Below are 72089 nucleotides of genomic sequence, written 5' to 3' on the forward strand. Positions count from 1 at the left end.
AAGCTTGAGCCCCAATTCAACCCCCTGAAGCTCATGAGCAGGAACAGAAATAGGACTGCTTCCACCAATGGCACAATCAATAACATCACCATTTTTATCTCTGAGAATAGCACCACTTCCTCCAGATAGATCAATTTTTGATCCATCTATATTCACCATGATAATATCACCTTCTGGTCTAAGCCAGGTACAAGGAATAGCAACTTTTATAGTAAAACAACAACTGATGTTCCAATGATGCATAAATCTCCTATGAGCCGAGCTATCTTTTAATTCTCTGGGGTGAGCACTCAACTTCAATTGAATATCTTGAAAAATCAAAAGACTAACTTGCAGAGTAGAGCATTTTTTTGAAGTAAAGATCCTGTTATTTCTTTCCCTCCACAAATGGTAGACAAAACCAGTGAAAACTAGTTTCTTGATAGTGCTGATTAAATCTCATCCAGCAAAGTGTTCAATACACCACATAATCTCTTCCTTCCAAGTGGGGAAAACAACTCTGCCATAACCTAACTTAACAAGAAGGCTTTTCCAAATAATAGCAGCAAAATTGCAGTCATGGAAAAGATGATCTTCAGTTTCAATACCTCCATCACACAGAACACAAGGAGGATTTTCAATAAGACCCCATTGTTTTAATTTTGCTCTAATTTTAAGTCTTCCATGAAGAGCTACCCAAGTAATGAAAGATTGTCTGGGAATATAGTTCTTGAACCAAACCAAAGAATGCCAAATCACTGGATTATTATGGTTGGAAATAGTCTTATAAGTGTCTTTGATTGTAAAAACTCCATGAGAGCTAGGTATCTATATAACAACATCATACTTTGCAGGATTAAAATCCACAATAGTAATTTCAGATACCATCTGTTGAGCTAGTTCAGTAGAAGTAGGAGGAAGGTGCCAAGAGCCATTTTCAATATATTCAGAAACTGAAGCAGTTTTGTCAGGAAATAATTCAATGACAGTTTCAGAATCCACCCAATCTGTTAATCTCCCTTTTGGATGCCAGGCATCATTTAAAAAGTTAACTTTTGATCCATCCCCAAGAATAAAACCAAAATGGTCCTTAGCAATATCTCTGAGTTCTAAGTCTCCTCCAACACCAAGAGGAATCTTGAGGAGTCTTGAGCTGCCAGAAATCTCTATTCTTAATCAAATTTCTTTGCACCCAATGAGTCCAAACATTTTGAGCCCCAGACACAATGTCCCAAATATGCATTAAATTTGCAGCCACATTAGTGAAATATAAATCCCTAACTCCAAGTCCACCTTCAACATAAGGAAGGAAGATAAAATTCCAGCCAATTGGGTTGTGCTTCTTCCCTAGATCAGAGCCATCCCAGATAAATCTCCTGAATATTCTATTTAGTTCTTTTATGGCTCTTTTAGGGAGGATAAAATAGGATATCGAGAAGTAAACCATACCAGAAAGCACAGATTTTATAAGCAAGATTCTACCAGCAAAAGAGAGATGTTTTTCCTTCCAAGATTTAACTCTAGAGATGATTTTTGAAATTAAGGGAAGGCAATCTGCATAAGAGAGTCTAGTGGATAAGAGGGGCATACCCAGATATTTGACAGGGAGAGAATCCACAGAACAGTCCAAACAAGCTACCATTTGATCAAGAGTATAAGGATCAATAGTTGAGGAGTAAATATAAGACTTTTGTTTGTTTATCTCCAACCCTGAACAACTGCTGAAAATATCAAGATAATATTTAAGAACCATGGCATAAGCAAGATTACCTTTAATGAAAACTAAAACATCATCAGCAAAGCAAAAGTGAGTGAGCTTGGTTAGGGAGCATCTGGGGTGGAATTCAAAAGTACCAGCAGTGACTTGTTGTTGAATAATCATATTGAGAATTTCCATAAAAATCACAAACAAGTATGGAGAGAGAGGACAGCCTTGTCTGAGGCCTCTACCAGCACCAAAGAAACCATATGGAGACCCATTGATAAGAATAGAGTACTTGGCAGTAGAGAGACAAATGTGAATCCATTGAATAAACTTCTCAGGAAAACCCATTTTTCTGAGGGCAAAGATGACAGCGGCCCAATTCACAGTGTCATAAGCCTTCTTGAGATCTATCTTTACAGCACATCTAGGAGTGCCATTTGATCTATGATATTTCCTAACAAGTTCATGAGAGACCAAAATATTATCTTGAATAGCTCTCCCAGAAACCAAAGCTGATTGGTTTGAACTGATCAAAACTTTCATGATCTCCTTCATCCTCAAAGATATGATCTTAGTGATACACTTGTAGATGACATTACAGCATGCAATGGGTCTGAAATCTGTCACTACTGAAGGATTTGTACATTTTGCAACTAGAGTGATAAAAGTGCTATTTACCTCCTTTAGCATTTTAGATTTGGAGAAGAAGTTCTTGATAGCAGCAACAAAATCATCACCAACAATTGACCAACAAGCTTTGAAAAAATGACTAGAAAACCCATCTGCGCCAGAAGCTTTGTTAGGACCAATTGTAGAAAGAGCAAATACAATTTCATCTCTAATCAAATCATTAGCAGTATCTTGATCCACAACATGCTTAAAATTTAGAGAATCAAAGATACTAGTATAACAATTTTGAATTTTGAGTTCATCAAAAATAAGAGAATAGAAATCAATACATTCCTTAGCTATAGGAATATCTTCATCCAGCTGCTCACCAGAAGTAGAAGTAAGGGTTAAGATATTATTCCTAGATCTTCTTTCCTTAAGAGAATTATGAAAGAAAGAGTTATTTGAATCACCAAGGTCAATCCATTGCACTCTTGGTTTCTGCTTCAGCATAGATTCTTCATATTTTGCAAGAGTAGAATATTTTGAAACAACTTCTCTCTCAATTTTTGCAACAACAGGACAGAAATGAGCTTTTTGAACTTTCTCTTGAGCACACTGCATCTCCTTTTTAGATTCTAGAGTTTTAACAAAGAGATGTTGGAACTTTTATTTTTTCCATTTTATCAGAATATTCTTAACTCTTTTCATCTTGGATATAAGGACAAACATAGGATTTCCCACTACCTTATGTTGTTAGGCTTCTCTAACAATCTCCATGAAATCAGGTTCTTCAGTAACAAAGTCTAAAGGGTGGAGGGCCATGACGTCGTTTTTCAAAAATATAAGTTGTAGCTGGGGAATAATCAGAAATACCTTGAGTGAGAAAATCAACCTTTGAACTCTCAAAATGATGCAGCTATTCCAAATTGACCGTAACTCTGTCAAGTTTTGAACCAATCTTACAACTCCCTTGTTGTTGATTCCACCAAGTAATAAAGCAACCAGAGTAAGGAAAATCAAGCAGACAATCAGAAAATTGACTATGATTAACTAGGGCACCTCCAACCTACAATAGACAAGTTATTTTCTCTAATTAATCTACCTACCTCAGCCTGTTTATGAGGATCATTTAAGCCCCTCATATTCCATGATGCTGCTTTAAACATCTTTGGGAATTGAAAGGTGATCCTTCTTAGGCCTACCAACTTTCTTAGTGTAGTAGCCCTTACCTGAAGTCCATGGGGAGTAGATGAAATGGTACTAGCTTTAGTACTAGAAGGATTTTTCACTTGGCCAATTGGAACATCAACTGATGGAGGATCTTTGCTACCAGAAGGACCTGAACCATCTCCAACAGTACCACTGTTTGATTTATGTGTAATATCATCCAAAATTCTAGAAGCAGGTTCACTTGACAGAGCACTAAAAGCATTACTAGTCTTAATAGGAATACTACTTTGAGTTACAACCTTTTGAAGAGGAGTATCATCATCACTCATATCTATAACAGACCTAGATTCACTAGAAGTTTCAATCAGTACCTCTTCATCTACTTCTCTGGTTCTTTTAGTAACTTTAGGGTTCTTCACCACCCAAACTTCTTTTACCTTTTGCTTCTGTGATTCTTCAGCAGCAGCAGCAGCAACAACCTTTTCCAACTTAAGCTTTGAGCAATTCGAGTTATTATGTCCAAAAGCGTGGAAATGAGTAGATGGAAAATCACATGTGACATCGACTTCTACACAAAATCAAACATAGCTCATCCTAGTTCTATGTAAAGTTTGGTGGTCCATCATAATAGGTCTTCCCAGGAAACTAGCAATTTGTCTCAAACCCTCATTATCCCAAAAATGAAGAGGGACCTTCCTAAAATTCATCAAAATATGCACCGATTTTAATTCAGCAATTTCACTTTCCACATCTGGATGCCAAGGTTGAACAATAAATAAGTGATTTGAAATATACATAGATCCATGTTCAAGAGAAGAAGATCTATCATTCTCATCATCAAATTCAAAAATAAAAGCGGATTCACCATGAATAGTAGGTTTATAGTTACCCTTGATCTTTAAAACTCGTTCAGTAACCTTCTTCACCAGATTGTAAGGTAATCGTTTTCCCACAAAAACCCATACCACCAAATCTTCGCATCAAGATCAACAGAGGAAACAACAACAACTCGTTCTCCTTCAACAAGAGAAGTAGGCTTTAAAGACATAGAATCTTCGCAAGAAAAACCTTTCTTCGCCGGGAAAAGAGAAGAAGCACAACTTTTCTCAGAATGAATGTTATTAGATCGCTGATAATCAACTAGAGGATTCTCTACAACATTCCTAAGAACTTGAGGATCGGAACCAGTAACATTTACTCCCATAGAAGAGCCTGCTACCACCTGAGAGGTGGTGGGTAGCGGCGGAAAGAGAGGTGGAGAACTAGTCTCCATCCTACCTGACGGCGGCGTAAACTCCTAAAAACACTACCAACCAATGAAAAACTTTAAAACCCCACCAATTACCACCTCACACACTCTTTCAACTTTCACTAAGTAGTAGGCATGTTAGTAGGCACTTGGTGATGAGTTTGCTTCTTGTGAGGCACATATTGAATATGCATATTGAAACCTGTTAATGGAGCTTGAGAAATAGTTTTATCTTGGTAAAGTGATGCAGTTGGTGAGGGACAAATCATCCAACAAATCAGCGTTGCTTAAGGATGTTGAAACAACATTCTTTTTGAAACTTTTACATTTCGTTACTTGCCGCTCTTCTCAAGTTCTTTCCTGCTGCAATTTTCAAAACATTTTTTTTAAATATCACAACAAATTAACAGATTTAATTTTCGACCTCAAAAGTTTAATTTTTTTTACTACGTAAATCAGCCTTAGTTTCACCGCTTTTGTTATATCATTAGAGCCACATGTACGTTTATTTCTTTGTCGGCTGCATTAGACGACCTAACAAGCCAGCTTGATCATACTCTAAAAGCAAGTGCTGATAATCAATGATGTTGTGCCATGTGTTTCTGTTAGAAACTCATATGTAATGACTTATTCAACATTTTTATTGAAAAGGCGAGGGTACCCAAATATACCTCAATCTAAAAATTTTCCTACATATAAGTCCTTTCTCCGAAAGTGATTGTCTATGGACTAAGTCGAGACAATGCAACTAATCGGTTCACACTTTGTGTGATCGTCTATGGATACGAGATCGAGACAATACAACAACGAAGTATGTTTACTTGATGAAAAAGTTCAAACTTAACCAAACACAATAGGATTGCTTATCAAGTAAATAGGAATTAACGCTTTTGTAATTTACTTTAGCTATAATAAAATAATTATAATGCGGAAATATAAAGCAAATGACACAGCAAGATTTTGTTAACGAGGAAATCGCAAATGCAGAAAAACCCCGGGACCTTGTCCATAATTGAATACTCTCAGAATTAAACCGCTAAACAAAATTAAACTAACTTCGTATAGTTGAGACCAAGCAACTAAACCTATATTTCACCTAGTTCCGACTGTATTCCCACGCCTCCAACTTATGAATAACTCACGTACTTGGAACAAGTCCTTTGGTTCGTATTCCAAATAGTAAAGGAACAACAAATATGTTTGGTATCAACTCTTTTCAACCAAGTGATGTGAGTTCGACAAAGGATCTTCTGTTTATCTCAAATAAACTCCTTCGTCAGGTTCTTAGATCTATCTTATTCTCAACTACCGAAGTAATTGTTAAGATTTTGCAATCAATACTTTTAATCACAAAGAATTGTATTGGTACCGATCTACACAACTAATCAATCCAATCTACCACAAGGATAAACCGATTACAGTTGGATTCTCTTATATCGAAACAAGTATTGTGCGCACCAAAAATTATGAACCCAAATCAGAATCTTCAATATCTTCTTTGTGTTCAAATCTTCTTAGATCTTCAATAAACACCTGCACACAACAACTTGAATCTCTTGTGATCAATCATGTACAGAACGGAGTCTGTTAATAATGGATTATCACAAGATCGTCTTTAGCACTAACAACAGTCTAAAGATCCCTGTCGAAACTTCGATCTAGTTTGAGTGAATGTTATACCAGAAGAGAAGATTCTCAAGCATAAACAAACTAGGTGCAACCAAAGTTCAACCACCATTAGTCAATCAAATCAATCGAAAACACAAGATAAACCGTAATTATCTAGTTTCCCACCAACGGTAGTAATAGAGCTTCTCAATCCCAAAGAAGACTTTAAACTGAGCGGCCGTAAGAGATTTCGCCTAATTTGGTTACTCTCCTCTCCGAATAGGCGGCTTCACCAGTAACAACACAACCGAGGAAGTTTTCCGTCACGAAGGATTAGTTTGCTAGAAATGCAAACTTCAAGTATTTATAGATAAGGAAGTTTGGACACCAAGGAATTTCCAAAACCTAAAATATTCTCAAGATATGCAATATAATTTCAAATTCGGTTTCCATAATTCCTGGAAATGCTCTGTCCAAAATAGTGATCGAAAATATCTTTGGAAAATCTTTAACTAGTAAATGCACATTACTAATTCTCATTTTCCTAAAATAAATTAAGACCTTAATTAAAAGATTCTTAACTTATTTATGTTTCGATCTTGGGATTTTCTTCCTGTAGCTATTAAGGAATAACTTTTAACAATTAAAGATAAACGTTACTGCCTGTTTTCAAAGTGAGTTGATATCCTTACTTTGTAAGTCCTCTTTCATATTTACAACCTTGAAACCGATTTTCCACATTTCCAAACAAGTTTAGAATTGGTTCATCTGACTTTGAAGAACTATGTGATTGATCAAGAACACTCAATCACAAATCATGGGTTTAACGGTTCTACCAAAACAAGTTTCGGTTCTACCTCCATGTGAGTACCGTGCATAGTCACACTATCTTTCCAAAATTCGGTTGACTAGGTACTAGGATCGGTTCCTCACATATATATGGTATCTAACTTATATGTGATTCACATGTCCATAGGATCGGTTCCCGTTTTTCTAAAAACATGTTGCATATGTTTATAGGATCGGTTCCCGTTTCTGCTACAAACTTGCTGAACCTCATACAAGGATCGATTCCCCTTTGTGATGTGTTGCACTTATTACTAGGTTCGGTTCCTCTTTACCCAGATTTGGTCATACACAAATCACAAACTCGATCATACCATCTCAAGTGATTACTTAAGATTGGTTTCACTAAAAAAAGTCATACCAATACATAAGTCAGGCCTTTGTGAATAGTTTTACCAAGAACACGAACAAGTCATGAGCGGTTATACTAAAACACACATATTGGTTCTTCACAAGATATGCTATGAATACCAATACCAATAACGCCTGGAGATTTCCTTTTCTATTCATAACAATTTTATGAAATTACTTCCTTAAAACACATGTGTTGATGGTGGTTTTTAGTTCAGGGTTAAAATTATAAAACGTCACATTAATGTGCTGTCACTCTGCAAAGAAACGGAGCCATGTAAAGTGATGAGTGTTCAACCTCTCGTATTTATTGAGCAACTCAATATGTTCACATGAAATTTATCCAGACTGGTGCATGTAGCAACAATCCCAGACTAAGCAATTGATCCGCCATGGATTAGTAGGTGCAAATTCCTACCCAAAATCAGAAAGCAAAGAACAAAGGAGTCGCGGAGTAGGAGCAACAATGAGAGGAAGCATAGATATGCCATAGGCCAGCCGGAACCACTTGTCCACTCCCCATGCTATCCAACCGGCCCTTACTCCTTTGTCAACCAATCAGGTTGCTTTAAAACTGCCACACTCCCATGAGTTTTGGCTGGGCCCATACTTGCCGGCCTTATTCCCCATCGACCAATCAGGTCGCATTAAACCTACCACGCGCACCAGAAGTGTGGCTACACTCGTACTTGGACGGCCCCTCTTTTTTACAGACCAATCAGGTTGCTCTAAACCTGCCACAATATTAAAAGAGGTGGAATTGCGTCAAGTAGTCATCATGCCAAATTGGCTTCCCAAAGATTGTACAAACAACTGGGAACGTTTGGTAAAATTTTTTAGTATGAGCTACATACCAACAGTTTCGTATGGATGTGTATCATAACATATTAAAAATTAAAATTAATTGGAGTAATGAGCTAAGAGATACAACACAAAAGGCGAGCTAGGTCGTGGCTGAAAAACTGACAGAATCCCTCCTGAATTCTTCCTGAGTTTTACTATCGGGTTGCTTTCACCTCTTAAACGAGCTCAAAACCTAAATATTCTTGAGTGGGGAGATGGGAAATTCTTTTCCGATCAGAATGGAGGGGAGGACCATCAAAATACGAGTTCGTACGAGAATTCTACAAAGATTTTAGTGAGGGTCCCACATCTGAATTTTCTGATTACGAAATTTCATGAGTTAACACAAATTTATGTGAATCATCTCAGCCATCCAACTTGGCTAGCCAACTTAAATGGTTTATATTGAATTTGGGCCAATCATCTCAGCCATCCACGGCCGCATGCCGCATGCCTCATGCGCTAATTAGGGTTTCGGCATGCCAAACCCTAATTTAGACAAAGTTGTCAGGCGCCGACAGAAGGTAGCCATAATCAACGACTACTCTTCCTCATGAGATGCAATCTCAGCCATCCGAGTTCGCCACCGAGCTGGCAGGCTTGTGGAAAGTTTTAGGCGACCAGCCGCCTAAATATAGTGGCCATGCCAGGCACCACTTGCACCACCGTTCCACTGGCATGCACGGGCCATGCCAGCCATGCTGCATTGCCACTGGTGTACACCAAAACGCCACTGCGCCATTATCAGGCGCCAACACAAGGTAGCCATAATCAACGGCTACCCTTCCTCATGAGATGCGATCTCAGCTATCAAAGTTCGCCACCGAACTGACAGATGTGTGGCAAGTTTTAGGCGACCAGCCAAAACGAGCCTACTAGCATCACATGCTATTTTCCTGCGGCAAGCCTCTTGATTTTAACTTGCCACACATAGCAAAGTGCTACATGTTTTCCATGAAAACACTCGAGACATCAAACATGTCACAAACTGGGGGATACTCATCAGGGTATTGGTCTGGCGGTTTACAACATGCGGCGTGTAATACGCATGTTACAAGAAAGTGTCATAAAGCGGGGCGGTTAATAATGGAAATAAGTAATGGTGTAAACGGATCCTTCATTATGGAAACATAATTCCGACGTTACACGTGACTCCACTCTTCCACTACTCAATCGTTTCCACTTCCTACGAGACCATGGTACGCTTTATTACGACTTGTATAAATAAGTTTCACCTATTTTCCACCAGATAACAAGTTTTGGTCATGAGAGCAACAAAGTATCCAGAAATCACTTGATAACTTTTCGTTCAGCTAGCCAGTTCTACTTTCTGATACAGGTCACAAACAACCACACTTTCAGAATCAACGATTCTGGTATTTACACTTTCTTCGCTTCCCTCCCCAAGACCAACCCTTCTTTTTTACTTTGTGACTGAAGCAAGCCTGGAACAACCATTTCTTAGTTTAGGCCAGATTTGTACAGATTGATCTCTCGAATCAAAAGTAGTCCCGTGCAGTACATTGTTTAGGCTATAGACTCGTTTCTCATCCACACACACGAAATTACCAAAAACAACAGAAACCGTTTTCACCGGAAACAATTGGCGACCACAGTGGGAGATTAGTCTCTCGCTTGCAATATCAATTTCCAATTTCATTTTAAACCCCGATCTCAAGATGGTAGATCTCAGGTCAAGATAAGCAACAAACCCTGAAAACACTAGCGCTGAAATCATCCTCGGTATTAACGCTCATTCCAATGGAATTAATACGCCACCTGTCAACACCAGCGGCGCGGAAAATGTCCCTTCAGGCTTTACACCTCCTCTTACGACTGTTGATTTGATGGAAAGACAAAAGATTATCGTAAGGCTTAGACAGACATGGATACAACTTAGAAAGAGATACCTATTTTCCTCGAGACACTAACGGAGTGGCCACCACAAGAGTCACGTCAACCTAAGATAGAGATGAAAAGGAATACTTTTAACATCCGGCGCAGGCACTTCAGCAGGGCGCGCGTTTATAGATGGAGAGGCTTGCGTTGCTCTTGAACGCCCAGTAGAAGGGAATTAGCAATCCAATTTCATCACACGTGAAGATCAGGAACGACTTCTCCAAAATCAAGGCAAAGAAAATCAGCAACCCTCCTGAGTTCACAGAGACCCTCTTCCCGTCAGGAGCTGCATGATTTCTGGGGACTTCGCCCACAAAATTGTGCATTCTATGATGAAACATTTATGTGAGATTCTATATTTCTCCAAGGCGCAGCGTCACATATTCGTAGCCCTCAACCGCACTGCATCAGGAAAGAAGCTGTTTCCAGCCAAATAAGCTGTTCCCAAACCCCAACCTCTCCTGGAAAGCACGATTGATACATGGAACTGGGGACTCCTAACCACTGTTCACTTGAAGGATGTCGAGTTTGACAACACGCTGATTGACGCGGCCTCCGACTTCAACATTGTAACCGTCAAGGCTCTGAGAGTTGCAAGGGAAAATCAAATAGAAGAAGTGTATTCTTTCCCATGAGAGAAAAACACGAGTTGCCGACCAACACTATTTGTTTCGTCTTCCCATATGCCATATCGTATCAAGTCGTTTTTCGAAGTCAATGGTTAATAGCGCCCTCACTGGAGTTTTCTCCAGGAGCCGCTTCGACGTTTCTCTATGAGACGCTTCAACGTTCTCTCCAGAAGTCGCTCCGCTTCAACGTTCTCCAGGAGCGGCTACGCTTCAACGTTCTCTCCAGCAGCCGCTCCGCTTCAGCATTCTCTCCATAAGCTGCTCCAGGATCCGAAGCCGAAGCTTCAACGTTTTTCCCCATAAGCTTCAACGTCCTCTCCAAGAGTCGAAGCCGCTTCAACGCCTCCTTCCTTCCAAGGATCGTTCTGCAGCCGCCACTTCTTCCTTCCAAAGATAGTGCCGCAACCGCCACTTCTTCCTGCCAAAGATCGTGTTGTAGCTGCCACACTCCTTCCTTCCAAGATTCGTGCCCGTAGCCACCACACTCGTCCCTGTCAAGGATCGTGATCGCATCCATCCAAGGTTCATAGTTGTGTCCACCTTTTGTTTCATCCCATCAAAGACCTGGGGACTTTTATCCGTCTATCAACCCATCATCATCATGATGTCATCACTAACGCCTGATGCTGCTCACTCATGGGGGAGCCTAAAATACCCAAATCCCAATCATGCGCGAAGGACATGCCTAGCGGAGACAGAGCTAAGTAATTATCCTTAAACTAAGTGTTTTATATCTATTCACTACACCAAATTATGGGATTAGTAAAATCAAGCCGTTCCTGTTTCAAAAAGGGGTGTTACATTTTTTTTGTAACGTCAATGCAGCCGTTACGAATTCTTGGTTGTAACGGCTTTAGTAGCAGCTGAGGACCGTTACGAAATGACACGTGGTAACAGCTGAACGCCGTTACGAATTGTTTGTAACAACATGGTCGCAGCATCCTCCAGCCGTTACTACGTGGCACCTTAACGTGCTCAAGCCGTTACTACGTGGCATGTTGAAACAGTTATCAACCGTTACGAATATTTTTGTAACAGCAAAAAAAAATACTGCCAGTCAATATTGACATGCAGTTCATTTTCAGCCGGAATCCCAGACATCCTGGATACACCTTTCAATCCATTCATCATTCACATTCAACAATAATATCTTCAATCAACTCATATCACATTCATATCAAAAAAGAACTGAAATTTTTCTAAGTACCAAATGTTTTTGCTAAGTATCAAAATTTCTAAGGGGAATATATAGAAACTCACTAAGTTCCAAAATGTAGTTCACAAAAACTTTAAAAACTTCCTAGGTTCCTGACCTGTTTCTAAGTTTTCTCATGTCGCAGACTAATACGCACAGAAGCATGACTTACATAACAGGCTTCTCATGCCACATACTGCTGCATTTCAAGCAGAATCAGTGAAGCGAATGGAATCCAAAGAGACAGCAGCTACGTATCTTCAATCCATGGACACTTCTCTTGCAGGGGCTCTCTTCCAAGAAAGAAACAGCTATGCAGTACTTCATCTGCAGACACAAAACACTGTTAACAACGATTTTAGCAGAGATGTTGTTAAACAAGAAAAATCGGCAAACGCAACAGCATAAACCAAATTCAGTTGGTTAGAGATAGCATATAACAGTCGCATACAGGACAATACGAAAGAGATAACAGAAACACCACATTTCTTACTTTTTAAGTTGTATATAAGCATTGGCAGCAACACGATATAGATCAAATGCGATTTGCTCCTTTTCATGTTCTTCAAGGATGGGGCAAGCATCATCATACATCCGAAGTGCTTCATCAGGGGAGTCTTCTTGACATAAAACATAACATCTGTTAGGTTTCTAAGCAAAGAAGAAAGGGGTTGCAGGAGAAACGAATCAAAAACAAAGACTGTTGAGATTTTAGAGTTCAAGAGGTTGAGATTGACCACTATTTCTGTAATAATCATAGAAAGCACATTTTTTCTATCAATACCTAGACTTCAACCAGGAAACTAAACAAATAATAAAGCTACACGCTTCCATGAATGAGTCTGTTCATCATAGATTTTCTTGCGGTTTCTAGTACCTACTGTTCAGAATTACAGCAAATATGAACAAGTTCACTGAACGGTAACAAAAAACCCTAGCTGGTTATGATGTCCTTGATTTTAGTGTACCATATAGGATTCTCATATGTCGTAAACAATTTTAAATCTTAGTTTCAAGTGCTAGTTTTTGCACTGGTCAAGGACAGATGCAACAATAGGTAGACAACTACAAAAAATAATTAAAAATTCTAAAGTGGCCATTAGCTTGCATCAATTCTACATCAAAAGTCTAACATGGACAGATGCATAAGGAGCTACTTAACATCAACAATGCATAATGTATGTATTGATCATGTCAGAAGAATTTAGTCAAACGATGTATACAGGGACAAAATGGAAGGTAAAAACCGAGATTTTTACTTGGAAATGCACAATGGTTGATTTGATAAGTCTCGTATTGAGTTGGAAATCATAGAAAGCGTTCCCCTTGTCTATTTGCTTGATTTAACATAATCAAGACTAAGACTAAATGGGATAATACTAGAAATTGTCAATTTACAGAAACTAGAAGAAGCTCACAAATAAAATATATACCTCAATCTATCCCATAGCGCAGCGGTTTCCCGATTCATGGAGGAGCATAAATTCAACGTGTCACTTCCACTGCTCAATTAATGGGAATATATCAAATAAGTTTAAAATCACGTATAAAAAATGATTATTAAGAGGACTGTTTTGGGAATATATCATACAAAAAGGGACCGAACAAAAACTAAAAGAAAAAAATCAATAATTTAGGGACAAAGCTTCAATGACGAAGACTCCAGGTGAAAAGAACAAGGGAAGGGACATTGTTGTACAAGCTGCCATTGCAGCTAATGATTATTAAGAGGACTGTTTTGGGAATATATCATACAAAAAGGGACCGAACAAAAACTAAAAGAAAAAAATCAATAATTTAGGGACAAAGCTTCAATGACGAAGACTCCAGGTGAAAAGAACAAGGGAAGGGACATTGTTGTACAAGCTGCCATTGCAGCTAATGCCCCACCTAGGGCCAGGGACCCTGTATCACCCATAAATATGGATGCCCTATGCCTGTTGTGCACAAGGAAACCAATACAAGAGCCAGCCATTGATGCTCCAAAAATAACAAGACTTGTTTCAGGGTGTGAACCAAATATCAGTGCTAAAGAAGCATTGAATTAGATTGTCTAAATCTAAGAGAATCCATGATAGCAATTACACTAACTAATACAAGGGAACAGATGAAAATCGAATGAACCGTAAGTAGGTCATACAATTAAAGATATTACAATTTTAACAAAGAAGCTACATAAAGAGAAGCTTCAGCTCACAGATATTCGTCAGATTATAAGATTATTCTTGAATCAAACGTTACAGCTAACTGTTTCATGTTCTAATAAATAAATAAAAGATCCAGTGATCACTTGTGATACTTTACATCATCTATCAATCCAAGCGGTGGGTTCAAACTTAACTAAATCAACCCCAGTCAAGTCCAAGCCAGTTAAATTAAACCAAAGGGAAACGTATAGACCAAACAAAAACCATTTCAAGCAGACTAAAAGTCATACTAAGATGCTCTAATAAATATATATGCATTCTGTTTGCAAATAAAGGACCCTACCCACAACGTTCAACACAACTTTTAGATATTATTGTTGATTGTGCTCCACTGTCGACAAATGCCTGGAAAAGAGAGGAAAAATACTACATGTGACTATGTGAGCATAAAGAAGTTCACACTTCACATTACAGCACTTCATCTTGTCATTGAAAAGAGTTCACAATAACAACACGTAACAAAATTGTAATTATCAATTCCTCCAGCTACCCATATTCTGGCAGATTATTAGCTTTTAAACTCCCAAGTTGGCTGGTTAATATGTGCCAAATTCATAACATCAACCCACAAAAATACTAAAATTTAACTAGTTCAACAGTTCAAGAGTAAGATTGTAAAGGGGATGCCAATACCTTTAAGGGCACGCCATTGACCTCCATGTTCACATATAACATAACCTGAAAAGTAGCATGAAAAAATATAAATTAGGAAAAGAAAAAATAAACAACTACAGTGCATGCAAAAGAAGAATGCACTGGTCTCATCCTAGGACAATGTTACTAATAAAAACTGGAATAGATTACACATATAAAAAAACAGAAGAATCACCACTGAATTTACTACACAAAGTCCTGTTCCAATAGCAATGCCAACGAGGGACTAAATTTTTCACTGGAAATTGTCATAGAATGATTAAATTTTCAGTGAGAACAAATGTCCCCACTGAAATAGCAGTAAAAAGGGCCACAATAATGATTCTTACTGAGCCGTTTTCGAAATTGCACCCGCATTTGTCATGTATAAAAGTTATAACCCACATGCTATGGTAACCGATATATGGTTGACTTGTGATCTCTAATAATAACCACGCGTCGTCGTATTTATTTCTCACAACCTACATCACTTAACTGGCTAGTATAGTTGAAAGACTCCCATAGTACTTGCTTAATGTAAAACTACTGTCCCACCCTAAGAATTCATCAAAATCAACAGTTAAATACCACTTAAAAAGCAAGATTTTTAAACGGAAAGAAAAGAAAAGCACAAAAACCTACCATCACAAGTGATGATAGTGACCGCCCTCGTACCAAAAGATTTCTCTCTAACTAACCCAGCCTAAATGAATAAAAATGTTAATACACGAGAATTTCTCCAACTGAAAAAACTACAACAAATCTTCACTATTTTTGCAACATCTCGAGTTAAAGTTAAATAAAAACCTAAACAGTAAAAACTAAGTATTGTTTCATTAAACGAACTAGAGGAGTACTAGAATGAGTACCTTTCCCAATTTTTCAGTTCTTGGAACCTTGGCATAATCCTTCCACCTACAGAGACAAAGACAACATGCCATATATCAGTAAGAGATGAGTTCATAATAATCTGTAGCTATTGCAATGAGCTCTAGTTCTTCTCCACCAACCCATCTAACAGTACGCAAGTTCCGATTCATCAAAACCTCATTGGCAGATAACTACTGTTGCACCAATATCCTGAAAGTCATTTAACACAGACGTTGGAATAAATAAAATTGTACATTGCAGTAGTTCACAACAGTACCTTGCTTAGTCTTGGGTTTTGGAGGCTCCATTTACTGTGACATACACATCTTGGTCACTCCAGCATTATAATGACTAAGAGCAGAAAGCACCGGAAAATATACTTACACAGATGTGACATCAAAGGTACCACCTCCTAGATCGAAGATAAAAGCATTCCTCTCTCCAACATTGGTGGCCTTTTTGTCAAGACCATAGGCAATTGTTGATAACGTCAAGCTACTAAGGTACCCCTCAGGAATCTCATGCATCTTAATCAAAACCATGGATTAAAAGGGGACTAAAGATGATTTTCCTTATGCTCATGTTCATCTTCTTCCTGTAAAATCAAACAACCTAAATTAGAACAAATGTTAATAATTTTAGATGACTACAAAGAAATAATGAAATATTACTCTTAAAGGTTTCAAAGAACAAACCTCTCCACTAATCTCATCTTCTTCATCATCTTAATCATTCACTTTTCTGATTTTAATTCGTCAGATTCATCTTCATAGCCTCTGCTTCAGAATCTACTCAACCCCTACAGAACCACCTTCCTCTGAAGCTGCTACAGCTCCTACAATCAACATAAAAACCAAATTTTCAATTGATAACTAAAACCCAGAGATAAAACAGAGACAAACTAAAATTAAACTAACCGAACCTAATTCTATTGGTTTAATTCCAATAAATATCATGTTTTAAACAAAATCCCTAATTCTCAAAACCCTGAAATCAGTTTTACAAAAACCCTAAATTTCAATATTGCGATTAAACCAAAATTTGAAAGCATAGATGTGAAGTAAACTGAAAAATGATGTTTGGATTTGAAGAACTTACCCATTTTGATGATCCATGATTTTTATTGAAGCCTTTTTCTCTCGATTTGTATGGTGTAAAAAACCTAATTGGGTCAATGAGTTATCTTATTCTTCCTTCAATGATACCAAATCATCTTCAAATCATCATACATGACAAATCGAAAAAACTAAAACCCTACAGATGATGAAAGACTTGTACAGATCTCTGAAATCAAAATCCTAAACTAGACTAAAAAACGATGAAAAACCCTAAAATCGAAAAACTGATGATAAAAGAGAGAGAAAATAAATGAAAAATGAGAAGAAAAGTCGATGATTGAAGATGATTGAGAGCTTTCTGTGATGTTTCTTGGATGTCGATTATTGAAGATGAAGATGAAGTTTCACTAGGGTTTAGAGGCAGGAGCAGAAAAGGAGAAGAGAAATGGGAATGGGAAATAAAAAATCGATCTGTCGATTCTCACTAAGGCATGGGATGAAAGGAATCACCCATGTGAATGGCACACGCGTAGGTGGAAATATACTTAGTGTTACTCATCTTGGGTGGAAACACATTAGTACGCGTGTGAATGACACACACACAAATTGCAAGTGTTACGATCCAGGTGTGACCAGGCGTGTGGCTGGCACGCCTATAAAAAAATTCGTAAGGGCTGCAGCCTGCTCGATTTTTTCGTAACGGTAATTTTGTAACGGCCAGAAAGCCGTTACGAATTGCTGTTACGAATCCGGGAATTCGGTGTAATGATTAGGCACATTCAATAAATTTCAAAATATCTTAGTGTTGAGACGTGCAAATTCCTCAACACCACTATTGTGTTGCTAGGCATGCTTCCTCAATACATCCTTCCTCTTAGTGTTGAGACGTGCAAATTCCTCAACACCACTACTGTGTTGCTAGGCATGCTTCCTCAACACATCCTTACTCTTAGTGTTGATACATGTGAATTCCTCAACACTCACTACTGTGTTGTTAGGCATGCTTCTTCAACACATTCTTCCTTTTAGTGTTGAGACGTGTAAATTCCTCAACACTCACTACTGTGTTGCCAGGCATGCTGCCTCAACACACCCTCCTCTTAGTGTTGAGACGTGAAAATTCCTGAACACCACTATTGTGTTGCCAGGCATGCTGCCTCAACACATCCTTTCTCTTAGTGTTGAGACGTGTAAATTACAAAACACTCACCACTGTGTTGCCAGGCATGTTGTCAGGCATGTTACCTCAACACATCCTTTCTCTTAGTGTTGAGACGTGTAAATTCTTCAACACTCACCAATGTGTTGCCAGGCATGCTGCCTCAACACATCCTTCCTCTTAGTGTTGAGACGTGCAAATTCTTCAACACTCACTACTGTGTTGCCAGACATGCTGCCTCAACACACCCTCCTCTTGGTGTTGAGACGTGTAAATTCCTCAACACCATTATTGTGTTGCCAGGCATGCTGCCTCAACACATCCTTCCTCTTAGTGTTGAGACGTGCAAATTCCTCAACACTCACTACTGTGTTGCCAGGCATGCTTCCTCAACACACCCTCCTCTTGTTGTTGACACGTGCAAATTCCTTAACACTACTATTGTGTTGCCAGGCATGCTGCCTCAATACACCTTTCTCTTAGTGTTGAGACGTGTAAATTCCTCAATACTCACCACTGTGTTGCCAGGCATGCTGCCTCAACACATCCTTCCTCTTAGTGTTGAGACGTGTAAATTCCTCAACACTCACTACTGTGTTGCCAGGCATGCTGCCTCAACACACCTTTTCCTATTCGTGTTGAGACGTGTAAATTCCTTAACACTCACTACTCTGTTTTCAGGCATACTTCCTTACACATCCTCCTTTTAGTGTCAAGACATACAAATTCCTCAACACTCACAATTGTGTTGTCATGCATACTGCCTCAATACATTATAGTGCTGACGTATCCACCACCTCAATACTCATCTTTGTATTCAAGGATCGCTACACCAACACTACATGGCATCAACACCCTGTGGCCAAGCCAGAAGTATGCCAACACAAGGATCATAGACTACTCATGCCTCCTGTCAAAGGTTAGTCGAATTTTCCTGGCAATCTCTTAATGTCTTCCCTTCCGATTTTTATCCTCATATGTCACCAACTCATGCTTACACCGCAATAATGCCACTGTTACGTGCTAAGCAGGGGACTTAATGTTGATGGTAGTTTTTAGTTCAGGGTTAAAATTGTAAAACCTCATAGTTAATGTGTTGTCACTCCGCAAAGAAACAGAGCCATGTAAAGTGATGAATGTTCAGCCTCTCGTATTTATTGAGCAACTCAATATGTTCACATGAAATTTATCCAGACTGGTGCATGTAGCAACAATCTCAGACTAAGCAATTGATCCACCATGGATTAGTAGGTGCAAAGTCCTACCCAAAATCAGAAAGCAAAGAACAAAGGAGCCGCGGAATAGGAGCAACAACGAGAGGAAGCGTGGCCATGCCATAGGCCAGCCGGCGCCACTTGGCTACGCCCCATGCTATCCAACCGGCCCTTAATCCTTTGTCGACCAATCAAGTCGCTTTAAACCTGCCATACTCCCATGAGTTGTGGATGGGACCATACTTGCCGGCCCTATTCCCCATTGACCAATCAGGTCGCATTAAACCTACCACGCACACCAGAAGTGTGGACACGCTCGTACTTGGCCGGACACCTCTCTTTTACTGACCAATCAGGTTGCTCTAAACCTTCCACAATATTAAAAGAGGTGGAATTGCGTCAAGTGGTCACCATGCCAAATTGGCTTCCCAAATATTGTACAAACAACTGGGAACGTTTGGTAAACAATTTTAGTATGAGTTACATACCAAAAGTTTTGTATGGATGTTTAGCATAACATACTAAAAATTAAAATCAATCGGAGTAACGAGCTAAGATATACAACACAAAAGGAGAGCTAGGTTGTAGCTGAAAAACTGACAGAATCTCTCCTGAATTCTTCCTGAGTTTTACTGTCGGGATGTTTTCACCTCCTAAACGAGCTCAAAACCTGAATATTCCAGCGTGGGAGATAGGAAATTCTTTTTCAATCAGAATGGAGGCCGGACCATCAAAATCCGAGTTCGTACGAGAACTCTACAACGATTTTAGTGAGGGTCCCACATCTGAATTTTCTGATTATGAAATTTCATGAGTTAACACAAATTTATGTGAATCATCTCAGCAATCCAACTTGGATATCCAACTTAAATGGTTTATATTGAATTTGGGCCAATTATCTCAGCCATCCACGACCACATGCCACATGCCGCATTCCTCATGCGCTAATTAGGGTTTCGGCATGCCAAACCCTAATTTAGACAAAGATGCCAGGCGCTGACAGAAGGTAGCCATAATCAACGGCTACCCTTCCTCATGGGATGCAATCTCAGGAATCCGAGTTCGCCACCGAGCTGGAAGGCTTGTGCAAGTTTTAGGCGACCAGCCGCCTAAATCTAGTGGCCATGGATACGCCAGGCGCCACTTGCACCATCGTGCCACTGGCATGCACGAGCCATGCCAGCCATGCTGCATTGCCACTGGCGTACACCAAACGCCACTGCGCCATTATCAGGCGCCAATACAAAGTAGACATAATCAACGGCTACCCTTCCTCATGAGATGCGTTCTCAGCCATCAAAGTTCGCCACCGAACTGACAGACGTGTGGCAAGTTTTTAGGCGACCAACCAAAATAAGCCTACTAGCATCACATGCTATTTTTCTGCGGCAAGCCTCTTGATTTTAACTTGCCACACGTAGCAAAGTGCTACATGTTTTCCACGAAAACACTCGAGACATCAAACATGTCACAAACTGGGGATACTCATAAGGGTATTGGTCTGGAGGTTTACAATGTGCGGCGTGCAATACGCCCGTTACAAGAAAGTGTCATAAAGCGGGGCGGTTAGTAATGGCAAGAAGTAATGGTGTAAACGGATCCTTCATTATGGAAACATAATTCCCGACGTTACACGTGACTCCACTCTTCCAGTACTCAATCGTTTCCACTTTCTACGAGACCAGGGTACGTTTTATTACGACTTGTATAAATAGGTTTCACCTATTTTCCACCAGACAACAATTTTTGGTCAAGACAACAACAAAGTATCCAAAAATCACCTGATAGCTTTTCTTTCAGCTATCCAGTTCTACTTTCTGATACAAGTCACAAACAACCACACTTTCAGAATCAACGATTCTGGTCTCTACAGTTTCTTCGCTTCCTTCCCTAAGACCAACCCTTCACCTTCACTTTGTGACCGAAGCAAACCTGGAACGGCCATTTCTTGGTTTAGGCCAGATTTGTACAGATTGATCTCTCCAATCAAAAGTACTCCCGTGCAGTACATTGTTTAGGGTCTAGACTCGTTTCTCATCCACACACACGAAATTACCAAAAACAACATAAATCGTTTTCACCCTCAAACAACATGTAAAACATTGTTTCCTAGGATGAAATCCTCACCTCATACCCATGGATAATCACAATAGCATTTAAACAATTACGTCGATGTCTTATCTATAAAGTTTAATGGTTAAGAAATAAACCTCGTATTGTATTCCTTAACGAAAAAGCAGGGGTCTAACAACACCATCCAATATTTCGCTTAGCAATATGTATGGACTAACTCCGAAATACTTTCTAGAGAATCAACTAGACAGTCAGACTCAATCTAGTTATCTCAAGGAGTTAATTTGTTTTGATTTACTCGAGCTAATAGAAATCAGCGAGTCTTTAATCAAACACAAGGAATAACTTGGTTGGTACCAAAGACCAATATACAAGGATCAATCAATGACAATCAACAACCAAAGGTTATATTACTCTAATTGATGATCTAACGCACAACCTGTATTATTCCAATTACAAAGATAAAACAATATAATGCGGAAATTGAAATAACACAGACACCAGAAATTTTGTTAACGAGGAAACAACAAATGCAGAAAAACCCCAGGACCTAGTCCAGATTGAACACACACTGTATTAAGCCGCTACAGACACTAGCCTACTCCAAGCTAACTTTGGAATGGACTGTAGTTGAACCCCAATCAGTCTCCCACTGATCCAAGGTACAGTTGTACTCCCTATGCCTCTGATCCCAGCAGGATACTGCGCACTTGATTCCCTTAGATGATCTCACCCACAACTACCCAAAATCGCAGGCTTTGACAATAAACAAATCTGTCTCCCACAAACAAGTCTATCAAAAGATCAATCTGTCTCCCACAGATAAACCCTAAAGGTTTTGTTCCGTATTTTGATAATAATCAAGGTGAACAGGAACCGATTGATAATCCGGTCTTATATTCCCGAAGAACATCCTAGAGTTATCAATCACCTCACAACAATCTTAATCGTATGGTAGCGAAATAAGACGTTGCGGAATCTCAAATAATGAGGCGAAGATGTTTGTGATTACTTTTTATATCTTTCATATCAGATATATCAATCTCAAGCCAATCAATCTGATTGTACTCGTACGATAGAAGATGCAACATCAGATCAAACAACTACGATAAAAGTAGTATCGGTCTGGATTCACAATCCCAATGAAGTCTTTAAGTCGTTAACCTGGTTTTAGAAGAATAAAACCAAAGGTTAAAGAAGAACCGACTCTAGTATGCAAACTAGTATCACACGTGAGGTGTGGGGATTAGTTTTGCACAATACTAGATGTCCCCCTTATATAGTCTTTCAAATCAGGGTTTGCAATTAAGTTACCTTAGTAACAAAGCAATCAATATCCACCGTTAGATGAAAACCTGATTTAAATTCAAGCTAATATTTCTCAAACGTTAGATTGAAAACTTAGCTTGTTACACACACTTGATAATGCACGCTTCTAGGTTTGTTAATCGTACCCAAACGTATGCACTTGTTGGTTCAACAATAGTTAACCAAAAGGTTACCCATATGAGCATTCCATATTAACCACGTTCTTCTTCACCATAACTAGTTCAAATAATTTCAAATGAACTAGTTAGAGAGTTGTTCAATTGCAAGGAAATCTCATGTACTACACAAGACACAATTGAAGCAAAGATGATTTGATTCACTTGAATCGGTTCATGAACTTTTATAGCCACGGTTTGCAAACTGCATTCCTTAGTCTTTTTAAGTTTAAGTTCAGAAATCATCTTCAGATATATAACCTTCTCAAGTTCGCAGACTAGGTTCGCGGACATAAGTTACCGTGCAGAGTTTAAGAACTCCAGCAGAAATTCTCGGGTTTGAGAACTTTACCGGTTTTCGGACTTAGATTCACGCAAGTAGTTTGTCAACTCCAGCAGAAATTCTCGGGTTTGAGAACTTCGGCAGTTAGCGGACTGAGTTCGCGGACTTGGCTCATGCCATTCTTCCGGTTCTCTTGATCAACAAAGTTCGCAAACTTTGGTTCAAGGAATATGACTTATACATAAATGTGTTTCCACATCAATGCTTATGTCCACCATTGGTTATGTAATCTAAACTCTCATTTCAATCATTGAAACATTCTTAGAAGACTTTATATAGTTGTTACACCATTTATCGTCAAAGCATTTTCAAGATGATTGAAACATATTATGACTTCCGTCACATGGTAAAGATAAACTTGATCGAAGCGAAAATCTTACCAACACATATTTCGAGATATAGATAGGCGAGGTATACTCGGCTCGAAATACCAAATGTGTATAATCCAAGTCTATATATATATAGCATACGACTTCTTGTCTCAAAGAGTAGGAGATAAAGTAGATAGACTTCTTGTCTCAAGTCTTCACATACCTTTTTGTCGAGAAGTTCCACCGGTTCCTTGAGTAGTTCTTCTACTTATATGATGAATAGCCATGAATTCCTTGATCTCAACTACACTTCTATCCTAGTCCGAGACTTAGCTATAATAGACTAGAAATCAAGACTTATAGTTTTGATCACTAACATTGACAAACATGCTTGAGATAGCAATTCATGCGAGTTTGACCGAGCAATGCTCTAACACTTAATACTATGTCTATCTAGAGTGTTCATGCTTCGCAGTTTTGTTTTCAATATGCACGACTTGAAAGATATGTTGGGGAATGAAACAGTTTAAGTCAAATATCACTAAACTCAAGTGGAAGGATGATGTTGTCGTTTTAGCTTCTTACCTCTTCACTTCTTCAAGTCTTCGCAATACTTGTAATGTCTCAAACCTAATACTTTCAAGCTAACCTATACAAAGTTGACTCTAGTACATAATCAAGCGACTCTTCAATGAGTTTTGATTCACTAAAATATGACAACCAAACTTGACATACCAACGCTTGGTGGGTTCAATTGAGCTATGCTCTAACAATCTCTCCCTTTGTCAATTTTAGTGACAAAACTCTTACAATCATATGGATAAACAAATTACAAGAATTCATTACACATACGCTTGATTCCCGAATTCAACAACACAATAACCTGTATACATTCAATCCTTAAATGTCGTTGTTGATATTATAATAACAAAGCTAATACTCCCTCTAAAGGTGAGATAGGTAGATTTCATCAATCCGCATGTATTTGTTATACCAATTAATAGGGTTCCACACACCATTTTTGATAACCAATATCAAAACCGAAACTACAAAGTAATTTGTTTTGATATGTTATCAAGGAAATAATTGCCGGAAGAAATTTTCCCAATTTAGTTTAGCAAACCAAAAATCAACCAAGCACCTTAGTTCCTTTGCTAAACCGATTATACAAATACCACCGCTTCGTTCGATAAGACCAAAATAAAAATAACTCTATTTTTCTCATCAAGTTCTAGTTATCCATATAACTTAGACCTTTAAATTTCAAACAAGACAAGTAATAGGTTAGTTAACTAGCATTTATTGTTAAGGCATTCGATTAGATTTGAATAACCGAAACCTCCACTTCGATAAGTCTAACTAAGATTAAAATAAACTTAGTTTCTCTTTCCGGAATCAAATTGGACTAAACAATCCATCCCGTAAACCTTTTCTTTCGTTAAGCCATAAATAATTCATACAAACCAAAATAAATCAACTTGCATAATTATTCACCTCAACCGGAAGCAATTGAAACAACATAGACATTATAGTACCGCAATTGCACCTAAATTTTGTAAGCCTAAACGATTGATACCACATAATAAAGCAAGATAACAATAGTTTTTCTTAACCGGAAACAATTGAATTACATACACATCCATACACACATAATAGAATAAAAACATCAATTGTACCGAAATTTTGTTAAGCAAAAGCAAAATATATATGAAATAAAAATCAGGCATTTCTTAAAAAGGAAAACAATTAACTGACAACATTGTTACCTCAAATTTCGCATCCTCTTCTCCAATATGTTTGCATCTTCGTCTAGGGAGAATTGATATCTAAATATCATTATGTTGTCATCCTTATGAAAAAAAAGAATAACAACAACCAACCTTTACCAGAGAAAGGTTGAAAACCGGTTTTTAACTATTGCAAGCAAAAGTTGAAAACCATCGAAACACATATGCTTTTATGCTAAACCAAAACCGATTCAACATATTGTGACTTTTTCACATATTGTTTCTATCATAACCCCTCATGATCCTTTGATAAAGCCTACCAACATGGGTTAGAACTTAATCCTGCTAAATCAAAAAGTCACCCAAACCATAAGAGTTCACAACATTATGAGATCGAATATCAAGGTTAGAAAACCGAAATCAAACATCCCATAAACATAAATGCAATACCCCGTAAATATTAAATAAAGAATCAAGTATTGCAATTACCTCTATCTTGTAGGGAATTGAATTGCGAAAACAACGCAAAAAGAATGAGGTCATTCCGAGTTCGGACGAAGAAGTTATGGGCAAAATAGTTTTACACTTCTTCGTATGAGGACCTCTCACTAGGATCGGTTCCACATATTGCACCTATCACTAGGATCGGTACCCCAAGTGTTACTTGTGACGGATCACAACACCAAACTGTTTTGGACATAACTTTTGCATATGATGTCCGAATTCAGTGATTTTTGGATCGTCTTAACCGTAAAAACAAGAGATACACATATATGATCAGTAGATATCAACATCATAAACTCACAATTACCGTTTCTATCAAAACCTCAAATATAGAGAGAGAAAATATGAGTATAGAAGAAAGAAATCTCCTAAAGATGTTAACTAGTCATATAATAACCGAGAGATCATGTGCTCAGTTTCATGTGCTTCGTCACCTTTCAAAAAACAATTGAGCACCAAGGTGAGTATGCACATTCTAACACAACTAAGATGTGTTGAGTTGATTCTTGTCTTGTTCGTCACGAGTGACTAAGACAGAATCATAATTATGACCTCTTGCTTGGTTTGTTTTCTCTTGTTCCATCTCTTGTTTTTCTTCTTTTACTTGTGATGAAGAGTGTCATTATCACAACCTTTACTAGTATAAGAGATTTCAGACATAATGTCTTTCTTTAGCCTTTCAAGAAGACTCTTGTAATTATTGTCACCAACAATTAACAGATGAGAGTCATTCTTGTGACTAACTTTTGGTCCCTTATTGGCTGTGCGGACTTCGGGACCCATTTAGAGTTGGGTTTCGCAGGAGAAGCTTTCTCCTTCATACCATTAGGATCATTGTCCTTTTGAATATTTTGCGAAATACCCTTTATCCAATTTGGAACATCAGATCTTGTTTTTGCATTTAAAAAACCATATCTCTCTCTATAATTGGGTCTTTTGTGAAATGAACTTGTCGAGTGATATGCAAAATTTGAACTATCATTATAATAATTCTTTTGCCTAAACTTAGGACAATACCGATCTGAGTTCTTATGAGGAGAAAACTTAGCCAATTCGTTTGATACAATAAAAAGTGCATCTTGCATCTTACGAACTTTGCATCCCCATTGCAAGTGCCCTTTATTACCATAATAATAACAATGCTTAGTATAAATATACGAAGTATGAGTTTTAATGTTACTTTTTTGTGGATCCTCTTGCATTGGAGCTCGATGAGTTTTCTTCTTCTTCTTATTTTTGTTCAACGTTGTTGCTTTCTTGACATTGGCAGAAATTCCTTCTTTGATTACTGCTGGTCGAACACTATTCTTAGGATTGACAAACTTTTCTTTTTTACAAGAAATATGAACGTCTTTGACATCAGTTGAAGCCTCTGGTTGAGAAGAATTTGTAGCTTTAACAAATTTTACCTCTTTGCTAATATTTGAAGCATTTATTCCCTTATATCCAAATCCTCGTGTATCACGATGATTTCTACTTGCTTCTAGCATTGAGGTTAACTTATTTGAGATTTCATTGGATTTTTTCAGTTCCAAATTTGCTTCTTCCAACGTCTTGATTTTATCAAGAGCACCAGCTAGCTCAGCCTCAAGGTATTTTCTCGTGAGAGATATGTACCTTGCTTCTCTTAAAAACTCTTTTGTTGATAGTCAATCCTTGCTTTAGATTCAACAAGTTTCTCTTCCAAGGATTGAATCTCCAAGGAAGATGTATTCTTGAGAGAATCTAATTCCTCTTTTAAGGAGGAAAGATCATGAAAAAGTTGTTCATTTTCATCTTGCAAAAAACCTAATTCTTCTAGAAGTTTTCCTTCTCTTTTTATCCCAAGAGTGAGTTCAATTGCACAAGAGTCAAAAGATTCTTTTAACTCTTGCAGCTCAGAAGTTTTTACACTCACATGATCAACCTTTTCATCTCCTACAGAAGATTTTTCAGACTCGAGGTCCTTGATCATCAGTACATGACTTAACTTAATCTCATCTTGAGAATATTCAGAAGTATTTTCAACTGATCTCGTAGAACTCGATGAGGATGTCCCTTCTAAGCATTTTTTAAAATCAAAACTTCCAAAGTCTTGCGATACGTTAACTGAGTCCTTCTTAAGTTTTCGCTCTCGCTTAACTTTCTTTTGACTCATGTCTTATAGGTTGGTTCACATCAAACACAGATTGTTAGATCTTTCGTGGTTGCCTGCTCTGATACCAATTGAAAAGGCGAGGGTACCCAAATATACCTCAAGCTAAAACTTTTCCTACCTATAGTACTTTCTCCTAAAGTGATTGTCTATGGACTGAGTCGAGACAACGCAACTAATCGGTTCACACTTAGTGTGATCGTCTATGGATACGAGATCGAGACAATACAACAACGAAGTATGTTTACTTGATGACAAGATTCGGACTTAACCAAACACAATAGGATTGCTTATCAAGTAAATAGGAATTAACGTTTGTGTAATTTACTTTAATTATAATAAAACAATTATAATGTGGAAATATAAGTCAAATGACACAACAAGATTTTGTTAACGAGGAAACCGCAAATGCAGAAAAAACTCTGGGACCTTGTCCAGAATTAAATACTCTAAGGATTAAGCCGCTATACAAAATTAAATTAACTTCGTATAGTTGAGACCAATCAACTAAACCTATAGTTCACCTAGTTACGTCTGTATTCCCACGCCTCCAACTTATGAATAAGTCACATACTTGGAACAATTCCTTTAGTTCGTATTCCAAACATTAAAGGAACAACAAATATGTTTGGTATCAACTCTCTTCAACCAAGTGATGTGAGTTCGACAAAGGCTCTTCTGTTTATCTCAAATAAACTCCTTCGTCGTGTTCTTAGATCTATCTTATTCTCAACTACCGAAGTAATTATTAAGATTTTGCAATCAATACTTTTAATCACAAAGAATTATATTGATGCCGATCTAAACAACTAATCAATCCAATCTACCACACGGATAAACCGATTATAGTTGGATCCTCTTATACCGAAACAAGTATTGTGCACACCAAAGATTATGAACCCCAAATCAAAAATCTTCAATATCTTCTTTGTCTTCAAATCTTCTTAGATCTTCAATAAACACTTGCGCACAACAACTTGAATCTCTTGTGATCAATCACGCACAGAACGGAGTCTGTAACAATGTATTATCACAAGATCTTACTTAGCACTAACAATAGTCTAAAGATCCATGTCGAAACTTCGATCTAGTTTGAGTGAATCTTATATCAGAATAAAATATTCTCAAACAAAAACAAACTAGGTGCAATCAAAGTTCAGCCACCGTTAGTCAATCAAATCAATCGAAAACACAAGATAAACCGCAATTATCTAGTTTCCCACCAACGGTACTAATAGAGATTCTCAATTCCAAAGAAGACTTAAACTGAGCGGCCGTAAGAGATTTCGCCTAATTAGGTTACTCTCCTCTCCGAATAGGCGGCTTCACCAGTAACAACAAAACCGAAGAAGTTTGCTATAGGAAAGCATTAGTTTGCTAGAAATGCGAACTTCAAGTATTTATAGACAAGGAAGTTTGGACACCAAGGAATTTCCAAAACCTAAAATATTCTCAAGATATGCAATATAATTCCAAATTCGGTTTCCACAATTCCTGGAAATGCTCTGTCCAAAATAATGACCAAAAATCTCTTTGGAAAATCTTTAACTAGTAAATGCACATTGCTAATTCTCATTTTCCTAAAATAAAATTAAGACCTTAATTAAAAGATTCTTAACTTTTTTATGTTTGGATCCTGGGATTTTCTTCCTGTAGCTATTAAGGAATAACTTTGAACAATTAAAGATAAACATTACTTCTTGTGTTCAAAGTGAGTCGACATCCTTACTTTGCAAGTCCTCTTTCATACTTAAAACCTTGAAATCGATTTTCCACACTTCCAAACAAGTTTAGAATTAGTTCCTATGACTTTCAAGAACTATGCGATTGATCAAGAACGTTCAATCACAAATCATGAGTTTAACGGTTCTACCAAAATAAGTTTCGGTTTTACCTCCATGTGAGTACTGTGCATAATCACACTAGCTTTCCAAAATTCGGTTGACTAGGTACTAGGATCGATTCCCCATATATATATGGTATCTAACTTACATGTGTTGCACATGTCCATAGGATCGGTTCCCCTTTTCCTAAAAACGTGTTGCACATGTCCATAGGATCGGTTCCCCTTTCTGCTATAAACTTGATGCACCTCATACAATGATCGATTCCCCTTTGTGATGTGTTGCACCTCTTACTAGGATCGGTTCCCCTTTACCCATATTTGGTCATACACAAATCGCAAATTCGATCATACCATCTCAGGTGATTACTTAAGATTGGTTTCACTAATAAAAGTCATACCAATACATAAGTCATGCCTTTGTGAATAGTACCAAGAACACGAACAAGTCATGAGCGGTTATACTAAAACACACATATTGGTTGTTCACAAGATATGAAATGAATAACAATACCAATAACGCCTAGCGATTTCCTTTTCGATTCATAAACAATTTTATGAACTTACTTCCTTAAAACACATGTAAACATTGCTTCCTAGGATGAAATAATCACCTCATACCAATACATAATCACAATAACATTTAAAAGATTATGTCGATGTATTATCTACAAAGTTTAATGGTTAAACAATAAACCTCGTATTGTATTCCTTAATACTATGTCTATCTAGATTATTCATGCTTCACAGTTTTGTTTTCAATATGCACGACTTGAAAGATACGTTAGGGAATGATACAGTTCAAGTCAAATATCACTAACCTCAAGTGGAAGGATGATGTTGTTGTCGTAGCTTCTTACTTCTTTATTTCTTCAAGTCTTCGCAATACTTGTAATGTCTCATATCCTAATACTTTCAAGCTAACCTATACGAAGTTGACTCTAGTACATAATCAAGCGACTCTTAAATAAGTTTAGATTCACTAAAATATGACAACCAAACTTGACATACCAACGCTTGGTGGATTCAACCGAGATATGCTCTAATATTTATCTTTTGTTTTTGTTTTTTACTTTTGTAATGATAATATATAAGTATCTCTCCCTCTGTGTGTAATTTGTTAACATATTTAATACAACCACTCACTGTTCCTACATGGTATCATATACCAGAAGGGGAATTTCGACTTTCTCCATTAAAATCTGAACTTTTTCCTCATAACCTCACCCACAACCCTAACTTTTCTTTACAACCTTCATCAACAATGGTGGGACAAACTAGTAAGTCGTTGAATTCCGTTGCAAACTCTTCTCAAAACAACAATAAAAACATCACCAACAATCCTAAAAATTTCCTCTATTACCTTCATTTTCATCATAACCACCATCATATCCAAAATATCAAAACATCCAACAACTACCGTTTTTACCACAAACAGATCCACAATCACAACCACCACCGCCTTCAAATTATTATCAGAACTTCCATCCACTACCACCATCTCCTCAATTTCATCAACCAACATTTTGTTTCACCCCACTTTCATTTCCAAATATCTCTAATTATGTATCTTTGAAACTTGATGGTTTTAGTTTTCTAGTTTGGAAGGATCAAAACTCTTCAATTTTGACTAATGTCAACTTTTTTGACTACGTAGATGGATCTATTGAATCACAACCACAATTTATATTAAATGAGAATATTCATGTGGTAAACCTCTATATTCAGAATGGAGATCGATGGGTCATTTTGTTGGTTCTTGCATCAATTTTATAGTTTTACCCTCTTTTGTTTCTGCATTGTTGGTAAAGGTACTGCTCTATAAATAGCTACGCTTGTCCAAGGTCTTCAAATAACGGTTATTTGCTATAAAATCTCAACTTTGATCTCAACTTCATTCTATACGGGGAGGTAATTCTATAATCTTTGAGATTCTTAATCAAATTAAGTATATTTCTATTCTTTGTCCGAAATTGGAGAACTTGCATCTGATAAAAACAAGTAACATATTATTCATAACTTACTTGTAGTGTACACATTATCTGGTCTTGGAAGAGAATACTCAATCTTTGAAATTACAATTCAAAACAGGGAAACTCCTACAAATTTCTACGTATTTAGGTCTAGGCTGATTAACCATGAGTAATAGTTCCAGGAACAGAAACAAGATTCTTTCTCTCCTTTAGTTATAGATCCAACTAATTCTGTTTTTTTTTTTGTTAGAAAATATTCATCTTCTCAAAATTTTTTTGTTGGTTCATCAAAACAAGGATATAATGCTTAATTTGTATCCCACTAGATTTCCTACAAATTCATATGTTCATACTATTGGTTGTAATTCTTTCAAGAAGGGTGAATTTTATCCCTCACAAAAACAAGTAACAAATTATACATAACTTACTTGTCAGATCTACAATAAACATGGAATTTACAAATAGGTGCAAATATAAATACCCCGCCTCCAAAAATGGATCTACTGTTCTTCGAAAGGCTTTTGTAGGAGTACATGTATCTTCACAAGTATCTCCACCAGCTTTCAATCCTTGGACTGCTGCTACAAATGTCAATACTTCTGGTGGTAACTCACTCAATGCTAGTACTGGTCATTGGAGTGCAAATGAGACTCGTCCAATTTGGATACCTTATTTAAGTACTATAAGTCACATGACCAATGATTCCACTATCGTGCTGCTGAGGAATTTGACGGGGATGAGCAGGTTATGGTAATGAATGACTAGCTACTTCCCATTACTTTAACTGGTTTCACTGTGTTACAATTTTTAGTTCTCAATCTTTTGTATTACAAAATGTTTTCTTTATATTAAACATTAAACATAATCTTCTTTCTATTGTAAAGTTTACAAGTGATATCAAATGTTCTTTTGAACTATTTTCACGGGGATATGAAATAAATTTCATTCTCAATAAGCAAGTCTTGGTCGGAGGGTTGATGCATCATAACTTATATCCTTTGCGGTCCTCACAGCAACAACTATTTTATTCAACAAAAAATTGCCTATTTCTTATGTCTTAGCTTCTCCAAATCTATGGCATCAAGGGGTAGGGCGTCCTGCACGTAAGTTGTTAAAAGGCTTGAGTCTACTGCTGCTATCAAGCTTTCCAACAAAGTCTTCGAATTTGTTTTTTTTCCTTCGTGTCAGTTTGGTAAGAGCAAGTGTATGCCTTTTTATATTTCTTGTAAGCCACTGGCTTTTATTCACTGTGACATATGACACCCTGCACCAATAGTTTCTACTCTAGGATATATGTGCTATATTTTTTTTATAGATGATTCCAGTAAGTTCAATTGGATATATCTATTGAAGTGTATAACCAAAAGTCTTTCTTGTGTTACTCTCTTTTAGAACATTTATTGGAATTTGTTTGATTCTAAGATTAAGGAATTTCAAATTGATGGTGTTTATGAGTTAGTAAAGTGCTCATTTAGAGAAGCTTATATGTAATGACTTGGTCAACATTCCTATCTTTTTTTTCCTACTTCTGTAATGATACTATATAAGTATCTTTCTAATTGTAATTTCTTAACAACTTTGGTACAACCATTCACTGTTTCTACACATACGTTTTGGGCTTGCCGGTGTTTTGGAATTTTTGTTATGAATGTTTTGTCAAGGTGTTTAATTTTATTGTTTGCATCAATTAAAAGATCCAGTGTATCTAATGCATAATTTCTTTAAATAAGCATCTTCTTCCATACTATACATATTATCACGATTTTTAGATGGATCTTCTTGGGATGTTGAAATGTCAACTATGTAAGAAAAACACTATTAGAAGAAAAGCTTAACAGAAAATCACGAAAAATTCATTCGAAATCAAACAATTATTGTGTGGAAATGGAAGTGTGCTATGAAATGAGATTATAATGTTTAAGTTAGAGCGAAACCTAGCGACCAGGTAATGGCCTCAACATAGCCGCTCGGCCATAGCTTTGTCGATGCCCGAGTGACTATTAATTGGCCATAGAGGGAATGCCCAGACTTTAATAGCAGACCCAAACTGCCCACATTTGCTCGTCTTGTCATTCCTTTGGACTTGCCCCTCACTCATCAAAGGAAACTACTTGAGTCCTGTTAATAGGAAAGAAGGAATGTATTTGAGGAGGGAATAAAAATGATAGAGGAGGGACTGACCATATTATAAAATATCAAAATATCTACAATATCCTTTTCACCCTAACACCAGAGCAACCCAAAACCAATTAAACTCCTGCCGTGTTATAAACCCTAATTCTCTGATTACCTTATCCTAGCAATATTGTGAGATATTATCATCACACAAGTTGCCATACATGAGTATTTTTTTTATTCACGTAGTAAATCATGGTGTCATTGATGTGCTTGGACCAATTACTGAAAAAGGGGCGAAGCATATGGACGACTTGGGTCTGGTTCTTAATCTTTTTTGTGTTTTTTGGATCGGTGTTATGATCTTAATTGAAAATGACGAATTGGGGGACGTTGTAAATGAAATCAGATTAAATCTACCTGTGCATTATTGCTCAAGTATTTGAATGGGTATATAAAGAGGCTAAAAACTTGTGACGATAGTTTACTTATTCTTAAAACTAACTGTCCGTTTGGTTGGGAGAATTAGAATCCTAAGAATTCAATTATGGGGTAATCCAATTTTTGGAATTGGATTCCAATCCAAAAAATTTATGTTCGGTTGAGATAATTCAATTGTCTTTGTTTTTACCCCAAATCCAATTCCATTGCACCATTGGACCAATGCAATGGAAATCTATCATTTTGGAGGGAATTGAATTCCTAGGAATTAAAATTCCCAATAACATATAGTTCATTTGTCCCGTTCGGTTCAAGAAATTGGACGCATTCCCTAGAAATTGGATTCCAAGGAATACAAATCCTTGAAACGAACGGGCTGTAATAGTACGTTCTAACAAATCAGTGAAAGTTAGAATCGAATCATTAACTTTGGTGTTAGCTATTGTTCGATGCGGGTACGCATATTAGAAAGTGGAGATGACAGTGAGGGCAGATCTGGCATTTTAGAAAAAAAGAAAATCATTTTTAACATTTTGACTTGGACCGAAAATTGACTTGTTAAATTTCTTTCCCTACTCGTAACCTTTATTTCTCTCCTAATAACATGACTCAGCTAGTTCTAACTTTCTATTTATCCATTTCAACGTTATCTGAAATGACTTTTGCCAGGTGTATCCCCGAAAATCAAATTTAACGGAATATGCGTAAAAGTAACGGACATCTCTGAAAAAAAGAAGTAAACAGCCTTCCGGTTTCCCGAAAACTATAAATACTTGCCGTTCTCCCAAATTTCTTGCCCTAAACCAAAAATCTCTGATTGTATCGGCGCCTCCATACCCAGCTCACTTTCCCCACTTTGGTTCTATAAAATCGTCTGAAATTAATGGTTACTACTTATTTAGTTGTTGAAGAGCTCTATGGAGTTGTAAAACTTTCCCATTTTGTCTGTTGCTTGTGTTACTGAGTTGGAGAAGATATGTGGTGGTTTCCCTAATTTATTCATCTTGTGAAAATGGATGCGATTGAGTTTCCTTACCAAAGGGATGTCTCGGTTTCGAAGAATTTGATGGGTAAAGGATTTGGTAGAGAGCGTATGTTAGAAGGGGATCGATCAGAATCCATCAGTGTTGGTTCAGTTCCTCGTAGCTCCGGTCTTACTGGGTGCAGCACTAGTGGTAGTATTAAAGGTTGATTTTCTAAGATTCTCTGTTAGTAATTGGTTTATTGTAACATGTAATTTTTTTTTCTTGCTTCCATTTTGTGTGTGAGGAAACTAAATAGGATCTGCTGAATCTCTTGTCTGGGTTTCTACTGGTTTTTGTTAGATTGTAATCACTAGAGCGAGAATGGTATTTGAGTTAGGGTTGAAGTAAAACATGGAGAATGAGAGTTTTCCTGTTCATTGTATGACAGCAAGGATATTAGTTCGGTTTTATACATTATTGTTGTGAAATCAGAAAATAAAAAATTCAGTTGAGCGACTCAAACACGAATGGCATGCCCAGCTTTATCTGCCTGGTCCAAATTTTTTGTCATGCTATTCCTAAGTGAGACACTTATATTATGGGGTCTTTAAGGTTAAGGGATGAGGGAGTGATGGAGTTTTTGGATATGCTGGTTTGGACTCTGTGGTACTAGGTTCACAGAATGACTAGTAGCATAGCCCTATATCATGTTTACTTGAATTTGGTAGTTCAGTCTGAATTTGTTTTAGTTGTATGAACTTATTATGACAACTCTTGACTCTTCTCTTTTATTCATGCGTCATTTTAGATAAAGCTCGGGCAGTGAAACAAAAACATGGCTTAGACGGTAAACGGAGTGACAGGAACAAAGTTAAACCACCTATGAAGACTAAACTGGATTCATTCTTCTCGAAGAATGGGATAACAAGCAATAACTCATCCTCAGGAGGAAACAACATTCTTGGTATGTTAGCGTTTAGTTTATAAATGTAATTGTGTATGAAAATTGGTGAGTATCATTATCATTATTGAGTTTGCATACTTGCTATAAATTTTGATGCCGAATGCCAGTTCCAAAAATATTGAAAGTGAATGTCACGAAGCTGTTTTTTCCTTTTAGCTGCATACTATTATGCACGCCTTCTTCTAATATGTTAGTTGCTACAATCATCAGCCGTTCTCTGATGTTTCTTAACGATTACTGTTTTTGGCTAATGTCACATACACCGCTGCACTTATCTTTTCACAACCGGTAGTTCTTTTTTATACATGTCCTCTTGCATTTACAATGAATTAATAATTTCTTTCGGGCGTCTTATATCAGGGATATATGGTCTGAAATCAGATATTCATGCTGTTACAAGTCATGTGGATGAGCTGTCTCTGAATGAAATCCTTGATGGCAGTTATAAATGTCCGATCTTATCCCAAAGCAAAGGTAGGAAATCAGTTAATACAACTGATAACATTCTACACTCGGTTCGGAAGGTGTGCTCTATCCTTCAACCCCAGAGAGCACCTGAACCATCACAGAAAGATGTTGACCTAGACAGTGGTTCAATAAAGATGGAGGCTTGCATATCTGATACCGGTTTCTGTTCGTCTAAAAGAGAGGAAAATGATAAAGAAGATGGGGACTTGCACTGCAAAACTTCATCTTGTAAGGTAAGTCGTTTAGGAAAATGATAAACACCAGGAAGGCAGGAAGGTATACTTCAGGCATAGCAGTGCACCATTTAAAGGAGTGGGAGGCGCTGAGTAACATAGAAAATGTTTTCATATAGTTAATGTTTGCTAATACAATGCTGCGCTATAAGATCCTCGTCGATCCTTTTGACCACGAGATTTCAGTCGTGGATATCCAAGTGCGGGTCTCTTATATGCATGTTTCACTCTTGAATGGTGTGCAGTGTGCACTGTTGATACACTTCTCCTGAGGCCTGACTAGCAGGTATCTAATAATTTCCATAGCATCATATTTAATCCTTTAGTATTTTAACTAATTCTCGACTTACTTTTTTCTTATACCTCACCTAAAGATTGAGGACTCCCATAAAAAGTTTTTGGATGCCAAGCTGCTGCATCAACCTAATGGTATTCTGGAGTGCTTAGCATTACAACCAGTAAAGGATTTGGATTCACTCTTACATGATACAGCCAAGCCTGGGGTGTCATCACGGGCTAGTCCTGATATACGAGCAGTCAAGGGAACATCTCAGAGATATAGATTGCCGCCTTTCTATTGGTCACATTCTTTTACTGACTCATGTAAAACTAATGTTGAAGGGAGCAAGTTGACAATTAGGAGTAGCGCGTTCCAAAGTAGATGGGTGAGAATAGAGAGCACCGCCTCCACTCAAGGGGATAGTACTGGTTGTTTTTCAGACCTGGACTCGTTTGCTTGTGATTATAACCTAAATACTTTAAAACATCTAAACCTAGGTCTTTCAGAAAAGGAGCCAACTTCGGCATCCATCAGTTTTCACAAGCAGGTTCTGTTGTCCACTTCCAAAGATCCTCTCACTGGCTTCCCACATAAATCCGATAATTATTTAGGTGCTCAGTCAAAGTTTGGTTTTAACATGAACATTGTTAAAGATGGTAGAAAAATAGAAAACAGTTATGGTCAAGAAAAATATTTAAGGTTTGAAGAAAACAAAGATAATGGTGTTGGTGGAGAACCAAGTAAGAGAAGGAAAGGTGCTTGTTCTACTGAAGATGGTAGTTGTTATTCTATGTTTAAATCTTCTGTTACTGGATATCCCAACTTTCCTTCGCATATACATGATCCAGATGACACTAAACACGGTAAATTGGCTGTTACACTCTTTTCTTTCTGCCCAGTTCTTTCATGCTATTTTGGTAGAATGTTATTGTTACACTCATGTAAGCATAAGTATTGTTCATTCCGTTTGCGAGTAGACAGAACTCTTGTATACATTTGCTTCCATATCGTGTTGAACTGCGATTGTTATGTTATAAAACATCCATCCCATGATCCTGCTTCTAGATCTTGTACTTGTGTGTGGAATTTGAACTGCAAGTAGGTTGTACTATTTGAGTTGAATCTCCTGGTGATAAAGAATGGACTGGAGTCACAGGCTGCCCAGTTGACTTGATCTGAGTCGGCTTGAGTTAGGGACAGGTGGTGTTCAGATGAGCGAGCCTAAAGCAGGTTCAGGGTTTGGTCTTTGAACTGATTAAGGTCATCTTGGTTGACACTGAGAGTCAATATTATCTTTTTCATTTTGGGCTCGGCTGAATTTATCTGTTCATTTATTTGGCAAGTCGAAGCTGACTTTGCCGATCCCCACGGTTGGTCTTGGGCTGCAACTGATTTAGTTATGGGCTGTTTTTACTTGCTGAAAATGATGAAGCTCATCTTATCCCCAAAATAATTTTATATAATAATGCACCCTCAGTATAACCAATGAGAATATCTTGTTATTGTTCTTTAGCTCAGTGTGATCGGTCTCCATGATGAGATAATAGTTTTGTCCTGTGCCTACTCTCCCTACAAATTAGTCGAGTCATTTTGCTCCCCAAGTGCATGTCATAAAATTCACTGCATCAACAGTTGTAGTAGTTTGAGGAATAAATTGATGAGAAAACATTGAAATATGCAGTTTGCAAGTAAGTTACCGGTTGGAGTTTGCACATCATATGTGAGCATTTTTAATTCTTGACTTCTCCTAGGCTTGTAAAGGTAACGTTGTTCCTTATAGTTGGTTTTAGAATGGAAATGTAAATGTTTCAGAAATTGTTATTGGAGGTTCTGCTAATGAATACATTTCCATGCTGTATTAATTAGGAAATTCACATTTATTAACACATTCAGATTCAGTGTGTCTGTAGTGCTACATCAATGGAACTTGTTCAGTTGTTCTTTGTTATATCCAGCTTTTATAACCTGAAATTCTCATGCCGAAGTTATATGTGATTGTCTTTCATGGCAGATGCACATTCTCCAAGGCTACTAGCTGCTGCTCAGATACTTAACGAGATCTCAAGACTTTCCAGAACTCAGAATCAGAACAGGGAAAAAAACAGATGGCCGAAAAAACTCTCTCAAAAGGTCATGAAGGCCCGCAAATCAGGGTCTCGATTGGGGAGGCCAGAAGAAATACCAGCTACGCCAAAACCAGTTATGGCACGTATTGATGATGATGATGATGTTATGAATCATGACCAAAGAGCAGTTCCTTCAAAGAAGCCTAGATTCCTCATGACCAATAATCAAATAAAAAAGGATAACTCTCAGTCTCAACCAAGCAATACTGGAAGAGGATTGATGATATCTTCACCTCCTGCAACTACATCAATTAGGTCATCTCCTCTTTGCAGTAATAAGTTAGGGAAAGGTTTGATTTCCGAATCAAAGAAATTGAATCCCGATAACCTTAAAGTATTTGGGACTATGCCACCATTGTCTACTGGGGTGTTGGACAAATCATGTAGCAACAGTCAGCAAAAGCTGCGGAAACCATTGCTTATAGACTGGAGTAGAGGAAGGAACAAGAGAGTGTGATGATGAGGGATCTACTTTTTGGATGGTAGGGAGCCTAATCTTCCTCTTTATTTTGATGGGTGTCGAGTAGTGAACAGTGCGGTAAGTAGTAGGATAGTGGCTAGTGTGGACAATTGTATTATATGGCATAGAGAAACATTGAACAAGTATTTAAAGCTGTTAGTCAAAGGCAGCCACTGGGTTGATTGTTGTCAGTGATGTGTAACATTTGGTTCTTGTTGTAAAGTATTAGGATCCAGGCAATAGAAAATATCAGTTCAGTTCGTAAAACTTTTTTGTTCCTTCTCAAGTAAAGTTCAAAAGATAGATGCACAGCCTGATACTGTCTGGTGCAAACTGGTTGGTTGTTGTTCTATGGGTGCAAAATTTATGTAAGAATTATGCCAAATAAGGATGGCTCTGCGTGTCCACACCACAGAAACCCCATGTTAGTGATTCCTTATTGGAGAGCCTGCTTCGGAAAAGGCTGGCTTTCTCTATCTGCGTTAAGATGCGGATCATTAGGTAGGATAGGTGTCTTCATATTGTCGATGCTTCTACAATTCAAGGGATCCATATATACGTTTAGAAGTCCTTACTACTAAGGGTGAATTGGAGAGAGAAAGCCAGAAAGGTATGGCATTCTGTGACAATGCATACCTTGCCTGATCCTTCAACTGATTGACTGCACGCAGTATTGCTTGTTCAACTTCAAGATCCTTGTAACTATATCTAGTTGGGGTACATATAGTAATGTCATTCAACTCTTTCGTATCCTTGCAAAATAATTAGCATCTTAATCACAAAGTTCTTTTAGAAATTTACAGTGTAGAAAGTTTTTTGTTGCTTTAAGGGGTCATAGGTATAATAACCCAATAATAGCTAGGAGAACATTTGATCAAGTAGTAAAATCATTGTCATGGCAATTCCATGATCAAATCCGGACCGCACGATTAAAAGAAAAACCTTTTCCCCAAATGAGATACCTTCTATCTTTGCTTCCTTCCTTGAGATCTCTGCGGCCACCTCCCTAGTCTTGTCTAATATCCTACATGACCGATTCTTATAAGAACCTTCAATTGTGTAAACACAACTCTTTCGGCCGGATTGGTAAAGCACTACTTGAGCTAACGCACCTGGAACGTTTGCAATTTTCAGTAGATCATTACATCTCTTTGCTATGCATATTGGAAACCTTGTCTCTGTACAGCTTTCCGTGCTGTCATTGTGGATGTCGCCTTCAAACACATGCCAATTAGCGAAAATGCCAAGTTTGGTCTATAAATAAATAAGTAAATTTTGTCATCAGTAAACACCTAATCATATAACTTCAAAATGGAAGAGGAATACAAATTTGGTCTATGAAAATCCGGTTTCAAAATAATAGGTCGGTTTCATGTGTAGTAAAAGAAAAGATTTAATGGTATTTTTACTTTCCATTCTAATTAAAATACCATCGATAATAAATTTGGTGTTGGAATTCAAATTATTGATATCACCAAATTCACCACCCAATAATTTTACAACTGTGCTACATTGGCCTCAGCTATTTTTACTAATCAGGTTTCTCTAATTGGGCTCGTGATGTTTAACATGGAGCTACCTGGAGGCTTGAAATCCGTTTAAGACGAACCCATTTGCAAGTGAAGGCTGTTTTGAGGCATACTCAAATTTTGAGCCGAACCTATGTTTTTGCGTAGGTTCGACTGATAACTTTTCAGCCGAACTTAGACAAATGTATGCCTCAAAACATTTGAGTATGCTTCAAAACAGGTTTCTTGCAAATGTTTTACATGAATAGACGACTATCGTGCTAACTGCAAAACCTTAGCTGCCTAGCATATGCAAAACTTTAGCTGCCTATTATATACCTTAGTGAAGATCATATCTGACTATACCCTGCGCGTAATAGACTACTGCCTCTGTTTCAGAAAAAATGAAAGTATTGTTTTTCGTAACAGAAGAAGTATAACGAAAATGAGTGGGTCAGCTAATTAATGGTCCGGATCAAATACAACCCGATTAGGTATTCAGGCAGAAAAAACGGGCGATCAAGTAGTTTTTGAGTGAGTTAACGATCCTATACTGTACTGGTCATAAAATAACACCCCTTTACAAAATATTTCAAATTGAGTTTCACCTAGTGTGTATCTGTTCCCAAACCTTGTATCACATAGAGAATTAGAGATCTTGTTACTTGTTAGAGGATCCGTAGGAGGCCTAACTACCAAGTACAGTAGCATATCTGTTAAACAATTACGTATAATATGAACAACTAAATTAGTTTGAGGTACATGTAGTTTTGCTTATTTGCTCTTATACAATTGTAGAGCTAAAAAGCTGAATAAAACTAGCCATGTTGAACAGTGCACGCACCATTTATATATCTAGACATGTGAAAAATGCAACTTTCATTTGGTTTAATGGTCAAGTATAAGTACCTGCCGACAAATGGTGAATACAGCTTTTCCTAAACCATCCATGAGAAGTATCTCTTTGCTTCCCTCTCCAATGTAATTATCGACACGGTAGACTATGTCGCCACTGGAATCGATCACTGTAAACCCATTACAATTGAAAACTTGTGATTTTCTCCACACTGTTAAACTAGCTGTCGATGATTCCCCATTGATTCCATACTCCTTCTCCACCTGATCATTATCACCACCACCATCATCACCTACACGGCGGAATGTTTTGCGCTTATTAGATCTTTTAAGAAATCTCATTTCTATTTCTCTCTTGATATTTTCAAGGCTGCACAGATATCTCCGTCTCTCTTTGTTAGTATATATATTAGAGATGTTTATAGCATGTGGTTTCAGTGTGTGAATTAGTTTAATCGGTATAGGGACAGAATCACCATGCTTGATACATACGTAAGGACGGTGTAACCCAGCCACCAGGCAGGCCCTAGCATGTGAGGTTAGCTAGCTAATCGGTGTTTCCACGTAACGTTTTATTCAACTTTTAGCTATATGGCGTTTAATACTCTTTTCGTTACTTCGCGTGAGGTGTGCAACATTCCAAAAATATATGTCTTTCTCATGTCTATAAGTGGAAAAGATTCGTATCTAGAATTTTTGGATATTTCTATTTTGGGTCATCTTGGTTCCCTAAACCATGACAAAATATTCTTCGCACTTCTTCTCACAAGGATAATTAGATATACTCCAGCGGGATTAAGGGACGTGGCCAATATATATGTTTTCTTTTTCTTTCATGGATTCCAGTAATATTATATCAGGTGGGGGTAAAGTCATGACGCATCCAGAATATTTTCCAGTGTAGGGCATGACTGAATGAGTTAATATCCGCCAGGCTAGTCGGACGATGGCCAGTTTAAACTATTAAGCGTACCCGTTTCCTTAGAGCATCTTCCTAAGCATTGATAAATTAGAGGAGAAAATACAGTAGGTTGATTATCAAGAAAAGAAAAGATAGCTCAGAAGTAGAAAGGGTATAAAACAAAGAGACCCAAAGAAGAGTTATATGGATTTTGGTACTGGACTTTTCATAGAGGAGACGAACATATTTTGTTCTTGCGCAATAGGAACAAGCATGGTGAGTTTTTCCGTGCAACTGTCTCTAAGAATAGATCTAAACAATCTATGTATTTTCCTGCAGAAGAAGGTACATCACAATGGTCGAATTTTGTTTCTGCCTTTGCTAAGGTGGTGTCTGTGAAGAATCTTAAATCTACACATAATATTAACAATACTGCTCCAACAAAGGAAGCTGTTATTCATCAGAATTCTAGTCAAGATTCTCATAAACCTGAAAGTTTTGCTTCAATTGCTACGCAAGACTCTAACTGGAATCAAACAGTCATAATTGAAACTTCAAAGGAAGTTCTTTCTTGGAACAATATTGGTCAGGAGATTGCAAAGAGATTTAAAATGGATTTGGATTTCGATATCTTTCCATTTGAATCCAAGAAGGCTTTCTTTTTCTCATCACAAAAAGATCGTGATACAATGATTCAAACAGGTTTATGGAATTTTGATGATATGTCAATCAGATTTCTTCCTTGGTGGAATACTTCTAATCACTCTTACTGAAATCGACAATGAAGGATCATGGATTCAAATTCAGGGAGTTCCTTTTAATTTATGGGGTCCATCTTTTTACAAAGAATTCAGTCAAAAATTTGGAGGTCTTATTGAAGTTCATCATTCAACTTCAAAATGGGAGGATGCATCAGCTATTCGGCTGAAGGCACGTAGTTATGATGGTATTATTTCATCCTTTCTATACCATCATGGGGGTTATTCATTCCCCATCAAAATATCACCTATGAAGCTAGTCAATAGAAAAGTGGATCAAAAACACCAGAATATTAGGGTTCAAAAGTTGGAGATAGTTTCAGTGGATCTGAATATCTCTGAGTCAACAAAAGAATTCTCAATCAATGTAGATTGGCCGAGAATTCCTCAACCAGTTTTATGACCACACGATTTAAGGAGACAAAATATGTTCAGAAAATTTGTCGGCGATGGAAAAGGAAATATCTTAACATCGGCTGTAATTTCAAATTCAAATTTAAACTCAAATTTTGCCTCCAACAAACGGTCTTTTAATTTGGATTCGGAGTCGGGTCAGGTGGAAAAGTATTCGGGGCAATCAACAGAAACGGAGTAGGATCCAGGTCTAAATTTAAATTCATCTACCGATAAGACTATTATCATCTCAAATTCGGAACAACCTTCAACAACGAATATCTTACCTAATTTTCAAAGTGAATCAGATGTTGATGATTATTTGGAGACGAAAATATCTATTCCATATTTGCAAATGATTGATTCATTTGGAACGTCCACAACTGATTTGGCATCTTCTTCAACGGAAACTACTCAAATTGGCAATTTTGATTTCTTTTGGAAAACCTCAGAAAAATGGAGTTCACTTAAACATAAGGTATCTCATAACTTAAAAGATGAATTCGAAAATGTCTTGCTTCAAATGGCCACTCTTTGGCCAAAGTTAGGCATTAATTTGAAATGTTCGAAAGATGAAGTTAATGATGCTATGATGGAGACATTTAAAAATCATCTTCAAAACTTTGATTTTGAAAATCGAAAATTTGGTTAAATGTTTCAGTGGGTTTTCTTTGATTGTTCAGTTATTCATGGATTTAAAAATTGTCTATTGGAATATTCGTGGGCCCAATGACATTAGCAGAAGAGATGTTGTTAAAAAAAATTAGGGATTGGAAACCCAATATTACTATTGCAGGAAACTAAAATCCAGCAATGTAATGATTTACTGGTTTGGCAATGTTGGAGTAACAGTTCAGTTAAGTGACTCGATTCACCCTCTCAAGGAATCTCAGGGGGTATCTTATGCTTGTGGGATTCCTCAAAAATTTCAAGTTCTGGATTCTTTAATTGGGCCTCATTCTATTACTTTGTTGTGTAAAAATGTTGTTGATTCTTTTGAATGGATGTTTACTGGTCTTTATGCACCCTGTGCATCAAACTCTGAAGACTTAAGACTATTTTTGAGAGAGATTGAAGAAGTCATATGTTTTTGGAGATACCCTTGGGTTATAGGAGGAGATTTCAATGAGATCAGATTCACTCATGAAAGAACTTCAGGTGGAGAAGTAACTCCTGGTATGAACAAATTCAATAGATTTATCTCAAGGCATCATCTAATTGATCTTTATTTGCTTGGTGCCACCTACACTTGGACCAATAATCAAACTCAAAGCATCAGAAGTAGAATTGACATAATATTTGTGTCTCCTGATTGGGAATGTTGTTATCCTAAAGTGATTCAACAAGCTCTTGCAAGGCCTTGTTCTGATCATGATCCAATTGCACTTATTTCGCAGGGGCTGAAGCATGGACCACCACCATTTATATGTGAGTATTTCTGGTTTTCTCACCCAAACTTTCTTACTTTTGTCATTTCTTTTTCTGTTTCAGGAAGTGTTGGTTACATTTTCTGCAAAAAACTTCAAATGCTGAAAATAAAGTTGAAGGTGTGGAGAAAACTAGAGTATGGAGCAGTTGATAGCAGACTTGAAGAATTGGATAATATTTTCATGACTCTTGATGCTGCTGAAGATGCAAATAATGGGCTTACTGATTTGCAATGGGAGGAAAGAACCAATGTTATACAAGAATATTGTAAGTTAACTTCCATCAATGTTGAGAAGATGAGGAGCAGAGTTAGAGTGACCCACATCAAGGACTTTGAAAATAACACCAAGTACTTACATAGGCTGGCTAATGATAGAAGAATGAGGAGTTATATTAGCTCCATAAAAGTAAATGATAGTATGACTAGTGATGAAGCTGATATAAAAGATGGCATAGTTTCTTACTTTAAAAAAATATTTCAAAATCAAGCTCCAAGAAATATTTCAATGGATGGAATGAATTTTACTAAAATATCAGATGAGATGAATGTAGCTTTACAAAAAGACTTTGATGAAGATGAATGTTTGCAGCAATAAAGCTTTTGGGACAACTAAAAGCTCCAGGGCCCGATGGGTTTCCTGTCAAATTCTATCTTATTTGCTGGAGTATCATAAAAGAAGATTTTCTCAAAGTCATGAATGAACTGTACAATACAGGTTTTTTAGATTGGAGATTAAAAAACACCTTCATTGCTTTGATCCCAAAAAAAGATTCAATTGAAGAGATTAAATATCTGAGGCCTATAAGCTTAATTCATGGTGTGTATAAAAATATATCCAAGATTCTTGATGAGAGATTTAAGCTTGTTCTTCCTCATATTATTTCTCAACAACAATCTGCTTTTGTGAAGAAAAGACAAATTTTGGATGGTGTTTTGATTGCAAATGAATTGATTGATTCTAGATTGAGAAGTGGCAAGCCAGGAATTCTTTGTAAAATTGACTTTGAAAAAGCCTTTGATCATGTCAATTGGGACTTCATTGATGAAATTTTCTAGCTCATGGGATTTGGTGACAAATAGAGAAGATGGATAAGATGTTGTGTAGAGTTTGTGAAGTTTTCAGTTCTCATTAATGGCAGTACAACTGTCTTCTTTACAATCAAGAAAGGCATCGGACAGGGTGATCCTATCTCACGTTTCCTCTTTTTATTGGTTGGAGAAGTATTAACTTACATGATTAAGAAAGCTCAAGATCAAGGGCTCATTTCAGGTTTTCAAGTTAAACCAAATGACATGCTTATTAGTCATCTGCAATTTGCATATGACACTTAATCTTTCTTTATGCAGATGTGGAACTGGTTAAAAGTCTTAGGCTCATACTTCTTTCATTTGAGATGCTCACTGGATTGAAAATAAATTTTGCCAAAAGCCAAATTTATGGAGTTATTTTGAAGGTGACTTACCAATTTTTCTTTCATTTTGGGATGCTATAGTGGTTCTCTTCCCACTAATTATCTTGGACTTCCCTTAGGTGATAAATGTGGTGGAATTTCTAAATGGGATAAGATCATAGAGAAATTTATTCAAAAGCTTGCAAGCCGGAAAAAATCTCTCTTATCTAGAGCTGGGAAAAATACTCTTGTGAATAGTGTTTTGGCAAGCTTGCCAATCTACTACATGTCATTGTTTGAGATGTCTGCCTCAGTTTTGAAGAAGATTGAAAAAATTATGAAAGACTTTCAATGGAATGACAACAAAGGAAAGAAAAACTTCATCTAGTGAAATGGAATGCTTTAAGAAGAAAAAAGAAAGTTGGTGGTCTGGGCATTAAGAATTTGAAACAATTTAATCATGCCTTACTTACTAAATGGTCCTGGAGATATGCAGTAGAAGACAGAGCTTTATGGAGATATTTAATTGAAGAAAAGTATGATTCTGGTGATGTCAGTTGGGCTTCTAGAATTCCTACATATACTTATGGCAAGTCTGTGTGGAGAGCAATTATGAAGTATCATCCAACTTTTCTAAAATTCATTCAGTTCAAAGTTAACAATGGAAATCTTTGCAGATTTTGAGAAGACAATTGGTTATATCAGCATTCTTTTAAATCTTGTTATCCAAATCTTTTTGCAGTTTCAAGAGCAAAAAAATTCACAGTTGCTGCAATGGGAAGTATTATTGATAATACAGTCATTTGGAATCTTCATATTCCCAGAAGACTTAATGCTACTGCTAGAACTGAGTATACTCTTCTCTCTACTGACTTAAATGGTTTCAGATTCAACGTGTCTGCTCCTGATGAACTGAAATGGTCTCTTAAAAAATCAAAGCAGTTTTCTGTCATTTCTGTCTATGACAAACTTAATGCTAATGATGATACTTTGCTTACTGGCCCTATTTTCAATCTAATCTGGAAGCTTAAATGTCCACCCAAGATTGGTTTTTTCTTAGGGTTATTGGCTTACAACAGATTACTCACAAGAGATCTTTTGAGAAGGAGAAGGATGGATGTACCACAAGTTTGTTTGTTCTGTGATGAAGATGAAACTGTTGCTCATCTGTTACTTCATTGCACTTTTGCAAGACATGTTTGGAATGACTTCATATGTCATTTAAATTGGTTTTTCTCTATGCCACCTGACATGACTGCAATGCTTCAAGCTTGGGGCCTAACTCAAAGCAGTAAGGAAAGCACAACTGTTTGGTACTTAATTCCTGCAGCCATAATGTGGAGCCTTTGGAAGGAAAGAAATGCAAGAGATTTTAATGACAAGAGTAGCAATGCCAGAGCTGTTATCAACAAAGCAGTTTACTGCTTATTTACATGGTCTCTATCTACGAAAGACTTTGAATCTGTGGATGCAAATACCGTCATGAGAAACTTGTCTACAATTTATTTTTCACTTTAAGATTGGTAGTCTGTTACCATATTTTTCTTCTTTTCTTTTTTCTTTGTGACTAAGGGTGGTATAATACTTTTATACCCTATTCTTTTTTGATCAATTCAATCTTTTCTTTGCCGATAAAAAAAACAAAAAAACAAGGAGACCAAGTATCTCTTTTTCTAATGATAATGGTGGTGGAAGTTATTCTTTATTAATCAAGAACGCGGCTGATATGCAATTTGCAATATTGTTATTAATCATTTGCAATTTGCAGATGACTTGATAGTGTTTGGATGAGGATGTAGTGTAAGTTCAGAATTCAAAATAAATTTGGTTTGCATTTGGCTTGATTTCTGGTTTAAAGATACATTTCAAGAAAAGTGCTCTAGTTGCAGTGGAGAATGCTCTGAATGAAGCTGAATGTTCAGCTATTTTTGGGTTCCAAATGTCTAGTTTTCCGACGAGTATCTGGGTTTGAGATTTTATTCTGCAAAATTTCCAAAAAAAAGTTAAGCTTATGACAGAGAAGGTATTTATCAAAAGGAGGGAGATTGATGCTTATCAAGCATGTTTTGTCCAGCTTACCTATCTATTACTTGTCCTATTTCAAACTTCAGCTTCCGTGGCAAAACAAATGGAGAAAATCATGAGACTGTTTCTTTGGGGCTCATCAGTTAATAAAGTGAAGAAGAGTTGGGTCGGATGGAAGAAGATAAGTTTGCCAAAGGAAATGCTAAGAGGATTTGGAGGTATGGAAATGAGGAACATGCTCTGCTGAGAAAAGTTATATATCAAAAGTTTGGGGGAAATCAGAAAGCATTATTCCCTAATTACAACAGAAATCCAGTAGGAAAAAGTTTGTGGACTGGTATTCTCAAATCTAGCTCTAGTTTTTATAATTGTCCTGCAGTTCAACTAAATAATGGCAACATGGTGTTGTTCTGGAAGGATAAGCGTCTAAATGGGCAAGCCCCAAAAACTATGTTTCTAGCTCTCTGTAAGATTAATAACAAGAAGGTGCTATATTACAAGATATGTTAGTCTGCAGCAACAATGGTAGATGGAATTTTTCTTTTTGAAGGTTACTAAAAGAGGAGGCGATAGAAGATGTTGCACATCTTTTGGATTTACTTCGTACTTTAAGCAGGGATAGTGGTAATGATCAGAGAATTTAGAATGTAGGGATTAAAGGTTTCTTTGTATAAGAATGTTACAAATATTTAAAGAATGACGAACTCTCATAAGAGTGTTTGGAATCCAAGTATACCTCAAAAGGTTATTTTGTTTGTGTGGATTGTCTACTACAATGTAACTCATAAATTGAACTCTTACAAGAATACCATAATAGTAAATTGATGACTTTTGTGAAAAAAGTTGTTGAATCAAATTGACATATCTTTTTATATTTTCAAGTACCAGGTTATTTCTTGAAGTTCTACAACTTGCACTGGGTTTTCATTATTTTGTCAGAAACAATATTTGGGAATGGAGAAAGAGGAAGTGCAAAGAGGCATCTTTAAAGAAGAGTATCTGGTATTTGTATCCATTTGCAATTTGGTGGGTTATTTGGGTTGAAAGGAATGCTATACTTTTCAATCAGAAGTATAAACTCTTGATTCCTTATTTGACAGTATGAAGATTTTAATCTTTCCCTAGGATGTTATGAGTTTTATGAGTTAGCTTTTACCATGTTTTTTATTTTTTTAGTCATTTGGTTGTGTCAAAGCTCTACTGCAATTGAGTTTGGGACTAGTTTTTCTCATAACTTTTCCACTATTTTGGTGTTGAGATGCTTTTGATCAATAAATTTTCCATTTTTGAGAAAAAAAATATATTAAGAGAAGATACGTATACATGATATATATGATGGAATCCATACGCCAAGTTTTTTTTTCGTCATTTTGTTTTCCCCTCTCAAAATAAATAGTTGTTTTGCATTACTCCCTTCTAAATCGATAATAGGTGACCCCCTATCTGTTATAACTAAGGATACAAAAATAAAAACCCTGTACATGTACCACCTAGTGGCCGGTTCCATGTTTGATTATATGTACCTACGTTTGTACATGTACCTTAAAAACGATCAGGTTCCGGTCCAATACCGGTTTTTACCTGTGATGTTGATACACATATATAATACCTTCTTCTTTCTCTCTCACTCTGGGGCTTTTAGCTATCTATATTTGAAATAGAACAAAGCACCAATAATGGGGAAAATAACCAAAACAATGTCGATCTACCGTATAGGGCGATGAGGATAAGAAAATCCTAATATCAATTTAGGATGCTGGATTCCGAAAGTAATCTTTAAATCCAGCTTCTTAAATTGATATCGCATTTAGTATACCACCTTCTACAATAACTCGACCTTCTTATACCACCTTCTACAATAACTCGACCTTCTTATACCACCTTCTGATTAAACTGATTTCATTCTCCACAAGTTTAAGACGATAATTAACCAACAAAAAGAAATGTCAATCGTTATAGTATAAGAAACTTCCATGTTTCGGAATTGTGAGAAAACCCCACGAAAATTCATACGAGAAATAAATTATAAAGACTAAATCTTTTTGAATTTCGATACAAAATTGTAGATTAAAATACAAACCCTAGATGTGGAACTACAATACAAAAAAAGATAGAGAAAAATCGGTATTAGGCTAAGTCCCATGGGCTAGATTGGCCAAAAAGTGTTGCAAATCAAAAAATAAGTGTGGGAAAAAAGTTAACACCTGTACATGCTACTTCTCTCTCCTAACATTTGCTCGTAGTTCAACTAGCAGCTAGTTTTAAAAGCTGAACCGTTCAGCGCTCAAAAAGTAACCAAAACGCTGAACCATTCAGCGCTGAGAGAAAATTTTCCGATCTAACGGCTGAGATTTAAAGCGCTGAACCAAACAACGCTCAACGCTGAACCGTTCAGCGCTAGATGGTGGTCCCGCTGACGTGGTCTTCTAATCTAGCTGCTAGATTAGCCATCCCATGGGACTTAGGAGGTTGCCCTAGCTGACGTGGATGGCCAATCTAGCATCTAGATATCTACCCCATAGGACTTAGCCTTAGATCAAGAAGGATTGTTGAGCTGGTGATTGATTTTTGAGTAGGATGCATCGCTAGGAGAATTGAATGATGCATCTGAGGAGAAATATCTCATTTTTGGCGACAAGAGGAAGAAGGAGGAGGAAATAACGAGAGTCTATGAGTGAGAATGGGAGATCAAGAGAGTAAATAAGTATAAAACCTAACATCAACGACTAGGATGCATTTAAATCAAGGGACAAAATCAAACATGCATTTCAGTCCCTGACAGGTACTGAATGGCTAGAACCGGTATATGTACCCCCTATAAAACCGGTTCTGAACTCTGTTCCATGTACTCCTTCTACGGTTCGGTCCGGGTTTATGGTTCTAGTATAGTTCCCCGAGTCTGTTCCGGTTCTTGTGTAGCTCTAGTTATATATGTCGTTATCACTCGATTAGTTATGTGTGTGTGTGCAGTGATGTATGCGTCATATATCGTTTTTCTTTTGAAAAACTAAAATTTTAAAAGAAAATTAATCGAAATATTTAATCTTCATGGTCTTACTCAAATGACACGGATTTTATAAGATATTCCTTAGAAGGAGTTTATTTCTTAAGTCGTAACTAACGAAAAATAAGTTATGTTTCTTTGATTCGTACATTCACCACTGGATAGATCAGAATGTCTTATGAACTCATATCACAAAAGTTACATTCTTTTTTTGGTAAGGAAAAGTTTATTAACAACAAACTAGCTGGGCCTTACAACTGTTAGAGCACTGCTCGGTCGAACTCGTAAGCGTTGCTATCTCAAGCTTGTTTGTCAAGTTTAGTTGATCAAAACTATAGTCTTGGTTTCTAGTCTACTTATAACTATATCTCGGATTAGGATATAATGTGTAGTTGATCTTTATAATTCGCAACGTTCATCGATTGAAGACGAAGATATACTGAGGAGAGCTTGGAGGAATTCATCAACAAAAGGTATGTAGAGACAAAAACTTATCTATCACTCAGAAGTCTATTCTATCCTCTAATGGGACTAATTCGTATATCTATATAGACTTTTATATTATACACATTTGATATTTCTTATCTCGCTTATTTATTTCTCGAAATATGTGCTGGAAGATTTTTGGTTTAACTATGTTAATCATTATTCTTGAGGAGTTTAGTTGGAGACAAATTTATTTGTTGGAAACTAAATATTAAGTCAAAAGATGATCATGTGAAAATTTCCTTGAAACATCTTACATGGTTTGTGTGAGACAATCATTTGATATCGACTTGGAAAGTTTCGTATCGATCATTCGATCACTTAAAAACTACTTGAAGCTAATAGTTTGTGTGAGACAACTACTGTCGTCTTCTAAGGATGTTTCAATGATTGAACAATTAACCATGTATGGATACAACATGGTATGCACAGTATGCGAACTGTATTGTTATGATTCAGGTCTGGAACCTTGTTTGCGTACCTAGTATGCGAACGGATTTAACTGTAAAGGTCCGGGAACCTTGTTTGCGTACCTAGTATGTGAACGGTTCTACCTGAGTTAGGTCCTGGAAAGTTGTTTACATACATGGTTTGTGAACGGATGGACAAGGCCAAGGTCCGGAGATGTTGTTTGCATACCTGATTTGCGAACATAGTGGTTAAGTTCTAAAATCGGTTAAGTATGATTCTCATACTCATGAACTAAACATTTATGAATTAAGGAATGTAATCTTACAAAACCGTGACTTAATATTCATGAATTGATTCTTGTATAAGTACTTTGTACAATTAAAAATCAATTTTATTTTATTTCAGTTTGTTCATTTATATTTCTATGAGATAGTGAATAATTGAACAACTCTATTTGAAACACAATTAGATTCATTTGATTATCTTTCATGATTGATTGATCATCATATTTGATCTAGAACTTTTAGATGAATGTAGTTAAGACAAAAGTGTTCATATGGCTAACTTCGGTTAACTGTTATTGATCAAACTCAACATACATGTTTAGGTACGGTTACCCATATCCAAATAAAGGTATATTTCATTTGTGTGTAACAAGCTAAGACCATCTAAAGGTAGAGATTGATTTCTTTATTTTAAAACAGACTTAGCTTGAATCTTAAATCTTAAATCAGGAGTTCATCTAACGGTGAATATTGAATGCTTTGCTACTAACCTATCTTAGCTTTGACTGTAAGTGAAAAGACGAGGGTACCCAAATATACCTCAATCCAAAACTTTTCCACCTATAATTCCTTTCTCCGAAAGTGATTTTCTATAGACTAAGTCGAAACAATATAACAAATCGGTTCACACTTCGTGTGATCGTCTATGGATACGAGATCGAGACAATACAACAACGAAGTATGTTTACTTGATAAAAGGTTCAAACTTAACCAAACAAAATAGGATTGCTTATCAAGTAAATAGGAATTAACGTTTGTGTAATTTACTTTACATCATAATAAAAACAATTATAATTGCGGAAAATAAAAGTAAATGACACGGCAAAATTTTGTTAACGAGGAAACTGCAAATGAATAAAGCCCCCGGGACCTTGTCCAGAATTGAATACTCTCAGGATTAAGCCGCTATACAAAATCAAACCAACTTCGTATATTTGAGACCAAGCAACTAAACCTATAGTTCACCTAGTCCCGTCTGTATTCCCACGCCTCCGACCTGTAATAAGTCATGTACTTGGAACAATTCCTTTGGTTCGTATTCCAAACAGTAAATGAACAACAAATCTGTTTGGTATCAACTCTTTTCAACCAAGTGATATGAGTTCGACAAAGGCTCTTCTGTTTATCTCAATAAACTCCTTCGTCGGGTTCTTAGATCTATCTTATTATCAACTACCGAAGTAATTGTTAAGATTTTGCAATCAATACTTTTAATCACAAAGAATTGTATTAATGTCGATCTACACAACTAATCAATCTAATCTACCACAAGGATAAACCGATTATAGTTGGATCCTCTTTTACCGAAACAAGTATTGTGCACACCAAAGATTATGAATCCCAAATCAGAAATCTTCAAAGTCTTCTTTGTCTTCAAATCTTCTTAGATCTTCAATAAACACACCTGCACACAATCAACTTGAATCTCTTTTGATCAATCACACACAGAACGGAGTCTGTTAACAATGGATTATCACAAGACGTCTTTAGATCTACAAACAGTCTAAAGATCCCCGTCGAAACTTCGATCTAGTTTGAGTGAATCTTATATCAGAAGAGAATATTCTCAAGCATAAACAAACTAGGTGCAATCAAAGTTCAACCACCGTAAGTCAATCAAATTAATCGAAAACAAAATATAACCGCAATTATCTAGTTTCCCACCATCGGTACTACTAGAGCTTCTCAATCCCAAAGAAGTCTTTAAACTAAGCGGCCGTGAGAGATTTCACCTCTTAGAAGGATCGATTCCCCTTTGTGATAGGTTGCACCTCTTACTAGGGTTGGTTCCCCTTCACTCAGAGTCGGTCATACCAATAACACTAAATCGATCATACCATCTCAGGTGATTACTTAAGATCGGTTTCACTAATAAAAGTCATACCAATACAAAAGTCGGGCCTTTGTGAAAAATTTTACCAATAAAATAAACAAGTCATGAGCGGTTTTACTAATCACACATATTGGTAGTTCAAAAGATATGCAATGAATAACAATACCAATAATTCCTGGAGATTTCTCTTTCGATTCACAAAACAAGTTCATGAATTTACTTCCTTAAAAAAAGTGTAAAACATTGTTTCCTAGGATGAAATCTTCACCTTATACCCATACATAATCACAATAGCATTAAAACGATTATGTCGTCTTATTTACAAAGTTTAATGGTTAAGCAATAAACCTCGTATTGTATTCCTTAATACTATGTCTAACTAGAGTATAATCATTCATGCTTCGCAGTTTTGTTTTCAATATGCACGACTTGAAAGATACATTTAGGGAATGAAATATTTCAAGTCAAATATCACTAACCTCAAGTGGAAGGATGATGTTGTCGTTGTAGCTCCTTACTTCTTCAAGTCTTCGCAATACTTGTAATGTCTCATATCCTACTACTTTCAAGCTAACCTATACGAAGTTGACTCTAGTACATAATCAAGTGACTCTTAAATGAGTTTTGTCTCACTAAAATATGACAACCAAACTTGATATACCAACGCTTGGTGGGTTCAACCGATCTATGCTCTAACAATTTCCCCCTATGTCAATTTTAGTGACAAAACTCTTACATCATATGGATAAACAAATTACAAGAATTCATTATACATATGCTTGATTCCCGAATTCAACAACATAATAACCTGTATACATTTAATCCTTAAATATCGATGTTGACATTATAATAACAAAGCTAATACTCCCCCTAAAGGTAAGATAGGTATATTTTATCAATCCGCACGTCTTTGTTATTTCCTTTGTATTCCATATAACTACAAGTATATGATATGTTACTCCCCCTTAGTCTATGCTTTCACTCTTTCTTTATATAAATGTTTAAGCACCAATGTCCTTTTCTTTAGTGATACTAATCAATATAAATCAATACCAGTATCACTTGTTTACTCCATATATTTCTCCCCCTTTTTGTCACAAAATGACAAAGAAACGAAAAAATAAAGGACAAACCGAAAGGATCTTACAAATCTTAAAATAGACTTACAAACCTATAGAGTTAAGCACGAGGGTTCCACACACCATTTTTGATAACCAATATCAAAACCGAAACTACAAAGTAAATTTGTTTACGTTATAATTCTTAAGATCAAAAACAAAATTAAAACAAGAAGTCAAGAGGATCCTTGTCATACAAGAAACTTGTCGGAAGCCGAGCAATAGGCTGGGCTCCAACCCTCTTTTGTACTACCACACTTAACCTATGAAATAAGAAATCACCTACTCGAACATTAGCATCGTGGCTGGACATGTAATTGCGTAGTCATTTAATAAAAATTATAGTATTGTCTCCAAACTCGCCAAGAGTTGTAAAGGTCAAAGCACCAAACCCGTACCCCTGCGAAGTTCACTTATCAAAATATTTGGTTTTCTTGCAAGCAACAACATCTTTGATAGCATGACCTAACTCCAACGAACGACTTCCACCTCCAGCAAAAGGTGAAACAATCTTCACATAAAAACAAACATCTCGTCCATTATCCCAATTGAGTACAAGAATGTCAGAAGGTATCAGAGAAGTGCCATTGTCCGCAAGAAATCCCAAGTCCACCTCTTTCCTCGCCGACACTCCAGCACGATAGCACATTTCTGCGATAATATCACGAACCAAGTCATGGCAAAACTTTAACCCTACCTCATTCGCATAATGCAAGGCATGGTCACCAAACACGTCCATCTCCCTTTTGCAGAAGGGTCATAAACTATCCATCTCAAACAAAGGGATACCAAGTCGATAACACAGAACCACACTGAACTGCCTCGGACCAATTTGCTGATTTAAACCAACAATGGGAATATCCAACAGGAAGTCTAGAGCATGCTTAATTTGGTTACTCTGCCATAACATTGAATCACGTGCAGTCAACTCAAAATTGGAAGTCAAGTTGTTCTTTATTGCGTCAAAATAAACAGTTGCCAGAGATTTCATAGAATGGGTGGAAGTGTTATCGACACATATAGGAGAAACGGGACTACACAGAGAGTTGAAAGAAGCTGCATCTTTCTTGAGATGAGAGCTAAAACCATCGATGCCAGTGTGTCTCAAAATAACAGTCTGAAGTTCTAGGGTCTGCAAACACGACGCTAAATAATGTTAGACACATTTTTCTGTCTGAATTGTCCTCAGTGTCTCTATTGCTAGTGCTTGATTTTGTACTTATGATGGTGTTTTTATGTTTGTGTAGGTGATTTTGGAGAAATACACTTGTGTGGAAAAATTTTCTCAAAAAGTGCTATTTGGACCCCCGGAGGACATTTGCTATACGAACCCCAGATTTGGCTAAGGGGCACCCAAGGTTATGCGTAGCCCAAATTCATCCTCAACATCCAATTACTAAGGGGCACACTACCTGCTATTTTCACCCCCAGAGCGCCACCTGCTATTTGCACCCCTGGTTTGGTTAGGGGGACACCGTCTTCATCATTTCAAAAATCGTTTTGGTGGGAAAAGCTCACAGCTGTAGCAGATTTAGGATTCACATTTTGGACGGGAATCAAAGAGACTAAATGGCTGAAACTCTTTGGGATGACGTGATTGGGCTTATCAGGCTTGGTAAAGGCCTTTGGTTCAATCCAGTTTGGATGGATATTCCGCGAGAAGAAAACAGGGTAACACGTTCAGGCGAGAAGTTTTCACGAGATTTCTTGTTGTTTTGGAAAGATTATATGCGCCTGAGGCATGTTGAATCAATCCTACAGCGTGTACGATCATGTTTGGAGTGTTTATACATCATTTTAGCGCGTGAAATGTTAATTCAGGGAATAAAATATCCAAATATTATTTTCTCTTTACTGCCGAGTAATGGAGAATTATTTGGAGTTATGGAGGATATTTATTGTGCACGAGAGGTATAAAAAGGTCCCTGGGATGTCTTAGAAGGATTACTGAGAGTTTGGGAGAGTTTTGGAGAAGACAGAGGCGATAATCAGAACCATCAGAAATACTTTTCTCCTGCTGCTCATCTGAAGAACGCGAAGAACAGACCATCCAAGACAGTCATTTTTCAACAGTGGAAACGACACACAGGCGTGGGTCGAGAATCAACGACAGTACTGTTCTATCGTTCTTTTTAGTTTGTAACACATATAACTGTTAACAACCCGGTTTTATCATTGTTTCTCCCATTTCATCATTTGTACACTACCTTTGAGCAATAAAAAATGAATTTTGAGCGTGTTTTCCTAGTGATGAGCTAAACCCAATCCTTGGGGCGATGGAGGAAGCCATTCTCTCAAGAATTATGTGGTAATATTTATTTTATAACTTTATGCAATATTTTTATATGATTAATTGCATTGATAAAAAATAAATTAAATGATTTTTATTAATCAAATGTGTTTTCTCTTGATGATGCATGCTTAGTTTTAGACTCTTGATGTGTTATACTTGCGACTAACATTTGATATTTTGGGAATCTGATTTTGGAAAATCAATACATTTGATACTTGCGACTAACATTTTTAGAATCAAATCAATTGTTTAAATTGCATGATATAAATTAATTTAGAACCACATAAGTATTGATGAATGGTGAAATCCTAGCTCCAGCCTCTCCATAATTTTCACAACATATCAACATTTATTTGCTTTAAAATTAAGTCTAAAATCTATTGCTTTCACAAGTCCCAACGAACCTACTACTACAGAACAACTTGAAATCACATCAATTTTTGGCGCCGCCGACGCGGACTTGTCTTTAGGCTAGAGTTTTTAGATTTTTTTTATAGGTTTTTATTTGTTTTTCATTTTTATTTTATTTGTTCTTCTTTACGTTTTTGAGTTTTTGTCTTTTCCTTACAGATTTTGGAGTTTGGAGAGAAAGAAAAATTTGCTAAAGTTTTTGGTGAATACTTAAAGATTTGGAGTAAAAGCAAAGCTAGAGGAGCGAAAGAAAAGAAGAATAAAAATTATTTAAAAAAAAAAGAGAGAAAGAGACAATATTTTTTTTTAGAATTTTTTTAGATTATCTTTTTCTTTTGCACTTTATTTTTGGACTTTGGACTGTGGACTTCGGGACTTTACTTTTTTTAAACCCTACGGAAAGGTAGTTTAAATATAAATTGTTTGCAGAGAAGGACGGCGATTACGATATCTCCTCGGCCCCTCGGGTTCGTACATGACATAGGAGTCGTGGCCCGAGTCGACTTCAGCGGTTCATCCCCCGTCTGGTACGGGAGGTAAGTTTGTCGAAACACTCGGGAATCCCCTGTCAGCGAGTTACTGTATTCCTTCGTTTGCATATATGCTGAGGATGTGAAAACGACTGCTTTAATTTCCTAGTAAAGGGCAAGGACTGGCCATACAAGACAAATACAATCGCTTCATTCGATAAGACCAAAATAAAGATAACTCTATTTTTCTCATCAGGTTCTAATTATCCATATAACTTAGACCTTTAAATTTTAAACAAGACAAGTACTAGGTTAGTTAACTAGCATTTCTTGTTAAGGCATTCGATTAGTCTTGAATAACCGAAACTTCCACTTTGATAAGTCTAACTAAGATCAGAATTAACTTAGTTTCTCTTATCCGGAATCAAATTGGACTAAACAATTCATCCCGTAAAACTTTTCTTTCGTTGCGCCATAAATAATTCATACAAACAAAATAAATCAACTTGCTTAATTATTCACCTCAACCGGAAGCAATTGAAATAACATAGACATTAAAGCACAACAATTGCACCGAAATTTTGTAAGCCTAAACAATTGATACCACACAATAAAGCAAGATACCAATAGTTTTTGTTAACCGGAACCAATTGAATCGCACACACATCCATACACAAATAATGGAATAAAACATCAATTGTACTGAAATTTTGTTAAGCAAAATCAATAAATATATGAAATAAAATCATGCTTTTCTTAAACAGGAAAACAATTAACTAACAAGATTGTTACCTCAAATTTCGCATCCACTTCTCCAATATATTTGCATCTTCTTCCAGGGAGAATTGATATTGAAATATCATTATGTTGTCATCCTTATGCAAAACAAAAGAATAACAATAACCAACCTTTATTAGAGAAAGGTTGAAAACCGGTTTTTAACTATTGCAAGCAAAAGTTGAAAACCCCGAAACACATATGCTTTTATGCTAAACCAAAACCGATTCAACATATTGTGACTTTTTCACATATTGTTTCTATCAGAACCCCTCATGATCCTTTGATAAATCCTACCAACATGGTCTAGAACTTAATCCTTCTAAATCAAAAATTCACCCAAACCATAAGGGTTCACAACATATGAGATTGAATATTAAGGTTATGAAAACCAAAATCAAACATCCCATAAACTCAAATTCAATACACCATAAAAATTCAACAAAGAATCAAGTATTTAAAATACTTCTATCTTGTAGGGGAATGGATTGCGAAACCAACGCAAAAAGAATGAGGTCATTCCGAGTTGGGACGAAGAAGTTATAGGCAAAACAATTTTACACTCCTTCGTATTGCACCTCTCACTAGGATCGGTACCCATGTGTTGCTAGTGAAGGATCACAATACTAAACTTTTTTTGGCATAACTTTTGCATATGAAGTCCGAATTCAGTGATTTTTAGCTCGTTTTAACCATAAAAGCAAGATCTACACATATATGATCAGTATATATCAACATCATCAACTCAAAATTACCGTTTCTATCAAAAGCTCAAAAATATATAGAGAAGGTATGAGTATGGAAAATAAATCTCCCTAAAGATGTTAAGTAGTCATAAAATAATCGAGACATCATGTGCTCAGTTTCATGTACTTCCTCACCTTTCAAAAGATTGATCACCAAGGTGAGTATGCACATTCTAACACAATTAGGTTGTGTTGAGTTGAGGCTTGTCTTGTTCGTCATGAGTGAATAAGACAGAATCATCATTCTTGACCTCTTGTTCGTCAAGAAGACTCTTATAATTATTGTTACCAACAATTAACAGCTGAGAGTCATTCTTGTGACTAACTTTTGGTCCCTTCTTGGCTATATAGGACTTTGGGACCCATCCAGAGTTGGGTTTCGCAGGAGCAGCCTTCTCCTTCATACCATTAGGATCATTGTCCTTTTGAATATTTTTTGAAACACCCTTTCTCCATATTGGAACATCAGATCTTGTCTTTTCATTTTCAAAGTTACCTCTCTTTCTATATTCGTATATTTTATGAGATGACCTTGTCGAGTGATATGCAAAATTTGAACTATGATTCTTATAATTATTTTGCCTAAACTTAGGAAAATAACAATATGAGTTCTTATGAGGAGAAAAGAAAATTCGTTTGATACAGAAGAAAGTGCATCTTGCATCTTACGAACTTTGCATCCCCATTGCAAGTGTCCTTTATTACCACAATAATAACAATGCTTAGTATGAATATACGAAGTATGAGTTTTGATGTTACCTTTTTGTGGATCCTCTTGCAGTGGAGATCGACGAGTTTTCTTCCTATTCTTCTTATCTTTTTTTAACTTTGTTGCTTTCTTGACATTAACAGAAATGCCTTCTTTGATTACTGCTGGTTGAACACTATTCTTAGGCTTGACAGACTTTTCTTGTTTAGAATAAATATGAGCATCTTTGTCATCAGTGGAATCCTCTGGTTGAGAAGAATTACTAGCTTTAACAAATTTTACCTCTTTGTTAATATTTGAAGCATCTATTCCCTTATAGCCCAATCCGCATGTATCACGATGATTTCAACTTGCTTCTAGCATTGAGGTTAAATTGTTTGAGCTAACATTGAACTTTTTAAGGTCCAAAATTTCTTCTTCCAATGTCTTGATTTTATCAAGAGCACCAACTAGATCAGCCTTAAGATGTTTTTCTCGTGAGAGATATACACCTTCTTTCTCTTCAAAACTCTTTGGTTGAGAATTAACCCTTGCTTCAGATTCAGCAAGTTTTTTGCGACAAAAAGAGATCTCTTCGAAGATTTTCACATTCTAATTTCTTAGAATTTAGCTCGTCAGTACGATATTTAAGAAGAGAATCACCGATTTGGTAACCAATATAATATCCTTGAAAAACCTTCTTCAAATTCTTATTCTCACGACAAAGAGGATTCATAAGATCAACATAATCTGAAGATCTCAATTTTTTATTTTTCAAAGGATCCAGTAGTTTAGAGTATTATGAGATATCCTCTTCTACGTCCCGTTCAAAATATGAGTCATCATCATCGGAAATTTCATCCATCCTTTCTTGTAGACAGATTTTCCAGTTTTCATTGGTTTCTACATCATTAACAAGATTAACTTGTCTAATAGAATATCTCGAGATGATTTCATGATGATCTTCATATATTGATTTGTAGATGCCATCATTAAGTGTTAATTAAAAACTCTTGATACCTTGATGTACGTTAACTGAATCATTATCAGGTTCTATAAAAACCATTTTTAGATTCCGGTCTTATAGGTTGGATCGCACTAAACACAGATTGTTAGATCTTTTCGTGTTTTCCTACTCTGATACCAATTGAAAAGACGAGGGTACCCAAATATACCTCAATCTAAAAATTTTCCACCTATAAGTCCTTTCTCCGAAAGTGATTGTCTATGGACTGAGTCGAGACAATACAATAAATCGATTCACACTTCGTGTGATCGTCTATGGATACGAGATCGAGACAATACAACAAAGAAGTATGTTTACTTGATAAAAGGTTCAGACTTAACAAAACAAATTAGGATTGCTTATGAAGTAAATATGAATTAACGTTTGTGTAATTTACTTTAAATTATAATAACAACAATTATAATTGCCGAAAATAAAAGTAAATGACACAACAAGATTTTGTTAATGAGGAAACCGCAAATGCAGAAAAACCCCGGGACCTTGTCCAGAATTGAATACTCTCAGGATTAAGACGCTATACAAAATAAAACCAACTTCGTATATTTGAGACCAAGCAACTAAACCTATAGTTCACCTAGTTCCATCTGTATTCCCACGCCTCCGACCTATAATAAGTCACGTACTTGGAACAATTCCTTTGGTTCGTATTCCAAATAGTAAAGGAAGAACAAATATGTTTGGGATCAACTCTTTTCAACCAAGTGATATGAGTTCGACAAAGGCTCTTCTGTTTATCTCAATAAACTCATTCGTCGGGTTCTTAGATCTATCTTATTATCAACTACCAAAGTAATTGTTAAGATTTTGCAATCAATACTTTTAATCACAAAGAATTGTATTGATGCCGATCTACACAAATAATCAATCTAATCTACCACAAGGATAAACCGATTATAGTTGGATCCTCTTTTACCGAAACAAGTATTGTGCACATCAAAGATTATGAATCCCAAATCAGAAATCTTCAAAGTCTTCTTTGTCTTCAAATCTTCTTAGATCTTCAATAAACACCTGCACACAATCAACTTGAATCTCTTGTGATCAATCACGGAGTCTGTTAACAATGAATTATCATAAGACGTCTTTAGATCTTCAAACAGTCTAAAGATCCCCGTTTAAACTTCGATCTAGTTTGAGTGAATCTTATATCAGAAGAGAAGATTGTCAAGCATAAACAAACTAGATGCAATCAAAGTTCAACCACCGTTAGTCAATCAAATCAATAGAAAACAAAAGATAAACCGCAATTATCTAGTTTCTCACCAACGGTACTATTAGATCTTCTCAATCCCAAAGAAGTCTTTAAACTGAGCGGTCGTAAGAGATTTATTATAATTAGGTTAATCTCCTCCCCGAATAGGCGGCTTCACCAGTAGCAGCACAACTGAGATAGTTTTGTTGTCTCTGAGGATTAGTTTGCTCGAAATGAAAACTTTGATATTTATATGCCAATAAAGTTTGTACACCAAGGAATTTCCAAAACCGAAAATATTCTCAAGATATGCAATATATTCCAAATTAAGTTTCCATAATTCCTGGAAATGCTTTGTCCAAATAATGACCGAAAATCTCCAACTAGTAAATGCACATTACTAATTTTCGTTTTCCAAAAATAAAATTAAAAACCTCAAATAAAAGATTCTCAATTTTATTTTATTCGATCAGGGATTTTCTTCCTTTAGCTATTAAGGAATAACTTTGAACAATTAAAAGATAAGCGTTACTGCACATGTTCAAAGTATGTCGACATCTTTTTACATTTTCATATTAACCAAATATATTTTCGGTATCTCTAATATTTCTAGAATAAAATATTTTTGGATAACTTTTTGTGTTAAAAACACAAAACGTGCTCGGATTGGGTTGAGATTTCTTGTGACCGATTGCACATGTTCATAGGATCGGTTCCCCCTTGTTGCACATGTCCATAGTATCGGTTCCCACATATGTATGGTATCTAACTTGTATTTATTGCACATGTTTATAAGATCGGTTACCCCAATGTCTAAAAACGTGTTGCACCTCTTACAAGGATCGATTCCCCTTTGTGATAGGTTGCACCTCTTACTAGGATCGGTTCCCCTTTACCCAGAGTCGGTCATACCAATAACACTAAATCGATCATACCATCTCAGGTGATTACTTAAGATCGGTTTTACTAATAAAAGTCATACCAATACAAAAGTCAGGCCTTTGTGAATAGTGAAAAGGCGAGGGTACCCAAATATACCTCAAGCTAAAACTTTTCCTACCTATAAGTACTTTGTCCGAAAGTGATTGTCTATGGACCGAGTCGAGACAATACAACTGATCTGTTCACACTTCTTGTGATCGTCTATGGATACGATATCGAGACAATACAACAACGAAGTATGTTTACTTGATACAAAGGTTCGGACTTAACCAAACACAATAGGATAGCTTATCAAGTAAATATGAATTAACGTTTGTGTAATTTACTTTAATTATAATAAAACAATTATAATGCAGAATATAAAAGTAAATGACACAGCAAGATTTTGTTAACGAGGAAACCGCAAATGCAGAAAACCCCCGGGACCTAGTCCAGAATTGAATACTCTCAGAATTAAGCCACTATACAAAATCACACTAACTTCGTATAGTTGAGACCAAGTAACTAACCCTATAGTTCACCTAGTTCCTTCTGTATTCCCATGCCTCCTACTTATAAATAAGTCATATACTTGGAATAATTCCTTTGGTTCATATTCCAAACAGTAAAGGAACAACAAATATGTTTGGTATCAACTCTATTTAACAAAGTGATATGAGTCGGACAAAGGATCTTCCGTTTATCTCGACATAAACTCCTTCGTCGGGTCCTTAGATCTATCTTATGTTCAATCACCCAAATGTAATCGATTAAGATTAAGCCAACAACACCTTTAATCCGAAGAACCGTGTTGATGCCGATCTACTCAATTAATCAATCCAATCTACCACAAGGATAAACCGATTATTAATTGGATCCTCTTTTATCGAAACAAGTATTGCGCACACCAAAGATTATAAAATCCAAGTCAGATCTTCAATATCTTCTTTGTCTTCAAATCTTCTTAAATCTTCAATAAAAACCTGCACACAATCACTTAAATCTCTTGTGATCAGTCACGCACAGAACGGAGTCCGTTAATAATGGATTATCACAAGATCGTCTTTAGAACTAACAACAGTCTAAAGATCCCTGTCGAAACTCTGAACTATTTTGAGTGAATCTTATATCAGAAGAGAAGATTCTCAAGAATAAACAAACTAGGTGCAATCAGATTTCAACCACCGTTAGTCAATCAAATTAATCGAAAACAAAAGATAAACCGCAATTATCTAGTTTCCCACCAACGGGTCGCGCTAGAGCTTCTCAATCCCAAAGAAGATTTTAAACTGAGCGGCCGTAAGAGATTTTGCCTAATTAGGTTACTCTCCTCTCCGAATAGGCGGATTCACCAGCAACAACAACAAAAGAGTAAATCTATTGTTACGAAGGATTAGTTTGCTAGGAAGGCAAAATTCGAGTATTTATAGACAAGGAAGTTTGGACACCAAGTAATTTCCAAAACCGAAAATATTCTCAAGATATTCATTAAAGCACAAATTCGGTTTCCATAATTCCTGGAAATGCTCTGTCCAAAAATAACGATCGAAATCTCTCGGAAAATCTAATTAGTAAATGCACATTACTAATTCTGTAATTTCCCTAAAAAATGAAATTAATAACCTTAATTAAAATATTTTTAACTTACTTATGTTTCGATCCTGGGATTCTCTTCCCTTAGCCATTAAGGAATATCTTTGAACAATTAAAGAAATAAACATTCACAACACGTGTTCAAAGTTTGTCGACATCTTAACTTTGTAAGTTCTCTTTCACACTTACAACCTTGAAAACGATTTGCCACACTGCCAAACAAGTTTAGAATTAGTTCATTTGACTTTCAAGAACCATGTGATTGATCAAACAAACATTCAATCACAATCATGGGTTTACGGTTCTACCAAAACAAGTTTCGGTTCTACCTCCATGTGAGTACTGTGTATAGTCTCGCTAGCTTTCCAAACATTTGGTTGACTAGGTACCAGGATCGATTCCCCACATATATATGGTATCTAACTTATATGTGTTGCACATGTCCATAGGATCGGTTCCCCTTTCTCCTTACAAGGACCGGTTCCCCCTTTCCTTTTAATTGGTCAGACATAAAAAATACGATCATACCACAGGTGATTACTTAAGATCGGTTTTACTAATAAAAGTTATACCAATACATAAGTCAGGCCTTTATGAATAGTTCTACCAAGAACACAACAAGTTGTGAGAGGTTATACTCTATTACACATATTGGTTTTTGATAAGATATGCAATGAATAACAAAACCAATAACACCTGGAAATTTCCTTTTCGGTTCACAAACAATTTTATGAACTTACTTCCTTAGAACACATGTAAAAATTGTTCCCTAGGATGAAATCCTCACCTCACACCCATACATAATCACAATAGCATTCAAATGATTATGGCAATGTCTTATCTACAAAGTTTAATGGTTAAGCAATAAACATCGTATTGTATTCCTTAATACTATGTCTATCTAGAGTTCACATATGCTTCGCATTTATGTTTTCAATATGCACGACTTGAAAGATACGTTAGGTAATGAAACAATTCAAGTCAAATATCACTAACCTCAAGTGGAAGGATGATTGTTGTCGTTGTAGCTCCTTGCTTCTTCACATCTTCAAGACTTCGCAATACTTGTAATGTCTCATATCCTAATACTTTCAAGCTAACCTATACGAAGCTGACTCTAGTACATAATCAAGCGACTCTTAACATGAGTTTTGATTCACTAAAATATGACAACCAAACTTGACATACCAACGCTTGGTGGGTTCAACCGAGCAATGCTCTAACAAATAGTTTTACCAAGAACATAAACAAGTCATGAGCGTTTATACTAATCAAACATATTGGTAGTTCAAAAGGTATGCAATGAATAACAATACCAATAATGCCTGGCGATTTCTCTTTCGATTCACAAAACAAGTTCATGAATTTACTTCCTTAAAAAAAATGTAAAACATTGTTTCCTAGGATAAAATCTTCACCTTATACCCATACATAATCACAATAACATTCAAACGATTATGTCGATGTCTTATTTACAAAGTTTAATGGTTAAGAAATAAACCTCGTATTGTATTCCTTAATACTATGTCTAACTAGAGTATCATCATTCATGCTTCGCAATTTTGTTTTCAATATGCATGACTTGAAAGATACGTTTAGGGAATGAAACAGTTCAAGTCAAATATCATAACCTCAAGTGGAAGGATGATGTTTTCGTTGTAGCTCCTTACTTCTTTACTTCTTCAAGTCTTCGAAATACTTTTAATGTCTCATATCCTAATAATTTCAAGCTAACCTATACGAAGTTGAATCTAGTACATAATCAAGTGACTCTTAAACGAGTTTTGTCTCACTAAAATATGACAAACAAAATTGACATACCAACGCTTGGTGGGTTCAACCGAGCTATGCTCTAACAGTAAGCAAACCCTGATTTGAAAGACTATACAAGGGAGAACTCTAGCAACTAGAAAACCTAATCCCGACACTTTCCTGTGTCCTAGTTGCAAACTAGAGGCAATTCTCCCTTAACCTAGGTTTTTCCAAAACCATGTTAGGTTAACAACTTGAAGACTTCATTTGGGATTCGTGAAGCCAGATCCAACTATTTTCTCTGTAGTTGTGTATTCTGATCTTACTTGTTCTATCGTGTTGAGAAATATCTTCTCTAAGACTTTCTCGAGATTTATCTCCGATAGTTAAGATGTAAAAAGTAATCACAAAGTTCTTCGACTTAGATTTTGTGATTCCGCAGTAACTTCTTCTACCACCATATAGTTAAGTTATTGTGAGGTGATTGATATTTCTAGGCTAATCTTCGGGAGTATAAGACCGGATTACCAATTGGTTCCTGTTCACCTTGATTTATCATAATACGAAACAAAACTTCATTAGGTTCTTCTCTGGAAGATAGATTTATCTATCATAATAGACTTATCTGTGTGAGACAGGTTTGTTTATAAGTCTTCCACTTTGGGTCGTAGAAACTCTTAGTTGTGGGTGAGATCATCTAAGGGAATCAAGTGCGCATAATCCGGCGTGGTTCTAGAGGCGTAAGGAACACGACTGTACCTTAATCGATGTGATATTTGGTTAGGGCTCAACTACATTCCAGTCCGAAGTTAACTTGTAGTAGGATAGTGTCTGTAGCGGCTTAATACAATGTGGTGTTCAATCTGGACTAGGTCCCGGGGTTTTTATACATTTGCGGCTTCCTCGTTAACAAAATTTCTGGTGTCTGTGTTATTTTTTTCCGCATTATATTTGTTTATATAATTGAAATATCACAGGTTGTGCGTAGTTCATTCAGTTGATAAATCCGACCTTGTTTGTTGGATATAACTTGATTGACACTTGGGCATTGGTATTTGGTACTGTCCAAGTTGTTTCTCATATTAAGAAGGCTCACGGATTTCTATCTGTTTGATTTTCTGATTGGATTGAGAAATAGAGATAAAGATCTTTGATATATCTCTTTATTGAGCTCGCTTTTAAGTTGGTACTCTTGGAATTGTATTATAGTTTAGTACATACAGATTTCCGAATGAATTATTAGCTGTGGTTGTTATACCCCTGCCTGTGCAAATGGTATCAGAGCAGGAAAACACGCTAAGACCTCATAAGTCTGTGTTTGTAGAAATCTGACTCTATGGACAGAAGTGCTATCTCTATAAACGTACCACCAGTCTTCGATGGCTCTAATTACTTATGGTGCAAAATTTCTATACGTGCCTTTCTTCAAGCGTGAGTTTCAATCATGGGTTCGTGTTGTTAACGGCTATGATCCTCATTTAGTTGTATTACACCCTGTTTTTCATGTGTCACAGCTGGAATTTAAGATTGGGTCTACTCACACTCCTTGTCCAACTCTACCATTAGTAGATCATGAGGGACAAATTATTGTCACTCCTATTTCAGCTATGGCTTATAGATCAGTTTCCAAAGGGGACCTCACTATTCCACAGGTCTTGATTCACTGGTCCAATGCCTCTACAGAGGAAGCCACCTGGGAGGACTTGTCCAACATTGAAACTCATTTCCCTACTTTTTCCCTTCAGGACAAGGTCAATCTGGAGGAGTATGTGTTATCATGTGGTAGCTTAGTAAGAAAAGGGTTGCACTTATCCATGTTATGGGTGCCTCTATCCTTTCTTATCTTTTATTTTCTTTAGCCATTAGATCTCCAACATGTGTCGCATGTGGATTGCTTTCTGTTTTGTTAATAAGACCCTATTAATGGTGTATGAAGGGGTTGTTTTATGTTTTCAAGCATTTATTGAATTATCAAGAACTTTGTTCTTAGGCTGGTTTTCGAATCAGAGTTACATTTTTCTGATTCATCTGTTGTTCAATTTGTTCATTATAGAACAAAAACCTTCGTGTGGCTGATGAAGATTCATTTGATGAATTTAATCACAAAGTGTCTGAAGTTTCTAATGCATCTTTTGCATTGAGTAAGACTATTCCTGAAAAAGATATTGTGATGAAAATTCTGAGATCGCTGCCAGCTAGATACGATTCTAAGAAACATGCCATCATTGAAGGAAATGACCTTGAAACATTTTCCAGAATATCTTGTTGGAAATCTAAAGATTTTTAATCAGGAACTAAGTAAAAGAGAAAAACTTCACATGTCTTGCAAATATGTTGCTGCACATGATGTAAATTCTCTAGGTCTTGAATTGATTAATATGAAGGTTAAGAATTTCCTTAATTCGACTCTTTCACTGTTTGTGAAATAGTTAAAGAAAACTCTTAGATGGAGAAAGCGAAAGTCTCGTAAAAAGTATTCTTCATCAATCAATTAAATGGATAGGAAAGGTCACAAAGACTATGATAATGGAACTTGTTCCAAGTGCTACAAATATGGTCATCATATCTCTGGTTGCCCTAATAAGGAGGTTAGTGAGAAAACAAAAGCATGGATGACAACTCTTGAGTCTTTACTACTATCCCGAGGAAGAAGCCTGTGAAAGTTCTCTCACTTACTTTGCTGATTATCACACCTGTCTCTTCAACAGGTCTGATCATTCCATGATAAACAATCTAGCTTCCTTAGAAGAGAAAATTGATCTCTTGACCAAAGATCTGTAATAAAAAAATAGTAGGTTTCAACTGGATAAGGAAGCATGGATTAAAAGGATTGAAAATTTGGAATGTCAACTGAAAAAATTAAGACAAGAAAATGTGATTTTTCGCAACCGTGATCACAAGGAGAAGAATCGATTCACTTCGAAAAACTTCTTTAAACCCAATCAACATGCTACTTCTGAAAACATGTCATGTTCAAGTTACTCTTAGAAAGAGAAAGACGTGATCAAAAAGTGCACAATAAATCTCAAGTCTTCCTTGTGTAAAAACCAGGATCACTCAAAGATGGATTGCACAAAGGTTATTGAAAAATCTTCTTCTGTTAATTTCCTATATTAGAAGAAAAGAAGAAAATATCATAAGAAATTAGCATCATTTTCGAAAGAGATATTCAGATGCATTCATAGCTTGCAAAATCGATAAACAGAAAATTCAGAACATTATGGGAAAGGAAGACATCTTCTTTTGGACTTCCCTCCGTAAAGAGAAATCTGAGACAAGGGATAAGGAAATCATCCTCTTCTCTTGAGAAACCACCTGATCCTTTACTGGATGAGAGAAATTACAATTTGTAATAGTTTCTGAGATTGTTATTGTTTTTTCCCCTGAACAAAAACCATAATCTCCAAGAGGGGTGTGAAAAAGGTTTCTGATGCATCATAATCTACTCTCATGATTAACTTATCTTTGTATCTCCTTCTTGTGCTATAAATTTGTTTATTGATCTAAGAACCGATTCTTGCATTTCTGTTCGTGAAATTGGCTTACACACATTCTGGATTTGTGTACTGTTTTTCTAATAAAGTCTTTTTGGGATATCCAAAATTTTGTTAGGTTTTTGGTCAAAGGTCTTTTTGGGAACTTATTCCATATCTTCTTGTTTTTAAGTTTGAAGATTTCGTTCCTTAGCAAGCATTTCATCCACCTTTTTAACATGTCCACATCAAGTCTTTCCAGTAAAGAAGATGATGTATGGACTGTTCTCTTTCCCTCTAAGAAAGTTCGTTTTCATTCCTCTGATAGTGAGATATTCAAGAAAAACGTGATTCCTCATCTAATGTGAATCCATCTGTCTCTCATTTTGATAAGATCTCTAACTATGAATCTTATTCTGGAACAAGTACGTTCCTTGAAGAGTGAACTTGAATCTTCAACCAAAATACTTGAGGATAAGATGGATAATCTCGAACGCAGGATTGATCTAATCGAAGATAAGCTTCATGAATACATGGAATATAAGAAGAGTCTTCAAAGTAAGTGAAATGCCGTTTGTTTCTTGTTAAAATAATATATAGGAAACTTCTTATGAGAATTTATTCTTATGTTTTAAGAAGGATAACTAGGGTTTGAAATATCAAATATTGTGATTACAC

At 36.5% G+C, this 72089-nt stretch overlaps 3 protein-coding genes across 6 annotated transcripts; 1 reads left to right on the top strand and 2 right to left on the bottom strand.

The window, feature by feature from the left end:
• Positions 1 to 12117: 12117 nt before the first annotated feature.
• LOC113362020 lies at positions 12118 to 17256 on the bottom strand. 4 transcript variants are annotated; one of them, XR_003365496.1, is made up of 11 exons: positions 16895 to 17256; positions 16492 to 16631; positions 16181 to 16391; positions 15937 to 16006; positions 15796 to 15841; positions 15569 to 15629; positions 14927 to 14971; positions 14577 to 14638; positions 13520 to 13588; positions 12580 to 12703; positions 12118 to 12413 (listed from the first exon to the last, which is right to left on the bottom strand). XR_003365496.1 is itself a non-coding variant. In XM_026605045.1 (9 exons), the coding sequence occupies exons 3-8, from the start codon at positions 16336 to 16338 to the stop codon at positions 12694 to 12696; spliced, it is 390 nt and encodes a 129-aa protein (XP_026460830.1). In that variant the 5' UTR covers positions 16339 to 16391; positions 16492 to 16631; positions 16895 to 17256; the 3' UTR covers positions 12118 to 12429; positions 12580 to 12693. The 4 variants fall into 4 exon arrangements, 1 of the variants encoding a protein (XP_026460830.1); XR_003365497.1 differs by lacking the exon at positions 15569 to 15629; XR_003365495.1 differs by lacking the exon at positions 15569 to 15629 and having other exon boundaries at positions 15796 to 16006.
• A 17698-nt stretch (positions 17257 to 34954) lies between these two features.
• Positions 34955 to 39938, top strand: LOC113358390. Its single transcript, XM_026601942.1, has 5 exons — positions 34955 to 35362; positions 35949 to 36104; positions 36465 to 36805; positions 37180 to 37948; positions 39097 to 39938. The coding sequence occupies exons 1-5, from the start codon at positions 35188 to 35190 to the stop codon at positions 39666 to 39668; spliced, it is 2013 nt and encodes a 670-aa protein (XP_026457727.1). The 5' UTR covers positions 34955 to 35187; the 3' UTR covers positions 39669 to 39938.
• Positions 39939 to 40529: 591 nt separating this feature from the next.
• LOC113360511 (protein LURP-one-related 8-like) lies at positions 40530 to 42376 on the bottom strand. Its single transcript, XM_026604016.1, has 2 exons — positions 42089 to 42376; positions 40530 to 40925 (listed from the first exon to the last, which is right to left on the bottom strand). Exons 1-2 carry the CDS (start codon positions 42374 to 42376, stop codon positions 40530 to 40532), a joined length of 684 nt encoding a protein of 227 aa, XP_026459801.1.
• Positions 42377 to 72089: the final 29713 nt, after the last annotated feature.

The sequence above is a fragment of the Papaver somniferum genome, chromosome 3 (assembly GCF_003573695.1).
Source record: "Papaver somniferum cultivar HN1 chromosome 3, ASM357369v1, whole genome shotgun sequence".
NCBI classification, from domain to species: domain Eukaryota; kingdom Viridiplantae; phylum Streptophyta; class Magnoliopsida; order Ranunculales; family Papaveraceae; genus Papaver; species Papaver somniferum.

Bases quoted from the DNA above. Each gene is read 5' to 3' on its own strand.
- LOC113362020 (XM_026605045.1), bottom strand. From the start codon at position 16,338: ATGGTTTTGATTAAGATGCATGAGATTCCTGAGGGGTACCTTAGTAGC. The intron at 14,972-15,795 runs GTACTCATTCTA...GCTACTTTTCAG, and splicing joins GAACTGAAAAATTGGGAAAG to GTTATGTTATATGTGAACAT. The intron at 13,589-14,576 runs GTAGGGTCCTTT...TTAATTGAGCAG, and splicing joins AGTTGTGTTGAACGTTGTGG to TGGAAGTGACACGTTGAATT.
- LOC113358390 (XM_026601942.1), top strand. From the start codon at position 35,188: ATGGATGCGATTGAGTTTCCTTACCAAAGGGATGTCTCGGTTTCGAAG. The intron at 35,363-35,948 runs GTTGATTTTCTA...GCGTCATTTTAG, and splicing joins CACTAGTGGTAGTATTAAAG to ATAAAGCTCGGGCAGTGAAA. The intron at 37,949-39,096 runs GTAAATTGGCTG...CTTTCATGGCAG, and splicing joins TCCAGATGACACTAAACACG to ATGCACATTCTCCAAGGCTA.
- LOC113360511 (XM_026604016.1), bottom strand. From the start codon at position 42,376: ATGAGATTTCTTAAAAGATCTAATAAGCGCAAAACATTCCGCCGTGTA. The intron at 40,926-42,088 runs GTACTTATACTT...ATTTATTTATAG, and splicing joins TATTCACCATTTGTCGGCAG to ACCAAACTTGGCATTTTCGC.